At 44.2% G+C, this 71,256-nt stretch overlaps 19 non-coding genes across 19 annotated transcripts; all 19 read left to right on the forward strand.

The window, feature by feature from the left end:
• The first annotated feature begins 9,705 nt into the window (after nucleotides 1–9,705).
• LOC147145281 (U2 spliceosomal RNA) lies at nucleotides 9,706–9,893 on the forward strand. The gene has a single exon (XR_015087650.1). It is a non-coding gene; the product is annotated as a U2 spliceosomal RNA (small nuclear RNA).
• A 2,978-nt stretch (nucleotides 9,894–12,871) lies between these two features.
• On the forward strand, nucleotides 12,872–13,035 carry LOC147145282 (U1 spliceosomal RNA). Its single transcript, XR_015087699.1, has one exon. It is a non-coding gene; the product is annotated as a U1 spliceosomal RNA (small nuclear RNA).
• Nucleotides 13,036–14,659: 1,624 nt separating this feature from the next.
• LOC147145283 (U2 spliceosomal RNA) lies at nucleotides 14,660–14,850 on the forward strand. Its single transcript, XR_015087621.1, has one exon. It is a non-coding gene; the product is annotated as a U2 spliceosomal RNA (small nuclear RNA).
• Nucleotides 14,851–17,861: 3,011 nt separating this feature from the next.
• Nucleotides 17,862–18,025, forward strand: LOC147145284 (U1 spliceosomal RNA). The gene has a single exon (XR_015087694.1). It is a non-coding gene; the product is annotated as a U1 spliceosomal RNA (small nuclear RNA).
• A 1,609-nt stretch (nucleotides 18,026–19,634) lies between these two features.
• Nucleotides 19,635–19,825, forward strand: LOC147145285 (U2 spliceosomal RNA). Its single transcript, XR_015087616.1, has one exon. It is a non-coding gene; the product is annotated as a U2 spliceosomal RNA (small nuclear RNA).
• Nucleotides 19,826–22,788: 2,963 nt separating this feature from the next.
• On the forward strand, nucleotides 22,789–22,952 carry LOC147145286 (U1 spliceosomal RNA). The gene has a single exon (XR_015087692.1). It is a non-coding gene; the product is annotated as a U1 spliceosomal RNA (small nuclear RNA).
• Nucleotides 22,953–24,564: 1,612 nt separating this feature from the next.
• Nucleotides 24,565–24,761, forward strand: LOC147145287 (U2 spliceosomal RNA). The gene has a single exon (XR_015087659.1). It is a non-coding gene; the product is annotated as a U2 spliceosomal RNA (small nuclear RNA).
• Nucleotides 24,762–31,254: 6,493 nt separating this feature from the next.
• On the forward strand, nucleotides 31,255–31,439 carry LOC147145288 (U2 spliceosomal RNA). Its single transcript, XR_015087644.1, has one exon. It is a non-coding gene; the product is annotated as a U2 spliceosomal RNA (small nuclear RNA).
• Nucleotides 31,440–34,254: 2,815 nt separating this feature from the next.
• LOC147145289 (U1 spliceosomal RNA) lies at nucleotides 34,255–34,418 on the forward strand. Its single transcript, XR_015087695.1, has one exon. It is a non-coding gene; the product is annotated as a U1 spliceosomal RNA (small nuclear RNA).
• A 1,609-nt stretch (nucleotides 34,419–36,027) lies between these two features.
• On the forward strand, nucleotides 36,028–36,218 carry LOC147145290 (U2 spliceosomal RNA). Its single transcript, XR_015087627.1, has one exon. It is a non-coding gene; the product is annotated as a U2 spliceosomal RNA (small nuclear RNA).
• Nucleotides 36,219–39,183: 2,965 nt separating this feature from the next.
• LOC147145291 (U1 spliceosomal RNA) lies at nucleotides 39,184–39,347 on the forward strand. Its single transcript, XR_015087702.1, has one exon. It is a non-coding gene; the product is annotated as a U1 spliceosomal RNA (small nuclear RNA).
• A 1,609-nt stretch (nucleotides 39,348–40,956) lies between these two features.
• LOC147145292 (U2 spliceosomal RNA) lies at nucleotides 40,957–41,147 on the forward strand. The gene has a single exon (XR_015087630.1). It is a non-coding gene; the product is annotated as a U2 spliceosomal RNA (small nuclear RNA).
• A 3,083-nt stretch (nucleotides 41,148–44,230) lies between these two features.
• LOC147145293 (U1 spliceosomal RNA) lies at nucleotides 44,231–44,394 on the forward strand. Its single transcript, XR_015087597.1, has one exon. It is a non-coding gene; the product is annotated as a U1 spliceosomal RNA (small nuclear RNA).
• Nucleotides 44,395–51,228: 6,834 nt separating this feature from the next.
• On the forward strand, nucleotides 51,229–51,413 carry LOC147145294 (U2 spliceosomal RNA). Its single transcript, XR_015087635.1, has one exon. It is a non-coding gene; the product is annotated as a U2 spliceosomal RNA (small nuclear RNA).
• A 2,907-nt stretch (nucleotides 51,414–54,320) lies between these two features.
• On the forward strand, nucleotides 54,321–54,484 carry LOC147145295 (U1 spliceosomal RNA). Its single transcript, XR_015087671.1, has one exon. It is a non-coding gene; the product is annotated as a U1 spliceosomal RNA (small nuclear RNA).
• A 1,628-nt stretch (nucleotides 54,485–56,112) lies between these two features.
• LOC147145296 (U2 spliceosomal RNA) lies at nucleotides 56,113–56,309 on the forward strand. Its single transcript, XR_015087657.1, has one exon. It is a non-coding gene; the product is annotated as a U2 spliceosomal RNA (small nuclear RNA).
• A 6,493-nt stretch (nucleotides 56,310–62,802) lies between these two features.
• LOC147145297 (U2 spliceosomal RNA) lies at nucleotides 62,803–62,987 on the forward strand. The gene has a single exon (XR_015087645.1). It is a non-coding gene; the product is annotated as a U2 spliceosomal RNA (small nuclear RNA).
• Nucleotides 62,988–65,781: 2,794 nt separating this feature from the next.
• On the forward strand, nucleotides 65,782–65,945 carry LOC147145298 (U1 spliceosomal RNA). Its single transcript, XR_015087677.1, has one exon. It is a non-coding gene; the product is annotated as a U1 spliceosomal RNA (small nuclear RNA).
• Nucleotides 65,946–70,437: 4,492 nt separating this feature from the next.
• Nucleotides 70,438–70,601, forward strand: LOC147145299 (U1 spliceosomal RNA). The gene has a single exon (XR_015087697.1). It is a non-coding gene; the product is annotated as a U1 spliceosomal RNA (small nuclear RNA).
• The last annotated feature ends 655 nt before the right edge of the window (nucleotides 70,602–71,256 follow it).

Below are 71,256 nucleotides of genomic sequence, written 5' to 3' on the forward strand. Positions count from 1 at the left end.
TAACGCATTGTGAAATACGCCATAGCCAAGTAGCTGTGTATAGTGGTTTGCTGGAATGCTTTTATTTTGAAGGAGGGGACGTGTGGAAGATAAATAAGTAACTTGACTACGACTTCTGGCTGCTGTTTGACCCAAATAATTATACGATAAATCGAGCCCGGTGCTCGCAATGCAAGTAAGCACACGCACGTTGGCTAAGTACTACTGGCGAGATTGAAGCGTGTCCACAGCGGGTTCAAATTGTAAATTAGTCAGCTAATGATCTTTAAAAAGCCTCTGCCGTTAGAGCATTTCTCCCGCGGAGATGTCAATTGTGGATGCTTTGTTTTTTGGTCGGAGGGCGGAACGGGGCCGACAATGTTTATGAATATGGCCGAGGGGTCGCGGCCGTAAGGGTACCCAAGTCAAGGGTGGAGGGTCGCGGCCGGACAGACAAAAAATGGTCTAATGCCCAGCTCTGGTAAACTCTCAATACGCATTTGTGGATGCTCAATAGGCATTTGTGACTGTGTTTACGGATATGATTTTTTTGACACATTTGTGGATTGAAATGCGCATTTGTAAATGGTTTTGCTTCAATAATGACCCCATAGATTGGCCAGTACCATTCAAACCCGAGCATCGACAATTCTGGTTGGCTAATACGTCTATCACTCAAACACCAAAGGGGAGGAAAAAAATACATTTTTGAATATAAAATGACACTTTCTTGCGATTGGATTATTGCGCCAGGTCAAACCTCGACGTCGATTAAATTTCGATTTATCGTGCAGCCCTAAACTTATCATTGGGTTCAGCGCAAGCAAAATTAGTGTCCACCAGACATGTCCACGACACGTGTATTGCTGCTTTGCTATTGGACACTTTGGGCCACATAACCCAAAGTACCCAGCAATTGCTCAGCTTTCGTTTCATTTGCAGGCGGGCAAAAACAACACAGTTGCACTAGTCATTACCTAAAATGCGCGTAGTTGTTGTTTGGGCTGTAAATGTGTTTGTTATGGCTATTTGACGTTTGTCACCGTCACTGTAGCTCATCCGGTCGGGAATGAAGTGGACCCCTGTGCCGATATGTAGTTATCGCTTCTCGGCCTTTTGGCTAAGTCTGCGATCACCTCCTTTGGTTGTGTGTTCTACGCCTGTTGTGGCAAAGAGCTAAATCACAGGGGGATATATTGTCCTAACGGTTTGTGTTGAAAATCGCTTTTTTTTCTTAGGTCGGGTGCTGACGGTAAGTTGTTTGTTTTCCTTTAATTTTGTGGTCCTCCCACCATGTCGGCCACTTATGCCGGCATGCGGAGGTACCACAGTGTACGCTTCACCTTTAAGGACACTGGTGGAGGGACCCCGGGGATGTCCAGGTTGGACTTCTCCAGGAAATATGTCCAACAGACCTTAAAGTTTAAAGCTAATGAGCTTAATTGTATAATAACTTTGCCGTTTAGTAAAGGATTTGATGTTAGCTTTAATTCTGCTGCAAACCTTCGAGAATTTTGGACCCGGTTTGAAAATGTAAAAGCCCAGTTTTCTGTGTTTAACGTTGAGACACTGACTGATAATGCTGCCAAAACAGTTATTGTCAGAATGTTCAATGAGACAGTTAACGCAGACGACATTTGTTTTTGGCTGGGTAGATATTGCGCGGTAAAAGGTCAGGCTGTGAAGGTGAGGGATGCGGACGGCATTTGGAATTGCGCTTGGCGGGTACCCATCCAGCAATGGCAGGACCCTCAGGGCTTCCAGGGCCTGAAACATCTCCCATCCATGATAGTCTTGGGCGAAAACCGAGGCTACATCCACTACCAAGGTCAACCCAAGCTCTGCCACAAATGTGGTGAGCACGGGCACCTGGCAGAAGCATGTGAGCAAATCATTTGTGGGAAATGTAGAGTAATTGGGCATACTTTTGAAGAATGTACCAATGGCAGAAAGTGCAATCTCTGTGGGGAATCAAACCACCTCTACAGAAATTGTCCAAAATCATTTGCCAACAAATTGAAGGCCGGAAAAGAAATGGGACAGCTTAATGGAAATGAAGGCAACAAACAAATTGAAAGTCATCAGAAAAATTCAAATCTCCCTCCAAAACCTGTTATTGGAGTAGAGGAAACCGGTGAGGAGGGGGAGGGGTGTGTATCGGCTCCACAGCTTAATGGAAATGAAAGCAACAAACAAATTGGAAGTCATCAGGAAAATTCAAATCTCCCTCCAAAACCTGTCATTGGAGTAGAGGAAACAGGTGAGGAGGGGGAGGGGCATGTATTGGCTCCACCAACAGGGAGCTCAGAAGAAAGTGGCATGTTGCAAGACCCGCCCACAAGCGAATCAAGTGAAGCCATCTTACAGCAGACTGACAGTGAGGACACTCAGATCCCTTGTGCACAAAAATCCAAAAGGCTAGCATCTGAAAGGTCTTCTGAGTCCCCTTTGACTTTAGAGAAGAGGGGAAAGCTTTGGAGCTCAGACAGTGAGGTGGATGAGCCCAGAGTTTTCCCCTGCAGCACACCAAATGAGCTCTCCTTTTTAAATATTAAATTGCAATCAACGCCCAAAAGTCACAATACCATGAATTTAAGGTTGCGTGAGAAACCATCACCAAAAGTTTCTCGGAGAAATGATCATGTACCCAACTCTCCTGCCGTACATATGAAGGAGGAACTGCAGTCTCGAGAAATAACTTAATGGACGGTTTTAATACTCCCTTTTGTGTTTTAATTTTAAATCATACCTGCAACTCTCACATTCTCAACTATAAATGTTAGAAGTGTGAAATCAAGGATTAGAGCCCAGAACGTCTTGTCCTTTTTAAAAACTATTAAGTCTGATGTGTTTTTAATCCAAGAATGTGGTCTACCTTTTTTAAGAAATTACAAACAGTGGGAGGAAATGTGGCCACACCCATCATTATGGAGTGGCTCAAATGAAAATCGAAATGACGGGGTGGCCATTTTAATAAACAATTCCCAAATTGAGGTTAAAAGGAGCACGGTGGTGGAAAATGGACGAGCACTGTTCGCACACCTAACATTTATAGGACAGGATTTTAACCTTTTAAATATTTATGGGTCTAATGATAAACATGATAGGTATGAACTTTTAGAAAACCTGCAGCCCCACATGCTAGGTCGCGCACCATTAATTATAGGAGGGGATTTTAATAGTGTTTTAAATATAAGGGATAGAAAGGGAGCTGGGGAGGATTTTAAAGTGGACAAAACATCTGTTTTACTGAATGACATGTGTCGGGTTTTTAAATTAGTCGATTGTTTTAAAACCATGCATCCAAGAGAGGAGGGCTTCACGTGGTTCAGTAGTGATAGCACCAGAGCCTCTCGCATAGACTACATATTTACACGTGGTTGGCCACCGACGGATGCTAGATTAACGCCTGTTTTCTTCTCAGACCACCTAGTACTGTCATGTACTCTTTCACCGCCTTCTGGTGTCACCATTGGAGGAGGACTGTGGAAGATGAACTGCTCCCTGCTGGAGGATGAGGCCTTGGTTGCTAAATACAGGGAGCAGTACAAGGACTGGCAAACACTTCAAGACTTGTACGAATCGAGGGCACAGTGGTGGGAAATGATAAAGCTAAGAACTCAGAGCTTTTTTAAAAGAGCAGGTAAGGAAAAAAGAAGGAAGGAAATGAAACACATGCTGGGCCTGCAAAACAGACTACAAAGGTATTTTAATTTATCACAAAAGGGCATTAATTTTAATGAGGAAATTAAACAGGTCAAAAAGGAACTGAGACTTCTAGCAAATATCAAAAGTAGAGGCGTAATATTAAGGAGCAAAGAAAAAGAAATAGAGGAAGGAGAAAAATGTACCAGGTATTTCTTCAAAAAAATTATGAGCAAGGGTGGGGGTATCTTCAAGCTGCAAAAAGGAAATGGAGTGATAACGGAAATTAGCAGTGAAATAAACCAGGAAGTCGAAACTTACTACCAGAGACTGTATGACAAGAAAGATACTCAATTAGAGACAATGTCAGAAGTATTACATTTCATTGAGAAAACCGTGACTGACAAATTGCTATTAACTCAAGATTTTACCCGAGAGGAAATAAATAAATGTGTAAGACAATTCAAAAAAGCAAAGTCTCCAGGAGAGGACGGCCTCTGCCTTGAGTTCTATTTGACCTTTTGGGACTTGTTGGCACCAGATTTAATCACTGTTTTTAATGAGTTGGACAAAACAAGACGACTACCAGATAGCTTCAGAGTAGGGATAGTCGCACTATTGCACAAAAAGGGAGACAAGACTGACCTTGGTAACTGGCGACCCATTACGCTTTTAAATGTTGATTGCAAACTTTTTAGTAAACTTTTAGCTATGCGTTTGTCTGTCTTACTGGACGAATTGATCGACCCTGATCAAACCTGTGCCATAGCGGGTAGGAAGATCACAGACAGCCTCACGCTGATCCGTGACACAATTTGCTACACAAGAGACAGAAATATGCGGTTAGTAATCTTAAACTTGGACTTTGAGAAGGCCTTCGACCGAGTTTCACATCAATACCTCTTTAGGCTATTGAAAAAATTGGGTCTTCCCCAAAGGTTTATAGGGTGGGTGGAACTGCTGTATCAGAACATTAGCAGCAAATTCATGGTTAATGGGAAGTTGACAAAAGCAGTCCAGATTAACTCAGGTGTGCGTCAAGGCTGTCCCTTATCTGCTCTCCTCTATGTTTTATGCATAGAACCACTGGCACAGATTTTGAGACGGGACAAAATGATTAAGGGGGTGAGTATCCCTGGGGGTGGAGGACTTACAACAAAGTGCATCTTGTACATGGACGATTTTAACATCCTGTGTTCAGATCTTTTATCTGTGACAAGGGCCTTGGACTTGACTGACTGGTACGGAAGGGCCTCTGGGTCAAAACTCAATAGAGCTAAGACCCAAGCACAATTTTATGGACCGTGGACCGCGACAGAAAAGACAGGACTACCCCTGACACTGATACAAACGGACCAGAGAATACTTGGGATCAAATTTGGCAAAGATGGGGGCGGGGAAACAAACTGGGGTGACGTGATAGGGAAAGTGAGAAAAAGACTTGGTTTTTGGGGGCTGAGAGACCTGACTATAGAGGGGAAAGTTTTAATTATAAAAGCTGTTATTCTACCCTTGCTTTTATTGACCAGTTCTGTTTTTACCCCAACAAGAAATGTGCTTTTAGATTTGGACCGCGCCTTCTTTCATTTTATCTGGGGCTCCAAGTGGGAGAGACTGAAAAGAGACACCATGAAGAAAACCAAGGAAAATGGAGGAAAAGGAGTGCCGGACCTCCATCTCTTCTTGGGGAGCCAATATGTAGCCCTGCACCTGAGAAATGCGCTTGAACCATCAAGTGCCCAGAAGAGCCAAGCAATGACACGTTTCTGGATGGGTTCATACCTCCGGAAACTAAAATTAATACCGACTGATCATAAAATCCCTGTGTCTTTTAATCTGCCACCATTTTATTCTTTTATCAGGAATTTTTTAAGAAAGTTTGAGTTGGAAAAAGAAGAGTGTCATGTTTTAAAAAATCACAGATCTCTTATCTCTGTTGTGCAGAAGCGGGAAGCAGTGAGTCCAGTTCCCGGCCTCGCATTTGGTGAGCCCACAACGGTTTGGCGCAATGTCAACCATCCTGCCCTCTCAAACAGACTTCGGGACCTGTCATGGATGGTGGCCCATGAAATTCTCCCGGTGAGGTCCGTTATGCACTCCCGAGGAATGTCAGCGTCTTCAAATTGCCCCCGACCTGGTTGTGGCGCCCACGAGTCGGTGAGGCACCTCCTCTGGGAGTGCAGTGCTGCTGTAGACCTGTGGGCGACAGCCGGCCACCTACAATTCCCGGACTTGCCAGCAAGGGAGGCATTAAACGCACAGCTTGTGCTCTATGGGGTGAGCCAGTTGGAAAACACTAAAGAACACTTTGAAAAGCAGTGGCTCACCCTCGCCGCCATCAAAGACGCCAGCTGACTCTTGTTTACCAATCATATTTCTTCTTCTACTCATAAACGCTGCAATGACAATGTCACTACCATCACTTACAGGCCAATACCAGCTGCTCACAGTACCACCACCCTCACTAGCTCCCCCTGCAGGCCCTCATTATCATTACCACTATCGGACAATTTTCCCATTGAAACCATCACCGGCAGACGCTTCCCTTGCACATACAAACAACGTGGTTTTAACAGTGGTAACCTAGTATATGTTAATACTGCTCATTCGTACCACCATGAGCGCACGTCCAGCACAATAATTAATCTGGCCGTGCTGAACGTACGCTCCCTTTTAAACAAAACTTTTATCATAAACGACCTGATTTTAGACAGTAATTTACATGGTATACTTTTGTCTGAGACATGGCTTGGTACAGATGCTCCAGTTGCTCTCAACGAGGCTTGCCCACCGAATTTTAACTTTTTATTTTCTACAAGGGATGGCAAAAGAGGAGGCGGGACTGCATCAATTTTTATTAATACTCTTTTATCAAAGGAGATCATTTTTAGCAGCTATTTATCGTTTGAACTCCATGCCTTTGTTTTTAGCGGTCCCCCTATTCTCTGCATTACCGTCTATAGACCTCCCCATCATTCCACTTCTTTTATTACAGAATTTTCAGAATTCTTATCCATTTTATATTCCAGTTATAACAGGATATTAATAACTGGCGATTTTAATATACACATGGACAACATCTCGGACCCACTATCCAGAGATTTTTCAAACCTTTTAAACTGCTTGGATTTTAAACAGCACGTCTTGCAGCCAACTCACAACAGAGGACACACCCTGGATTTGGTTATAACCTATGGCTTGTCTGCTGGTGTGTCCTCTGTTGTCGACTTGGCAGTGTCAGACCACTACTGTGTCTATTTTAACATCGCCAGTTTTAACCATCTAGCAGTCCCGGTCAGAACAGTGAAGAAACGCTACCTATCTTCTGAGGTGGCTGCAAATTTTATCGAGATCTTAAAAAACACTCCTGCTGACATTTTACCTGCACCCTGTGATCTTATTGTTGACAATTTTAACCTACATCTTAAATCATCATTAGATTCAGTAGCTCCACTTTTAATTAAAACAACAAAAACAAAGACTGTACCCCCGTGGAGAAACAATGCTATCAAAATATCAAAGAGAAAATGCAGGAGTGCAGAGAGGAGGTGGAGAAAAAGTAAACTTACAGTACACTATGAAATTTTATGCGAACAACTGAAATCCTACAATAAAACAGTAAAACTGGCAAGATCTTCCTATTTCTCAAACCTCATTACAGTCAATAAAAACAACCCCAGGGTTCTCTTCTCCACCTTTGAACTTTTAACTAGTTCTGATTTTAATAAGTCCCCACAGAGACCAACAGATGCTCTCTGTGAGGACTTTGCAGACCACTTCAGAAGTAAAATCGATGACATAAGATCCAGTCTTTTAGCCCGTCAAAACACAAGTTTTAATAAACCCGGACAATCATATTTACATGAGGAAACACTGGAAAGTTTTGCCCTGGTTGATGCAAGGACACTTGTTCGAGTTTTCTCCCAGGTAAACCCAACAACCTGCCTTTTGGATCCAATTCCCACATTTCTTTTTAAGACATTTTATGGATTTTTTGAAGAACAAATTTTAAATATAGTCAATTGCTCTCTTCAGACAGGCGTCTTCCCCGCTGCCTTTAAAACGGCGGTGGTGAAGCCCCTTCTGAAGAAGAGCGGTTCTGACCCGAGCGTTTTTAATAACTACAGACCCGTATCCAACTTACCGTTTTTAAGTAAGATTTTAGAAAAACTGGTTTTCATCCAGTTGAATCATTTTTTAAATACAAATAATATTTTGGAGAAATATCAATCTGGTTTTAGGATGAACCACAGTACGGAGACTGCTCTTTTAAGGATCTTAAATGATATTAGGTGCACTGCAGACGTGAGAAAACTCACAGTCTTGGTGCTACTGGATCTAAGCGCTGCTTTTGATACAGTAGATCACCAAATTTTATTAAATAGACTTAAAAATCTAGTGGGCATCTCTGGTACTGTTTTTGACTGGTTTTATTCCTATCTCACAGACCGATATTTCTTTGTAAGTATGGATACTTGTTCCTCTAAAACTCATGAAATTAAATGTGGGGTTCCTCAAGGTTCGATTTTAGGCCCCTTACTTTTTAATCTTTATATGCTTCCCCTCGGGGATGTCATCAGGGGACACGGCATCAGCTTTCACAGCTATGCTGATGACACGCAGCTGTATATTGCCGTGTCTCCTGATGACACAGGACCCATTGATACCCTTTTAAATTGCATTTTAGATATCAAGTCATGGATGGCAGATAATTTCCTACAGCTCAATGAGGACAAGACTGAGGTTTTAGTTATCGGTCCCGAAGGTCAGAGAGAGAAGCTTTTACCAAAACTACACATTTTTAATCCCTCACACTGTGTGAAGAACCTTGGCGTCATTTTTGACTCTGAGCTCAGTTTTATTCCTCATATTAAAAATGTAACCAAGATTGGTTTTTATCACCTTAAGAATATCGCCAGAGTCCGCCCGTTTCTCTCTCAGGCTAACACGGAAGTGCTGATGCATGCCTTTATTTCCTGTCGTTTAGATTACTGTAATGCCCTGCTCTCTGGCCTCCCGAAAAAGAGCATTTCACCACTGCAACTACTGCAGAATTCAGCCGCTCGGGTGCTGACGAGAACCAGAGGGCGGGAGCACATTACGCCAGTTGTGAAATTGCTGCATTGGCTCCCTGTGTGTTTCAGGATCGATTTTAAAGTACTTTTATTAGTTTATAAATGTGTTAATGGTCTTGGGCCATCTTATTTATCTGATTTGCTTTTATCATACCAGCCCTCGCGGATCCTGAGGTCCTCTGGCGCCGGCCTTTTATTTATTCCAAGGGTGAGGACCAAAATGCATGGCGAGGCTGCATTCAGCCATTTTGGTCCTCACCTTTGGAATAGCCTGCCAGAGGATGTCAGGTCTGCAGAGACTGTTGATATTTTTAAGAGGAAGCTCAAGACACACCTTTTTAGTTTGGCTTTCAACAACTTTTAAATAATTTATCTTTTCTTTTGATTGAAGATAATTCTATGTTTTGCTTTGAATGTTTTAAAGCACTTTGAGTTGCATTTTTATGTATGAAAAGTGCTATATAAATAAAATGTGATTGATTGATTGATTGATTGATGTGATCTGGACCTCCAGAAACTTGCTGGTAAGGAGACACAGACAGACCCCCCCTGTGGCTGTGCTCCGAATGGCCGCAGCTACCCTGACAGCTGCTGGCGGCAGGCCAAGGACGCAGCCACCAAGAAGAGTCGTCTGTGCCCACCCGGAGGAGGGAACCGAAGCTACACATAAAAGGTCTTGGCAGCGACGGTCTGGTTCACCGGGAGAGACTGCTGAAAAGGAACAAGAGGGGTGAGGAACTCCTATGGGCGCCCTGAGAGGACCGGAGGAATGCTGTTTGAAAGGGTAGGATGAGGTCCCAATTACTAAGGACACTACGCTTCTGTACAACAGGCTTGATATGTTCTATCTAATCTGTCTTTTAAATTTCAGTATATTATGCATAGTTTACCTGGTATTATAAAGGTTAACATGATGACTTTTAAGCTAACAAGGATATTGTTTGAACATGTTGTTTTGTGAATAGAGCTTTGCTCCATATTGGAGAGATGTGACTAACATTTGTCCATTGTAACAATAAAACTTGTTCAAAAGAAAAAAAATCTGTTCTTATCAGTTCAATATCTGATACGTCTCCTATCTGGGGACTATATATTAAATTGATTTTTGGAACTGGGAGATGGAAAAGGGGCTTGCTCCGTCCACTCCATGCATCGACCTGGTATTGCAGTATCTCCAGGAATGGTGCACCCCCTCTGCTGGTTAACAACAAGCATTAAACTTGGTCTGACGTTTCACGGTGGTGTTTCGGTCTTTGCAGCCAATACTCATGATTACGAATGCCCCATGTCGCAGTATCCTAAGAAGTGAAGGCAAGACTTCTGATGTTGAAAGTTTGCAATATCATTTCAGAAGGATATAGTTTAGTATTTTATTTTAATCTTTTTCCCTTTCAAGATAGAAAAACAATTAAAAGAATACAAAGTCATAGTTTTATCAAGAAAGACCTTTGTTTCCCACCATAAGAAAACATTGTCTTGCTCTGCCCACGCTACTCCAAAAAGAGCTAAAGTAAACAAGGATATTTGTCATACTTCAAATTTTATTAAAATGCTGTTACACCACTCGATGTCAGCAGCGTAAAATTATGTTCCTGACCACACAAAGAAACAGGAAGTGAAGCATGGGGGCTGGGACAATTCCCGCTTTGAATTCTTGGTAGAAGTGAAGCAAGGCATGATGGGAATGTTTTTGCAGATTCATTTTACCTCATTCCTAATGGTTTAGGTAATGTACTGACTGAACGATACTATTCAACCCTTCTGCCTCTTGCGGTATTTTGACCAAAAAATGGACACAATCATTTCTGAATATTTTCTCACTTTCAAAATGTTCAGTGGCACCAGACAAATCCATACATATATAGTTTCTATCCATCTATCTATCTCTCTCTCTCTTTATCTATCTCTCTCTCTCTATCTTCCATACATATATAGTTTCTATCCATCTATCTATCTATCTATCTATCTATCTATCTATCTATCTATCTATCCATCTATCTATCTATCTCTTTATCTCTCTCTCTCTATCGATCTATCTATCTATCTATCTATCTATCTATCTATCTATCTATCTATCTATCTATCTATCTATCTATCTATCTATCTATCTATCTATCTATCTATCTATCTATCTATCTATCTATCTATCTATCTATCTATCTATCTATCTATCTATCTATCTATCTATCCATCCTATCTATCTATCCATCCTATCTGATCACAACAAACTCTGACAACTAGTCCAGGTGGTCAACAGTCTCTTTGCCGTGGTTGTAGTTGATATAATTAAAAAAATATTTTTGGCTTTCTTTTCCTTCAAAATTCCCTGAACCATTCAGTCAACAAGTGCGTTTTGTTAAAGTTCTCACTGCACGTCTTCACGTCTGCAGGCGCAGGCTGTGAGCCTCGGCTGGATTGGGCAGCGTCTTCGGAGTCCACCGTCGTCACAACGGTCGGCCGCCCCCGACAGCGGAGCTCCTCCCCGACGTTCGGCAGCAGTTGCACTCGCTCACTCGCCGGCGGAGAACCTCCAGTAACCGCGGCAACGTTGGCCAGAACATTTTATTATTTAACTAATTCGGGGGCTCAACTCATTAATAACCAATTGTTTGTCATTAATAGTCAATTGTTAATAAATTCTAATGTTCATTTGGTTCCCTCTCGCTCTCTCTCCACATCATTTGAATTTGGTACAAATAATGAAGTAGTTAAGACATCCGCCAAACCCCTAAAGTGAAATTCCTCTAAGCTCCAGCACAACCGCACGTATTCCTTTGCACACGTGCACGGCTGGCGCGTGTGAACGTATGTGCGTGTACTTACACACGTCTGAAAAGGCACAGCAAAAGGCAAAGCAAAATTTAGCAAATGGCAGCCAATGTCACCCCGGAAGCAGAAACGCTACTGGGGTGACCCCAGCATAATCAGAAGGTTCTTATCTTGGCGCCACCTGGAGGATTAGGGCTGTTCACACTCTCAACACTAATTTTATACTTTGGCTGCGTAGTGCACTCGTCACACAATAGTTTCATTCGGTAATCATTGAAAAATGCACGAAAACACATCAGGTTTACAATGCATCAAAAATCATGATTTAGAATGGGACTCATAAACTCTCACTGCACAGTATAAGTCTGTGGGCTGATGTAAGCAGACACACGTACACAGCCTGAAAGTCTTGAGTGCGCGTGAACGTCCGTGCATGTGCACGTGCACGCACGCACATGCACGCGCACACATTCATATCCACACATGAACATTTGATAAGTACTCTTACTTCACTAAAACACTCTTTGTCATAACTGTCCCATTCATCTCACAAACACACACGCACACACACGCTCACGCGCTCGCGCACGCACGCACGCACGCGCGTACGTTTCTTGTCAATCACAATACAGCTTTTTCTGCATGGAGCGCCACTCCCACAGCGCATACATCAGCGAAAGCAATGAGATTTGCATACAGCATTTTCCAATATGAGCGCGCGTTTTCACTTGCACACGCGCGCACGGCTGAGGCACGTGTACGTGAGTGTATATTCATGTATGTGCACGCACGCACACACACAACAAATCGACTCACGCAAACTCATGCCACAAGCACATACGTCATCTCGAAGCAAAATCATTAGTTGTCCTTTAGCGCCACATGGTGGATTAGGGCTGTTAACACTCTAAACTCCAATTTTCGATTTTCACGGTTTAGTAGACCCGTCACACAATGTACTCATCGGGTATTCATTGAAAATGCACGAAAACACACCAGGTTTACAGTAAGTCCAAAACCATGCTGTATAATGGGAGTCAATGGGACAAAAAATGGCAAAATACGTCCTGCGTAGTTAAAACAATGAAACCAGCTAACTCATGCAGGACTCATTTTAAAAATGACAGCATGGTGCCATTTTAAACTTCGGCATGTTCTGACCATCTGGGTGAAAGTTCAGCTCCCTCGTGTTATTTTTTTTATGCTTTGGCTTTGATGTAAAATTCTTTGATCTGAAATATCCAAGAAATGGTCAAATACCGCAGAAGGGTTAAACCGGTGGAAGAGTGAGGCATCATCCAGTGTGAATGTGTGCGTATGTGTCGACACGTGTCTCGCAGATGAGCCGTGACTGAAGAAGCTGTGTGTGCGAAAGAGGTTGTCCTTGGTGAGTAGGACAACTCATACTTACCTGGCAGGGGAGATACCATGATCAAGAAGGTGGTTCACCCAGGGTGAGACTCAGCCATTGCACTCTGGCTGTGCTGACCTCTGCGAATTCCCCAAATGTGGGAATCTCGACTGCACAATTTCTGGTAGTGGGGGACTGCGTTCGCGCTATCCCCTGATAACTTTGTCAAAATCAACACACCTGTCAATTTCTTCTTCTTCTTCTTCTTCTTCTTCTTCTTCATGATGCGCATCGTAGGATACATCTGTCACATAGTAATTGTGGCATAACCTTTTTGTCAAACGGACCCTCAGGCCCCGCCGGATGCCCATTTTTTGGGCCGGGGGGTGGTTGGTGTCGGCTGACAAATTTTTAAAAAATAGCTGGACTAAGCAAGCGGCTTTTAGTCGGGCCCACTAATCGGCCCTCATGGGTGTGACGTGCTCGCGGGGCGGCGGAATTTAATCTCAGCCTACTCGGTGAAAGGCTTCTTTTTAGGCTTCTTTCTACTCCCGTGTCGACGCGAGCGACAACTGATGTTATAGGGATTGTGGTATTGCCCCTCAGCACCCCCAGCCTCCTCTTGTAATAGTATGCCCCAGTTGTAGGTGGGAGGCGCGGGTTACGTGATGTGAAAATAAGGAAACACAAACACGCTTGAACGCACGTTGTTGTTGCACGTCTCTTCTTACACAAACAAATGCCACATTGATTAACATGACTAACGCATTGTGAAATACGCCATAGCCAAGCAGCTGTGTATAGTGGTTTGCTGGAATGCTTTTATTTTGAAGGAGGGGACGTGTGGAAGATAAATAAGTAACTTGACTACGACTTCTGGCTGCTGTTTGACCCAAATAATTATACGATAAATCGAGCCCGGGGCTCGCAATGCAAGTAAGCACACGCACGTTGGCTAAGTACTACTGGCGAGATTGAAGCGTGTCCACAGCGGGTTCAAATTGTAAATTAGTCAGCTAATGATCTTTAAAAAGCCTCTGCCGTTAGAGCATTTCTCCCGCGGAGATGTCAATTGTGGATGCTTTGTTTTTTGGTCGCAGGGCGGAACGGGGCCGACAATGTTTATGAATATGGCCGAGGGGTCGCGGCCGTAAGGGTACCCAAGTCAAGGGTGGAGGGTCGCGGCCGGACAGACAAAAAATGGTCTAATGCCCTGCTCTGGTAAACTCTCAATACGCATTTGTGGATGCTCAATAGGCATTTGTGACTGTGTTTACGGATATGATTTTTTTGACACATTTGTGGATTGAAATGCGCATTTGTAAATGGTTTTGCTTCAATAATGACCCCATAGATTGGCCAGTACCATTCAAACCCGAGCATCGACAATTCTGGTTGGCTAATACGTCTATCACTCAAACACCAAAGGGGAGGAAAAAAATACATTTTTGAATATAAAATGACACTTTCTTGCGATTGGATTATTGCGCCAGGTCAAACCTCGACGTCGATTAAATTTCGATTTATCGTGCAGCCCTAAACTTATCATTGGGTTCAGCGCAAGCAAAATTAGTGTCCACCAGACATGTCCACGACACGTGTATTGCTGCTTTGCTATTGGACACTTTGGGCCACATAACCCAAAGTACCCAGCAATTGCTCAGCTTTCGTTTCATTTGCAGGCGGGCAAAAACAACACAGTTGCACTAGTCATTACCTAAAGTGCGTGTAGTTGTTGTTTGGGCTGTAAATGTGTTTGTTATGGCTATTTGACGTTTGTCACCGTCACTGTAGCTCATCCGGTCGGGAATGAAGTGGACCCCTGTGCCGATATGTAGTTATCGCTTCTCGGCCTTTTGGCTAAGATCAAGTGTAGTATCTGTTCTTATCAGTTTAATATCTGATACGTCTCCTATCTGGGGACTACATATTAAACTGATTTTTGGAACTGGGAGATGGAAAAGGGGCTTGCTCCGTCCACTCCATGCATTGACCTGGTATTGCAGTATCTCCAGGAATGGTGCACTCCCTCTGCTGGTTAACGACAAGCATTAAACTTGGTCTGACGTTTCACGGTGGTGTTTCGGTCATTGCAGCCAATACTCATGATTACGAATGCCCCATGTCGCAGTATCCTAAGAAGTGAAGGCAAGACTTCTGATGTTGAAAGTTTGCAATATCATTTCAGAAGGATATAGTTTAGTATTTTATTTTAATCTTTTTCCCTTTCAAGATAGAAAAACAATTAAAAGAATACAAAGTCATAGTTTTATCAAGAAAGACCTTTGTTTCCCACCATAAGAAAACATTGTCTTGCTCTGCCCACGCTACTCCAAAAAGAGCTAAAGTAAACAAGGATATTTGTCATACTTCAAATTTTATTAAAATGCTGTTACACCACTCGATGTCAGCAGCGTAAAATTATGTTCCTGACCACACAAAGAAACAGGAAGTGAAGCATGGGGGCTGGGACAATTCCCGCTTTGAATTCTTGGTAGAAGTGAAGCAAGGCATGATGGGAATGTTTTTGCAGATTCATTTTACCTCATTCCTAATGGTTTAGGTAATGTACTGACTGAACGATACTATTCAACCCTTCTGCCTCTTGCGGTATTTTGACCAAAAAATGGACACAATCTTTTCTGAATATTTTCTCACTTTCAAAATGTTCAGTGGCACCAGACAAATCCATACATATATAGTTTCTATCCATCTATCTATCTCTCTCTCTCTTTATCTATCTCTCTCTCTCTATCTTCCATACATATATAGTTTCTATCCATCTATCTATCTATCTCTTTATCTATCTCTCTCTCTCTCTATCGATCTATCTATCTATCTATCTATCTATCTATCTATCTATCTATCTATCTATCTATCTATCTATCTATCTATCTATCTATCTATCTATCTCTCTCTTTATCTATCTCTCTCTCTCTATCTTCCATACATATATAGTTTCTATCCATCCATCTATCTATCTCTTTATCTATCTATCTATCTATCTATCTATCTATCTATCTATCTATCTATCTATCTATCTATCTATCTATCTATCCATCCTATCTAATCACAACAAACTCTGACAACTAATCCAGGTGGTCAACAGTCTCTTTGCCGTGGTTGTAGTTGATATAATTAAAAAAATATTTTTGGCTTTCTTTTTCTTCAAAATTCCCTGAACCATTCAGTCAACAAGTGCGTTTAGTTAAAGTTCTCACTGCACGTCTTCACGTCTGCAGGCGCAGGCTGTGAGCCTCGGCTGGATTGGGCAGCGTCTTCGGAGTCCACCGTCGTCACAACGGTCGGCCGCCCCCGACAGCGGAGCTCCTCCCCGACGTTCGGCAGCAGTTGCACTCGCTCACTCGCCGGCGGAGAACCTCCAGTAACCGCGGCAACGTTGGCCAGAACATTTTATTATTTAACTAATTCGGGGGCTCAACTCATTAATAACCAATTGTTTGTCATTAATAGTCAATTGTTAATAAACTCTAATGTTCATTTGGTTCCCTCTCGCTCTCTCTACACATCATTTGAATTTGGTACAAATAATGAAGTAGTTAAGACATCCGCCAAACCCCTAAAGTGAAATTCCTCTAAGCTCCAGCACAACCGCACGTATTCCTTTGCACACGTGCACGGCTGGCGCGTGTGAACGTATGTGCGTGTACTTACACACGTCTGAAAAGGCACAGCAAAAGGCAAAGCAAAATTTAGCAAATGGCAGCCAATGTCACCCCGGAAGCAGAAACGCTACTGGGATGACCCCAGCATAATCAAAAGGTTCTTATCTTGGCGCCACCTGGAGGATTAGGGCTGTTCACACTCTCAACACTAATTTTATACTTTGGCTGCGTAGTGCACTCGTCACACAATAGTTTCATTCGGTAATCATTGAAAAATGCACGAAAACACATCAGGTTTACAATGCATCAAAAATCATGATTTAGAATGGGACTCATAAACTCTCACTGCACAGTATAAGTCTGTGGGCTGATGTAAGCAGACACACGTACACAGCCTGAAAGTCTTGAGTGCGAGTGAACGTCCGTGCATGTGCACATGCACGCACGCACATGCGCGCGCACACATTCATATCCACACATGAACATTTGGTAAGTACTCTTACTTCACTAAAATACTCTTTGTCATAACTGTCCCATTCATCTCACAAACACACACGCACGCACGCACACACGCACACACACGCTCACGCGCTCGCGCACGCACGCATGCACATACGTTTCTTGTCAATCACAATACAGCTTTTTATGCATGGAGCGCCACTCCCACAGCGCATACATCAGCGAAAGCAATGAGATTTGCATACAGCATTTTCATTTTCCAATATGAGCGCGCGTTTTCACTTGCACACGCGCGCGCGGCTGAGGCACGTGTACGTGAGTGTATATTCCTGTATGTGCACGCACGCACACACACAACAAATCGACTCACGCAAACTCATGCCACAAGCACATACGTCATCTCGAAGCAAAATCATTAGTTGTCCTTTAGCGCCACATGGTGGATTAGGGCTGTTAACACTCTAAACTCCAATTTTCGATTTTCACGGTTTAGTAGACCCGTCACACAATGTACTCATCGGGTATTCATTGAAAATGCACGAAAACACACCAGGTTTACAGTAAGTCCAAAACCATGCTGTATAATGGGAGTCAATGGGACAAAAAATGGCAAAATACGTCCTGCGTAGTTAAAACAATGAAACCAGCTAACTCATGCAGGACTCATTTTAAAAATGACAGCATGGTGCCATTTTGAACTTCGGCATGTTCTGACCATCTGGGTGAAAGTTCAGCTTCCTCGTGTTATTTTTTTTATGCTTTGGCTTTGATGTAAAATTCTTTGATCTGAAATATCCAAGAAATGGTCAAATACCGCAGGAGGGTTAAACCGGTGGAAGAGTGAGGCATCATCCAGTGTGAATGTGTGCGTATGTGTCGACACGTGTCTCGCAGATGAGCCGTGACTGAAGAAGCTGTGTGTGCGAAAGAGGTTGTCCTTGGTGAGTAGGACAACTCATACTTACCTGGCAGGGGAGATACCATGATCAAGAAGGTGGTTCATCCAGGGTGAGGCTCAGCCATTGCACTCTGGCTGTGCTGACCTCTGCGAATTCCCCAAATGTGGGAATCTCGACTGCACAATTTCTGGTAGTGGGGGACTGCGTTCGCGCTATCCCCTGATAACTTTGTCAAAATCAACACACCTGTCAATTTCTTCTTCTTCTTCTTCATGATGCGCATCATAGGATACATCTGTCACATAGTAATTGTGGCATAACCATTTTGTCAAACGGACCCTCAGGCCCCGCCGCATGCCCATTTTTTGGGCCGGGGGGTGGTTGGTGTTGGCTGACAAATTTTTAAAAAATAGCTGGACTAAGCAAGTGGCTTTTAGTCAGGCCCACTAATCGGAACTCATGGGTGTGACGTGCTCGCTGGGCGGCGGAATTTAATCTCAGCCTACTCGGTGAAAGGCTTCTTTTTAGGCTTCTTTCTACTCCCGCGTCGACGCGAGCGACAACTGATGTTATAGGGATTGTGGTATTGCCCCTCAGCACCCCCCGCCTCCTCTTGTAATAGTATGCCCCAGTTGTAGGTGGGAGGCGCGGGTTACGTGATGTGAAAATAAGGAAACACAAACACGCTTGAACGCACGTTGTTGTTGCACGTCTCTTCTTACACAAACAAATGCCACATTGATTAACATGACTAACGCATTGTGAAATACGCCATAGCCAAGCAGCTGTGTATAGTGGTTTGCTGGAATGCTTTTATTTTGAAGGAGGGGACGTGTGTAAGATAAATAAGTAACTTGACTACGACTTCTGGCTGCTGTTTGACCCAAATAATTATACGATAAATCGAGCCCGGGGCTCGCAATGCAAGTAAGCACAGCCACGTTGGCTAAGTACTACTGGCGAGATTGAAGCGTGTCCACAGCGGGTTCAAATTGTAAATTAGTCAGCTAATGATCTTTAAAAAGCCTTTGCCGTTAGAGCCTTTCTCCCGCGGAGATGTCAATTGTGGATGCTTTGTTTTTTGGTCGGAGGGCGGAACGGGGCCGACAATGTTTATGAATATGGCCGAGGGGTCGCGGCCGTAAGGGTACCCAAGTCAAGGGTGGAGGGTCGCGGCCGGACAGACAAAAAATGGTCTAATGCCCAGCTCTGGTATACTCTCAATACGCATTTGTGGATGCTCAATAGGCATTTGTGACTGTGTTTACGGATATGATTTTTTTGACACATTTGTGGATTGAAATGCGCATTTGTAAATGGTTTTGCTTCAATAATGACCCCATAGATTGGCCAGTACCATTCAAACCCGAGCATCGACAATTCTGGTTGGCTAATACGTCTATCACTCAAACACCAAAGGGGAGGAAAAAAATACATTTTTGAATATAAAATGACACTTTCTTGCGATTGGATTATTGCGCCAGGTCAAACCTCGACGTCGATTAAATTTCGATTTATCGTGCAGCCCTAAACTTATCATTGGGTTCAGCGCAAGCAAAATTAGTGTCCACCAGACATGTCCACGACACGTGTATTGCTGCTTTGCTATTGGACACTTTGGGCCACATAACCCAAAGTACCCAGCAATTGCTCAGCTTTCGTTTCATTTGCAGGCGGGCAAAAACAACACAGTTGCACTAGTCATTACCTAAAATGCGTGTAGTTGTTGTTTGGGCTGTAAATGTGTTTGTTATGGCTATTTGACGTTTGTCACCGTCACTGTAGCTCATCCGGTCGTGAATGAAGTGGACCCCTGTGCCGATATGTAGTTATCGCTTCTCGGCCTTTTGGCTAAGATCAAGTGTAGTATCTGTTCTTATCAGTTTAATATCTGATACGTCTCCTATCTGGGGACTACATATTAAATTGATTTTTGGAACTGGGAGATGGAAAAGGGGCTTGCTCCATCCACTCCATGCATTGACCTGGTATTGCAGTATCTCCAGGAATGGTGCACCCCCTCTGCTGGTTAACGACAAGCATTAAACTTGGTCTGACGTTTCACGGTGGTGTTTCGGTCATTGCAGCCAATACTCATGATTACGAATGCCCCATGTCGCAGTATCCTAAGAAGTGAAGGCAAGACTTCTGATGTTGAAAGTTTGCAATATCATTTCAGAAGGATATAGTTTAGTATTTTATTTTAATCTTTTTCCCTTTCAAGATAGAAAAACAATTAAAAGAATACAAAGTCATAGTTTCATCAAGAAAGACCTTTGTTTCCCACCATAAGAAAACATTGTCTTGCTCTGCCCACGCTACTCCAAAAAGAGCTAAAGTAAACAAGGATATTTGTCATACTTCAAATTTTATTAAAATGCTGTTACACCACTCGATGTCAGCAGCGTAAAATTATGTTCCTGACCACACAAAGAAACAGGAAGTGAAGCATGGGGGCTGGGACAATTCCCGCTTTGAATTCTTGGTAGAAGTGAAGCAAGGCATGATGGGAATGTTTTTGCAGATTCATTTTACCTCATTCCTAATGGTTTAGGTAATGTACTGACTGAACGATACTATTCAACCCTTCTGCCTCTTGCGGTATTTTGACCAAAAAATGGACACAATCTTTTCTGAATATTTTCTCACTTTCAAAATGTTCAGTGGCACCAGACAAATCCATACATATATAGTTTCTATCCATCTATCTATCTATCTCTCTCTTTATCTATCTCTCTCTCTCTATCTTCCATACATATATAGTTTCTATCCATCTATCTATCTATCTCTTTATCTCTCTCTCTCTATCGATCTATCGATCTATCGATCTATCTATCTATCTATCTATCTATCTATCTATCTACCTATCCATCTATCTATCTATCTCTTTATCTCTCTCTCTCTATCGATCTATCTATCTATCTATCTATCTATCTATCTATCTATCTATCTATCTATCTATCTATCTATCTATCTATCTATCTATCTATCTATCCATCCTATCTATCTATCCATCCTATCTGATCACAACAAACTCTGACAACTAGTCCAGGTGGTCAACAGTCTCTTTGCCGTGGTTGTAGTTGATATAATTAAAAAAATATTTTTGGCTTTCTTTTCCTTCAAAATTCCCTGAACCATTCAGTCAACAAGTGCGTTTTGTTAAAGTTCTCACTGCACGTCTTCACGTCTGCAGGCGCAGGCTGTGAGCCTCGGCTGGATTGGGCAGCGTCTTCGGAGTCCACCGTCGTCACAACGGTCGGCCGCCCCCGACAGCGGAGCTCCTCCCCGACGTTCGGCAGCAGTTGCACTCGCTCACTCGCCGGCGGAGAACCTCCAGTAACCGCGGCAACGTTGGCCAGAACATTTTATTATTTAACTAATTCGGGGGCTCAACTCATTAATAACCAATTGTTTGTCATTAATAGTCAATTGTTAATAAATTCTAATGTTCATTTGGTTCCCTCTCGCTCTCTCTACACATCATTTGAATTTGGTACTAATAATGAAGTAGTTAAGACATCCGCCAAACCCCTAAAGTGAAATTCCTCTAAGCTCCAGCACAACCGCACGTATTCCTTTGCACACGTGCACGGCTGGCGCGTGTGAACGTATGTGCGTGTACATACACACGTCTGAAAAGGCACAGCAAAAGGCAAAGCAAAATTTAGCAAATGGCAGCCAATGTCACCCCGGAAGCAGAAACGCTACTGGGATGACCCCAGCATAATCAGAAGGTTCTTATCTTGGCGCCACCTGGAGGATTAGGGCTGTTCACACTCTCAACACTAATTTTATACTTTGGCTGCGTAGTGCACTCGTCACACAATAGTTTCATTCGGTAATCATTGAAAAATGCACGAAAACACATCAGGTTTACAATGCATCAAAAATCATGATTTAGAATGGGACTCATAAACTCTCACTGCACAGTATAAGTCTGTGGGCTGATGTAAGCAGACACACGTACACAGCCTGAAAGTCTTGAGTGCGCGTGAACGTTCGTGCATGTGCACGTGCACGCACGCACATGCACGCGCACACATTCATATCCACACATGAACATTTGATAAGTACTCTTACTTCACTAAAACACTCTTTGTCATAACTGTCCCATTCATCTCACAAACACACACGCACACACACGCTCACGCGCTCGCGCACGCACGCACGCGCGTACGTTTCTTGTCAATCACAATACAGCTTTTTCTGCATGGAGCGCCACTCCCACAGCGCATACACCAGCCAAAGTAATGAGATCTCATTTGCATACAGCATTTTCATTTTCCAATATGAGCGCGCGTTTTCACTTGCACACGCGCGCACGGCTGAGGCACGTGTACGTGAGTGTATATTCCTGTATGTGCACGCATGCACACACACAACAAATCGACTCACGCAAACTCATGCCACAAGCACATACGTCATCTCGAAGCAAAATCATTAGTTGTCCTTTAGCGCCACATGGTGGATTAAGGCTGTTAACACTCTAAACTCCAATTTTCGATTTTCACGGTTTAGTAGACCCGTCACACAATGTACTCATCGGTTATTCATTGAAAATGCACGAAAACACACCAGGTTTACAGTAAGTCCAAAATCATGCTGTATAATGGGAGTCAATGGGACAAAAAATGGCAAAATACGTCCTGCGTAGTTAAAACAATGAAACCAGCTAACTCATGCAGGACTCATTTTAAAAATGACAGCATGGTGCCATTTTGAACTTCGGCATGTTCTGACCATCTGGGTGAAAGTTCAGCTCCCTCGTGTTATTTTTTTTATGCTTTGGCTTTGATGTAAAATTCTTTGATCTGAAATATCCAAGAAATGGTCAAATACCGCAGGAGGGTTAAACCGGTGGAAGAGTGAGGCATCATCCAGTGTGAATGTGTGCGTATGTGTCGACACGTGTCTCGCAGATGAGCCGTGACTGAAGAAGCTGTGTGTGCGAAAGAGGTTGTCCTTGGTGAGTAGGACAACTCATACTTACCTGGCAGGGGAGATACCATGATCAAGAAGGTGGTTCACCCAGGGTGAGGCTCAGCCATTGCACTCTGGCTGTGCTGACCTCTGTGAATTCCCCAAATGTGGGAATCTCGACTGCACAATTTCTGGTAGTGGGGGACTGCGTTCGCGCTATCCCCTGATAACTTTGTCAAAATCAACACACCTCTCAATTTCTTCTTCTTCTTCTTCTTCATGATGCGCATCGTAGGATACATCTGTCACATAGTAATTGTGGCATAACCATTTTGTCAAACGGACCCTCAGGCCCCGCCGGATGCCCATTTTTTGGGCCGGGGGGTGGTTGGTGTCGGCTGACAAATTTTTAAAAAATAGCTGGACTAAGCAAGTGGCTTTTAGTCGGGCCCACTAATCGGCCCTCATGGGTGTGACGTGCTCGCGGGGCGGCGGAATTTAATCTCAGCCTACTCGGTGAAAGGCTTCTTTTTAGGCTTCTTTCTACTCCCGCGTCGACGCGAGCGACAACTGATGTTATAGGGATTGTGGTATTGCCCCTCAGCACCCCCCGCCTCCTCTTGTAATAGTATGCCCCAGTTGTAGGTGGGAGGCGCGGGTTACGTGATGTGAAAATAAGGAAACACAAACACGCTTGAACGCACGTTGTTGTTGCACGTCTCTTCTTACACAAACAAATGCCACATTGATTAACATGACTAACGCATTGTGAAATACGCCATAGCCAAGCAGCTGTGTATAGTGGTTTGCTGGAATGCTTTTATTTTGAAGGAGGGGACGTGTGGAAGATAAATAAGTAACTTGACTACGACTTCTGGCTGCTGTTTGACCCAAATAATTATACGATAAATCGAGCCCGGGGCTCGCAATGCAAGTAAGCACAGCCACGTTGGCTAAGTACTACTGGCGAGATTGAAGCGTGTCCACAGCGGGTTCAAATTGTAAATTAGTCAGCTAATGATCTTTAAAAAGCCTCTGCCGTTAGAGCCTTTCTCCCGCGGAGATGTCAATTGTGGATGCTTTGTTTTTTGGTCGGAGGGCGGAACGGGGCCGACAATGTTTATGAATATGGCCGAGGGGTCGCGGCCGTAAGGGTACCCAAGTCAAGGGTGGAGGGTCGCGGCCGGACAGACAAAAAATGGTCTAATGCCCAGCTCTGGTAAACTCTCAATACGCATTTGTGGATGCTCAATAGGCATTTGTGACTGTGTTTACGGATATGATTTTTTTGACACATTTGTGGATTGAAATGCGCATTTGTAAATGGTTTTGCTTCAATAATGACCCCATAGATTGGCCAGTACCATTCAAACCCGAGCATCGACAATTCTGGTTGGCTAATACGTCTATCACTCAAACACCAAAGGGGAGGAAAAAAATACATTTTTGAATATAAAATGACACTTTCTTGCGATTGGATTATTGCGCCAGGTCAAACCTCGACGTCGATTAAATTTCGATTTATCGTGCAGCCCTAAACTTATCATTGGGTTCAGCGCAAGCAAAATTAGTGTCCACCAGACATGTCCACGACACGTGTATTGCTGCTTTGCTATTGGACACTTTGGGCCACATAACCCAAAGTACCCAGCAATTGCTCAGCTTTCGTTTCATTTGCAGGCGGGCAAAAACAACACAGTTGCACTAGTCATTACCTAAAATGCGTGTAGTTGTTGTTTGGGCTGTAAATGTGTTTGTTATGGCTATTTGACGTTTGTCACCGTCACTGTAGCTCATCCGGTCGGGAATGAAGTGGACCCCTGTGCCGATATGTAGTTATCGTTTCTCGGCCTTTTGGCTAAGATCAAGTGTAGTATCTGTTCTTATCGTTAGCTAAGTCCGCGATCACCTCCTTTGGTTGTGTGTTCTACGCCTGTTGTGGCAAAGAGCTAATTCGCAGGGGGATATATTGTCCTAACGGTTTGTGTTGAAAATCACTTTTTTTCTTAGGTCGGGTGCTGACGGTAAATTGTTTGTTTTCCTTTAATTTTGTGGTCCTCCCACCATGTCGGCCACTTATGCCGGCATGCGGAGGCACCACAGTGTACGCTTCACCTTTAAGGACACTGGTGGAGGGACCCCGGGGATGTCCAGGTTGGACTTCTCCAGGAAATATGTCCAACAGACCTTAAAGTTTAAAGCTAATGAGCTTAATTGTATAACAACTTTGCCGTTTAGTAAAGGATTTGATGTTAGCTTTAATTCTGCTGCAAACCTTCGAGAATTTTGGACCCGGTTTGCAAATGTAAAAGCCCAGTTTTCTGTGTTTAACGTTGAGAAACTGACTGATAATGCTGCCAAAACAGTTATTGTCAGAATGTTCAATGAGACAGTTAACGCAGACGACATTTGTTTTTGGCTGGGTAGATATTGCGCGGTAAAAGGTCAGGCTGTGAAGGTGAGGGATGCGGACGGCATTTGGAATTGCGCTTGGCGGGTACCCATCCAGCAATGGCAGGACCCTCAGGGCTTCCAGGGCCTGAAACATCTCCCATCCATGATAGTCTTGGGCGAAAACCGAGGCTACATCCACTACCAAGGTCAACCCAAGCTCTGCCACAAATGTGGTGAGCACGGGCACCTGGCAGAAGCATGTGAGCAAATCATTTGTGGGAAATGTAGAGTAATTGGGCATACTTTTGAAGAATGTACCAATGGCAGAAAGTGCAATCTCTGTGGGGAATCAAACCACCTCTACAGAAATTGTCCAAAATCATTTGCCAACAAATTGAAGGCCGGAAAAGAAATGGGACAGCTTAATGGAAATGAAGGCAACAAACAAATTGAAAGTCATCAGAAAAATTCAAATCTCCCTCCAAAACCTGTCATTGGAGTAGAGGAAACCGGTGAGGAGGGGGAGGGGTGTGTATCGGCTCCACAGCTTAATGGAAATGAAAGCAACAAACAAATTGGAAGTCATCAGGAAAATTCAAATCTCCCTCCAAAACCTGTCATTGGAGTAGAGGAAACAGGTGAGGAGGGGGAGGGGCATGTATTGGCTCCACCAACAGGGAGCTCAGAAGAAAGTGGCATGTTGCAAGACCCGCCCACAAGCGAATCAAGTGAAGCCATCTTACAGCAGACTGACAGTGAGGACACTCAGATCCCTTGTGCACAAAAATCCAAAAGGCTAGCATCTGAAAGGTCTTCTGAGTCCCCTTTGACTTTAGAGAAGAGGGGAAAGCTTTGGAGCTCAGACAGTGAGGTGGATGAGCCCAGAGTTTTCCCCTGCAGCACACCAAATGAGCTCTCCTTTTTAAATATTAAATTGCAATCAACGCCCAAAAGTCACAATACCATGAATTTAAGGTTGCGTGAGAAACCATCACCAAAAGTTTCTCGGAGAAATGATCATGTACCCAACTCTCCTGCCGTACATATGAAGGAGGAACTGCAGTCTCGAGAAATAACTTAATGGACGGTTTTAATACTCCCTTTTGTGTTTTAATTTTAAATCATACCTGCAACTCTCACATTCTCAACTATAAATGTTAGAAGTGTGAAATCAAGGATTAGAGCCCAGAACGTCTTGTCCTTTTTAAAAACTATTAAGTCTGACGTGTTTTTAATCCAAGAATGTGGTCTACCTTTTTTAAGAAATTACAAACAGTGGGAGGAAATGTGGCCACACCCATCATTATGGAGTGGCTCAAATGAAAATCGAAATGACGGGGTGGCCATTTTAATAAACAATTCCCAAATTGAGGTTAAAAGGAGCACGGTGGTGGAAAATGGACGAGCACTGTTCGCACACCTAACATTTATAGGACAGGATTTTAACCTTTTAAATATTTATGGGTCTAATGATAAACATGATAGGTATGAACTTTTAGAAAACCTGCAGCCCCACATGCTAGGTCGCGCACCATTAATTATAGGAGGGGATTTTAATTGTGTTTTAAATATAAGGGATAGAAAGGGAGCTGGGGAGGATTTTAAAGTGGACAAAACATCTGTTTTACTGAATGACATGTGTCGGGTTTTTAAATTAGACGATTGTTTTAAAACCATGCATCCAAGAGAGGAGGGCTTCACGTGGTTCAGTAGTGATAGCACCAGAGCCTCTCGCATAGACTATCAATCAATCAATCACATTTTATTTATATAGCACTTTTCATACATAAAAATGCAACTCAAAGTGCTTTAAAACATTCAAAGCAAAACATAGAATTATCTTCAATCAAAAGAAAAGATAAATTATTTAAAAGTTGTTGAAAGCCAAACTAAAAAGGTGTGTCTTGAGCTTCCTCTTAAAAATATCAACAGTCTCTGCAGACCTGACATCCTCTGGCAGGCTATTCCAAAGGTGAGGACCAAAATGGCTGAATGCAGCCTCGCCATGCATTTTGGTCCTCACCCTTGGAATAAATAAAAGGCCGGCGCCAGAGGACCTCAGGATCCGCGAGGGCTGGTATGATAAAAGCAAATCAGATAAATAAGATGGCCCAAGACCATTAACACATTTATAAACTAATAAAAGTACTTTAAAATCGATCCTGAAACACACAGGGAGCCAATGCAGCAATTTCAAAACTGGCGTAATGTGCTCCCGCCCTCTGGTTCTCGTCAGCACCCGAGCGGCTGAATTCTGCAGTAGTTGCAGTGGTGAAATGCTCTTTTTCGGGAGGCCAGAGAGCAGGGCATTACAGTAATCTAAACGACAGGAAATAAAGGCTTGCATCAGCACTTCCGTGTTAGCCTGAGAGAGAAACGGGCGGACTCTGGCGATATTCTTAAGGTGATAAAAACCAATCTTGGTTACATTTTTAATATGAGGAATAAAACTGAGCTCAGAGTCAAAAATGACGCCAAGGTTCTTCACACAGTGTGAGGGATTAAAAATGTGTAGTTTTGGTAAAAGCTTCTCTCTCTGACCTTCGGGACCGATAACTAAAACCTCGGTCTTGTCCTCATTGAGCTGTAGGAAATTATCTGCCATCCATGACTTGATATCTAAAATGCAATTTAAAAGGGTATCAATGGGTCCTGTGTCATCAGGAGACACGGCAATATACAGCTGCGTGTCATCAGCATAGCTGTGAAAGCTGATGCCGTGTCCCCTGATGACATCCCCGAGGGGAAGCATATAAAGATTAAAAAGTAAGGGGCCTAAAATCGAACCTTGAGGAACCCCACATTTAATTTCATGAGTTTTAGAGGAACAAGTATCCATACTTACAAAGAAATATCGGTCTGTGAGATAGGAATAAAACCAGTCAAAAACAGTACCAGAGATGCCCACTAGATTTTTAAGTCTATTTAATAAAATTTGGTGATCTACTGTATCAAAAGCAGCGCTTAGATCCAGTAGCACCAAGACTGTGAGTTTTCTCTCTGTGAGACTACATATTTACACGTGATTGGCCACCGACGGATGCTAGATTAACGCCTGTTTTCTTCTCAGACCACCTAGTACTGTCATGTACTCTTTCACCGCCTTCTGGTGTCACCATTGGAGGAGGACTGTGGAAGATGAACTGCTCCCTGCTGGAGGATGAGGCCTTGGTTGCTAAATACAGGGAGCAGTACAAGGACTGGCAAACACTTCAAGACTTGTACGAATCGAGGGCACAGTGGTGGGAAATGATAAAGCTAAGAACTCAGAGCTTTTTTAAAAGAGCAGGTAAGGAAAAAAGAAGGAAGGAAATGAAACACATGCTGGGCCTGCAAAACAGACTACAAAGGTATTTTAATTTATCACAAAAGGGCATTAATTTTAATGAGGAAATTAAACAGGTCAAAAAGGAACTGAGACTTCTAGCAAATATCAAAAGTAGAGGCGTAATATTAAGGAGCAAAGAAAAAGAAATAGAGGAAGGAGAAAAATATACCAGGTATTTCTTCAAAAAAATTATGAGCAAGGGTGGGGGTATCTTCAAGCTGCAAAAAGGAAATGGAGTGATAACGGAAATTAGCAGTGAAATAAACCAGGAAGTCGAAACTTACTACCAGAGACTGTATGACAAGAAAGATACTCAATTAGAGACAATGTCAGAAGTATTACATTTCATTGAGAAAACCGTGACTGACAAAGTGTTATTAACTCAAGATTTTACCCGAGAGGAAATAAATAAATGTGTAAGACAATTCAAAAAAGCAAAGTCTCCAGGAGAGGACGGCCTCTGCCTTGAGTTCTATTTGACCTTTTGGGACTTGTTGGCACCAGATTTAATCACTGTTTTTAATGAGTTGGACAAAACAAGACGACTACCAGATAGCTTCAGAGTAGGGATAGTCGCACTATTGCACAAAAAGGGAGACAAGACTGACCTTGGTAACTGGCGACCCATTACGCTTTTAAATGTTGATTGTAAACTTTTAGCTATGCGTTTGTCTGTCTTACTGGACGAATTGATCGACCCTGATCAAACCTGTGCCATAGCGGGTAGGAAGATCACAGACAGCCTCACGCTGACCCGTGACACAATTTGCTACACAAGAGACAGAAATATGCGGTTAGTAATCTTAAACTTGGACTTTGAGAAGGCCTTCGACCGAGTTTCACATCAATACCTCTTTAGGCTATTGAAAAAATTGGGTCTTCCCCAAAGGTTTATAGGGTGGGTGGAACTGCTGTATCAGAACATTAGCAGCAAATTCATGGTTAATGGGAATTTGACAAAAGCAGTCCAGATTAACTCAGGTGTGCGTCAAGGCTGTCCCTTATCTGCTCTCCTCTATGTTTTATGCATAGAACCACTGGCACAGATTTTGAGACGGGACAAAATGATTAAGGGGGTGAGTATCCCTGGGGGCGGAGGACTTACAACAAAGTGCATCTTGTACATGGACGATTTTAACATCCTGTGTTCAGATCTTTTATCTGTGACAAGGGCCTTGGACTTGACTGACTGGTACGGAAGGGCCTCTGGGTCAAAACTCAATAGAGCTAAGACCCAAGCACAATTTTATGGACCGTGGACCGCGACAGAAAAGACAGGACTACCCCTGACACTGATACAAACGGACCAGAGAATACTTGGGATCAAATTTGGCAAAGATGGGGGCGGGGAAACAAACTGGGGTGACGTGATAGGGAAAGTGAGAAAAAGACTTGGTTTTTGGGGGCTGAGAGACCTGACTATAGAGGGGAAAGTTTTAATTATAAAAGCTGTTATTCTACCCTTGCTTTTATTGACCAGTTCTGTTTTTACCCCAACAAGAAATGTGCTTTTAGATTTGGACCGCGCCTTCTTTCATTTTATCTGGGGGTCCAAGTGGGAGAGACTGACAAGAGACACCATGAAGAAAACCAAGGAAAATGGAGGAAAAGGAGTGCCGGACCTCCATCTCTTCTTGGGGAGCCAATATGTAGCCCTGCACCTGAGAAATGCGCTTGAACCATCAAGTGCCCAGAAGAGCCAAGCAATGACACGTTTCTGGATGGGTTCATACCTCCGGAAACTAAAATTAATACCGACTGATCATAAAATCCCTGTGTCTTTTAATCTGCCACCATTTTATTCTTTTATCAGGAATTTTTTAAGAAAGTTTGAGTTGGAAAAAGAAGAGTGTCATGTTTTAAAAAATCACAGATCTCTTATCTCTGTTGTGCAGAAGCGGGAAGCAGTGAGTCCAGTTCCCGGCCTCGCATTTGGTGAGCCCACAACGGTTTGGCGCAATGTCAACCATCCTGCCCTCTCAAACAGACTTCGGGACCTGTCATGGATGGTGGCCCATGAAATTCTCCCGGTGAGGTCCGTTATGCACTCCCGAGGAATGTCAGCGTCTTCAAATTGCCCCCGACCTGGTTGTGGCGCCCACGAGTCGGTGAGGCACCTCCTCTGGGAGTGCAGTGCTGCTGTAGACCTGTGGGCGACAGCCGGCCACCTACAATTCCCGGACTTGCCAGCAAGGGAGGCATTAAACGCACAGCTTGTGCTCTATGGGGTGAGCCAGTTGGAAAACCCTAAAGAACACTTTGAAAAGCAGTGGCTCACCCTCGCCGCCATCAAAGACGCCATCTGGACCTCCAGAAACTTGCTGGTAAGGAGACACAGACAGACCCCCCCTGTGGCTGTGCTCCGAATGGCCGCAGCTACCCTGACAGCTGCTGGCGGCAGGCCAAGGACGCAGCCACCAAGAAGAGTCGTCTGTGCCCACCCGGAGGAGGGAACCGAAGCTACACATAAAAGGTCTTGGCAGCGACGGTCTGGTTCACCGGGAGAGACTGCTGAAAAGGAACAAGAGGGGTGAGGAACTCCTATGGGCGCCCTGAGAGGACCGGAGGAATGCTGTTTGAAAGGGTAGGATGAGGTCCCAATTACTAAGGACACTACGCTTCTGTACAATAGGCTTGATATGTTCTATCTAATCTGTCTTTTAAATTTCAGTATATTATGCATAGTTTACCTGGTATTATTAAGGTTAACATGATGACTTTTAAGCTAACAAGGATATTGTTTGAACATGTTGTTTTGTGAATAGAGCTGTGCTCCATATTGGAGAGATGTGACTAACATTTGTCCATTGTAACAATAAAACTTGTTCAAAAGAAAAATCTGTCCTTATCAGTTTAATATCTGATACGTCTCCTATCTGGGGACTATATATTAAATTGATTTTTGGAACTGGGAGATGGAGAAAGGGCTTGCTCCGTCCACTCCATGCATTGACCTGGTATTGCAGTATCTCCAGGAATGGTGCACCCCCTCTGCTGGTTAACAACAAGCATTAAACTTGGTCTGACGTTTCACGGTGGTGTTTCGGTCATTGCAGCCAATACTCATGATTACGAATGCCCCATGTCGCAGTATCCTAAGAAGTGAAGGCAAGACTTCTGATGTTGAAAGTTTGCAATATCATTTCAGAAGGATATAGTTTAGTATTTTATTTTAATCTTTTTCCCTTTCAAGATAGAAAAACAATTAAAAGAATACAAAGTCATAGTTTTATCAAGAAAGACCTTTGTTTCCCACCATAAGAAAACATTGTCTTGCTCTGCCCACGCTACTCCAAAAAGAGCTAAAGTAAACAAGGATATTTGTCATACTTCAAATTTTATTAAAATGCTGTTACACCACTCGATGTCAGCAGCGTAAAATTATGTTCCTGACCACACAAAGAAACAGGAAGTGAAGCATGGGGGCTGGGACAATTCCCGCTTTGAATTCTTGGTAGAAGTGAAGCAAGGCATGATGGGAATGTTTTTGCAGATTCATTTTACCTCATTCCTAATGGTTTAGGTAATGTACTGACTGAACGATACTATTCAACCCTTCTGCCTCTTGCGGTATTTTGACCAAAAAATGGACACAATCATTTCTGAATATTTTCTCACTTTCAAAATGTTCAGTGGCACCAGACAAATCCATACATATATAGTTTCTATCCATCTATCTATCTATCTCTCTCTTTATCTATCTCTCTCTCTCTATCTTCCATACATATATAGTTTCTATCCATCTATCTATCTATCTCTTTATCTATCTATCTATCTATCTATCTATCTATCTATCTATCTATCTATCTATCTATCTATCTATCCATCCTATCTAATCACAACAAACTCTGACAACTAATCCAGGTGGTCAACAGTCTCTTTGCCGTGGTTGTAGTTGATATAATTAAAAAAATATTTTTGGCTTTCTTTTTCTTCAAAATTCCCTGAACCATTCAGCCAACAAGTGCGTTTTGTTTACGTTCTCACTGCACGTCTTCACGTCTGCAGGCGCAGGCTGTGAGCCTCGGCTGGATTGGGCAGCGTCTTCGGAGTCCACCGTCGTCACAACGGTCGGCCGCCCCCGACAGCGGAGCTCCTCCCCGACGTTCGGCAACAGTTGCACTCGCTCACTCGCCGGCGGAGAACCTCCAGTAACCGCGGCAACGTTGGCCAGAACATTTTATTATTTAACTAATTCGGGGGCTCAACTCATTAATAACCAATTGTTTGTCATTAATAGTCAATTGTTAATAAATTCTAATGTTCATTTGGTTCCCTCTCGCTCTCTCTACACATCATTTGAATTTGGTACAAATAATGAAGTAGTTAAGACATCCGCCAAACCCCGAAAGTGAAATTCCTCTAAGCTCCAGCACAACCGCACGTATTCCTTTGCACACGTGCACGGCTGGCGCGTGTGAACGTATGTGCGTGTACTTACACACGTCTGAAAAGGCACGGCAAAAGGCAAAGCAAAATTTGGCAAATGGCAGCCAATGTCACCCCGGAAGCAGAAACGCTACTGGGATGACCCCAGCATAATCAGAAGGTTCTTATCTTGGCGCCACCTGGAGGATTAGGGCTGTTCACACTCTCAACACTAATTTTATACTTTGGCTGCGTAGTGCACTCGTCACACAATAGTTTCATTCGGTAATCATTGAAAAATGCACGAAAACACATCAGGTTTACAATGCATCAAAAATCATGATTTAGAATGGGACTCATAAACTCTCACTGCACAGTATAAGTCTGTGGGCTGATGTAAGCAGACACACGTACACAGCCTGAAAGTCTTGAGTGCGAGTGAACGTCCGTGCATGTGCACATGCACGCACGCACATGCACGCGCACACATTCATATCCACACATGAACATTTGGTAAGTACTCTTACTTCACTAAAATACTCTTTGTCATAACTGTACCATTCATCTCACAAACACACACGCACGCACGCACACACGCACACACACGCTCACGCGCACGCACGCACGCATGCACATACGTTTCTTGTCAATCACAATACAGCTTTTTATGCATGGAGCGCCACTCCCACAGCGCATACATCAGCGAAAGCAATGAGATTTGCATACAGCATTTTCATTTTCCAATATGAGCGCGCGTTTTCACTTGCACACGCGCGCACGGCTGAGGCACGTGTACGTGAGTGTATATTCCTGTATGTGCACGCACGCACACACACAACAAATCGACTCACGCAAACTCATGCCACAAGCACATACGTCATCTCGAAGCAAAATCATTAGTTGTCCTTTAGCGCCACATGGTGGATTAGGGCTGTTAACACTCTAAACTCCAATTTTCGATTTTCACGGTTTAGTAGACCCGTCACACAATGTACTCATCGGGTATTCATTGAAAATGCACGAAAACACACCAGGTTTACAGTAAGTCCAAAACCATGCTGTATAATGGGAGTCAATGGGACAAAAAATGGCAAAATACGTCCTGCGTAGTTAAAACAATGAAACCAGCTAACTCATGCAGGACTCATTTTAAAAATGACAGCATGGTGCCATTTTGAACTTCGGCATGTTCTGACCATCTGGGTGAAAGTTCAGCTTCCTCGTGTTATTTTTTTTATGCTTTGGCTTTGATGTAAAATTCTTTGATCTGAAATATCCAAGAAATGGTCAAATACCGCAGGAGGGTTAAACCGGTGGAAGAGTGAGGCATCATCCAGTGTGAATGTGTGCGTATGTGTCGACACGTGTCTCGCAGATGAGCCGTGACTGAAGAAGCTGTGTGTGCGAAAGAGGTTGTCCTTGGTGAGTAGGACAACTCATACTTACCTGGCAGGGGAGATACCATGATCAAGAAGGTGGTTCATCCAGGGTGAGGCTCAGCCATTGCACTCTGGCTGTGCTGACCTCTGCGAATTCCCCAAATGTGGGAATCTCGACTGCACAATTTCTGGTAGTGGGGGACTGCGTTCGCGCTATCCCCTGATAACTTTGTCAAAATCAACACACCTGTCAATTTCTTCTTCTTCTTCTTCATGATGCGCATCGTAGGATACATCTGTCAGATAGTAATTGTGGCATAACCATTTTGTCAAACGGACCCTCAGGCCCCGCCGCATGCCCATTTTTTGGGCCGGGGGGTGGTTGGTGTCGGCTGACAAATTTTTAAAAAATAGCTGGACTAAGCAAGTGGCTTTTAGTCAGGCCCACTAATCGGCCCTCATGGGTGCGACGTGCTCGCGGGGCGGCGGAATTTAATCTCAGCCTACTCGGTGAAAGGCTTCTTTTTAGGCTTCTTTCTACTCCCGCGTCGACGCGAGCGACAACTGATGTTATAGGGATTGTGGTATTGCCCCTCAGCACCCCCCGCCTCCTCTTGTAATAGTATGCCCCAGTTGTAGGTGGGAGGCGCGGGTTACGTGATGTGAAAATAAGGAAACACAAACACGCTTGAACGCACGTTGTTGTTGCACGTCTCTTCTTACACAAACAAATGCCACATTGATTAACATGACTAACGCATTGTGAAATACGCCATAGCCAAGCAGCTGTGTATAGTGGTTTGCTGGAATGCTTTTATTTTGAAGGAGGGGACGTGTGGAAGATAAATAAGTAACTTGACTACGACTTCTGGCTGCTGTTTGACCCAAATAATTATACGATAAATCGAGCCCGGGGCTCGCAATGCAAGTAAGCACACGCACGTTGGCTAAGTACTACTGGCGAGATTGAAGCGTGTCCACAGCGGGTTCAAATTGTAAATTAGTCAGCTAATGATCTTTAAAAAGCCTCTGCCGTTAGAGCATTTCTCCCGCGGAGATGTCAATTGTGGATGCTTTGTTTTTTGGTCGGAGGGCGGAACGGGGCCGACAATGTTTATGAATATGGCCGAGGGGTCGCGGCCGTAAGGGTACCCAAGTCAAGGGTGGAGGGTCGCGGCCGGACAGACAAAAAATGGTCTAATGCCCAGCTCTGGTAAACTCTCAATACGCATTTGTGGATGCTCAATAGGCATTTGTGACTGTGTTTACGGATATGATTTTTTTGACACATTTGTGGATTGAAATGCGCATTTGTAAATGGTTTTGCTTCAATAATGACCCCATAGATTGGCCAGTACCATTCAAACCCGAGCATCGACAATTCTGGTTGGCTAATACGTCTATCACTCAAACACCAAAGGGGAGGAAAAAAATACATTTTTGAATATAAAATGACACTTTCTTGCGATTGGATTATTGCGCCAGGTCAAACCTCGACGTCGATTAAATTTCGATTTATCGTGCAGCCCTAAACTTATCATTGGGTTCAGCGCAAGCAAAATTAGTGTCCACCAGACATGTCCACGACACGTGTATTGCTGCTTTGCTATTGGACACTTTGGGCCACATAACCCAAAGTACCCAGCAATTGCTCAGCTTTCGTTTCATTTGCAGGCGGGCAAAAACAACACAGTTGCACTAGTCATTACCTAAAATGCGTGTAGTTGTTGTTTGGGCTGTAAATGTGTTTGTTATGGCTATTTGACGTTTGTCACCGTCACTGTAGCTCATCCGGTCGGGAATGAAGTGGACCCCTGTGCCGATATGTAGTTATCGCTTCTCGGCCTTTTGGCTAAGATCAAGTGTAATATCTGTTCTTATCAGTTTAATATCTGATACGTCTCCTATCTGGGGACTACATATTAAATTGATTTTTGGAACTGGGAGATGGAAAAGGGGCTTGCTCCGTCCACTCCATGCATTGACCTGGTATTGCAGTATCTCCAGGAATGGTGCACCCCCTCTGCTGGTTAACGACAAGCATTAAACTTGGTCTGACGTTTCACGGTGGTGTTTCGGTCATTGCAGCCAATACTCATGATTACAAATGCCCCATGTCGCAGTATCCTAAGAAGTGAAGGCAAGACTTCTGATGTTGAAAGTTTGCAATATCATTTCAGAAGGATATAGTTTAGTATTTTATTTTAATCTTTTTCCCTTTCAAGATAGAAAAACAATTAAAAGAATACAAAGTCATAGTTTTATCAAGAAAGACCTTTGTTTCCCACCATAAGAAAACATTGTCTTGCTCTGCCCACGCTACTCCAAAAAGAGCTAAAGTAAACAAGGATATTTGTCATACTTCAAATTTTATTAAAATGCTGTTACACCACTCGATGTCAGCAGCGTAAAATTATGTTCCTGACCACACAAAGAAACAGGAAGTGAAGCATGGGGGCTGGGACAATTCCCGCTTTGAATTCTTGGTAGAAGTGAAGCAAGGCATGATGGGAATGTTTTTGCAGATTCATTTTACCTCATTCCTAATGGTTTAGGTAATGTACTGACTGAACGATACTATTCAACCCTTCTGCCTCTTGCGGTATTTTGACCAAAAAATGGACACAATCTTTTCTGAATATTTTCTCACTTTCAAAATGTTCAGTGGCACCAGACAAATCCATACATATATAGTTTCTATCCATCTATCTATCTATCTCTCTCTTTATCTATCTCTCTCTCTCTATCTTCCATACATATATAGTTTCTATCCATCTATCTATCTATCTCTCTCTTTATCTATCTCTCTCTCTCTATCTTCCATACATATATAGTTTCTATCCATCTATCTATCTATCTCTTTATCTATCTCTCTCTCTCTCTATCGATCTATCTATCTATCTATCTATCTATCTATCTATCTATCTATCTATCTATCTATCTATCTATCTATCTATCTATCTATCTATCTATCTATCTATCTATCTATCTATCTATCCATCCTATCTATCTATCCATCCTATCTAATCACAACAAACTCTGACAACTAGTCCAGGTGGTCAACAGTCTCTTTGCCGTGGTTGTAGTTGATATAATTAAAAAAATATTTTTGGCTTTCTTTTTCTTCAAAATTCCCTGAACCATTCAGTCAACAAGTGCGTTTTGTTAAAGTTCTCACTGCACGTCTTCACGTCTGCAGGCGCAGGCTGTGAGCCTCGGCTGGATTGGGCAGCGTCTTCGGAGTCCACCGTCGTCACAACGGTCGGCCGCCCCCGACAGCAGAGCTCCTCCCTGACGTTCGGCAGCAGTTGCACTCGCTCACTCGCCGGCGGAGAACCTCCAGTAACCGCGGCAACGTTGGCCAGAACATTTTATTATTTAACTAATTCGGGGGCTCAACTCATTAATAACCAATTGTTTGTCATTAATAGTCAATTGTTAATAAATTCTAATGTTCATTTGGTTCCCTCTCGCTCTCTCTACACATCATTTGAATTTGGTACAAATAATGAAGTAGTTAAGACATCCGCCAAACCCCTAAAGTGAAATTCCTCTAAGCTCCAGCACAACCGCACGTATTCCTTTGCACACGTGCACGGCTGGCGCGTGTGAACGTATGTGCGTGTACTTACACACATCTGAAAAGGCACAGCAAAAGGCAAAGCAAAATTTGGCAAATGGCAGCCAATGTCACCCCGGAAGCAGAAACGCTACTGGGATGACCCCAGCATAATTAGAAGGTTCTTATCTTGGCGCCACCTGGAGGATTAGGGCTGTTCACACTCTCAACACTAATTTTATACTTTGGCTGCGTAGTGCACTCGTCACACAATAGTTTCATTCGGTAATCATTGAAAAATGCACGAAAACACATCAGGTTTACAATGCATCAAAAATCATGATTTAGAATGGGACTCATAAACTCTCACTGCACAGTATAAGTCTGTGGTCTGATGTAAGCAGACACACGTACACAGCCTGAAAGTCTTGAGTGCGCGTGAACGTCCGTGCATGTGCACGTGCACGCACGCACATGCACGCGCATACATTCATATCCACACATGAACATTTAGTAAGTACTCTTACTTCACTAAAATACTCTTTGTCATAACTGTCCCATTCATCTCACAAACACACATGCACACACACGCTCACGCGCTCGCGCACGCACGCACGCGCGTACGTTTCTTGTCAATCACAATACAGCTTTTTCTGCATGGAGCGCCACTCCCACAGCGCATACACCAGCCAAAGTAATGAGATCTCATTTGCATACAGCATTTTCATTTTCCAATATGAGCGCGCGTTTTCACTTGCACACGCGCGCACGGCTGAGGCACGTGTACGTGAGTGTATATTCCTGTATGTGCACGCATGCACACACACAACAAATCGACTCACGCAAACTCATGCCACAAGCACATACGTCATCTCGAAGCAAAATCATTAGTTGTCCTTTAGCGCCACATGGTGGATTAAGGCTGTTAACACTCTAAACTCCAATTTTCGATTTTCACGGTTTAGTAGACCCGTCACACAATGTACTCATCGGTTATTCATTGAAAATGCACGAAAACACACCAGGTTTACAGTAAGTCCAAAATCATGCTGTATAATGGGAGTCAATGGGACAAAAAATGGCAAAATACGTCCTGCGTAGTTAAAACAATGAAACCAGCTAACTCATGCAGGACTCATTTTAAAAATGACAGCATGGTGCCATTTTGAACTTCGGCATGTTCTGACCATCTGGGTGAAAGTTCAGCTCCCTCGTGTTATTTTTTTTATGCTTTGGCTTTGATGTAAAATTCTTTGATCTGAAATATCCAAGAAATGGTCAAATACCGCAGGAGGGTTAAACCGGTGGAAGAGTGAGGCATCATCCAGTGTGAATGTGTGCGTATGTGTCGACACGTGTCTCGCAGATGAGCCGTGACTGAAGAAGCTGTGTGTGCGAAAGAGGTTGTCCTTGGTGAGTAGGACAACTCATACTTACCTGGCAGGGGAGATACCATGATCAAGAAGGTGGTTCACCCAGGGTGAGGCTCAGCCATTGCACTCTGGCTGTGCTGACCTCTGCGAATTCCCCAAATGTGGGAATCTCGACTGCACAATTTCTGGTAGTGGGGGACTGCGTTCGCGCTATCCCCTGATAACTTTGTCAAAATCAACACACCTGTCAATTTCTTCTTCTTCTTCTTCATGATGCGCATCGTAGGATACATCTGTCAGATAGTAATTGTGGCATAACCATTTTGTCAAACGGACCCTCAGGCCCCGCCGCATGCCCATTTTTTGGGCCGGGGGGTGGTTGGTGTCGGCTGACAAATTTTTTAAAAATAGCTGGACTAAGCAAGTGGCTTTTAGTCAGGCCCACTAATCGGAACACATGGGTGTGACGTGCTCGCTGGGCGGCGGAATTTAATCTCAGCCTACTCGGTGAAAGGCTTCTTTTTAGGCTTCTTTCTACTCCCGCGTCGACGCGAGCGACAACTGATGTTATAGGGATTGTGGTATTGCCCCTCAGCACCCCCCGCCTCCTCTTGTAATAGTATGCCCCAGTTGTAGGTGGGAGGCGCGGGTTACGTGATGTGAAAATAAGGAAACACAAACACGCTTGAACGCACGTTGTTGTTGCACGTCTCTTCTTACACAAACAAATGCCACATTGATTAACATGACTAACGCATTGTGAAATACGCCATAGCCAAGCAGCTGTGTATAGTGGTTTGCTGGAATGCTTTTATTTTGAAGGAGGGGACGTGTGGAAGATAAATAAGTAACTTGACTACGACTTCTGGCTGCTGTTTGACCCAAATAATTATACGATAAATCGAGCCCGGGGCTCGCAATGCAAGTAAGCACACGCACGTTGGCTAAGTACTACTGGCGAGATTGAAGCGTGTCCACAGCGGGTTCAAATTGTAAATTAGTCAGCTAATGATCTTTAAAAAGCCTCTGTCGTTAGAGCATTTCTCCCGCGGAGATGTCAATTGTGGATGCTTTGTTTTTTGGTCGCAGGGCGGAACGGGGCCGACAATGTTTATGAATATGGCCGAGGGGTCGCGGCCGTAAGGGTACCCAAGTCAAGGGTGGAGGGTCGCGGCCGGACAGACAAAAAATGGTCTAATGCCCAGCTCTGGTAAACTCTCAATACGCATTTGTGGATGCTCAATAGGCATTTGTGACTGTGTTTACGGATATGATTTTTTTTACACATTTGTGGATTGAAATGCTCATTTGTAAATGGTTTTGCTTCAATAATGACCCCATAGATTGGCCAGTACCATTCAAACCCGAGCATCGACAATTCTGGTTGGCTAATACGTCTATCACTCAAACACCAAAGGGGAGGAAAAAAATACATTTTTGAATATAAAATGACACTTTCTTGCGATTGGATTATTGCGCCAGGTCAAACCTCGACGTCGATTAAATTTCGATTTATCGTGCAGCCCTAAACTTATCATTGGGTTCAGCGCAAGCAAAATTAGTGTCCACCAGACATGTCCACGACACGTGTATTGCTGCTTTGCTATTGGACACTTTGGGCCACATAACCCAAAGTACCCAGCAATTGCTCAGCTTTCGTTTCATTTGCAGGCGGGCAAAAACAACACAGTTGCACTAGTCATTACCTAAAATGCGTGTAGTTGTTGTTTGGGCTGTAAATGTGTTTGTTATGGCTATTTGACGTTTGTCACCGTCACTGTAGCTCATCCGGTCGGGAATGAAGTGGACCCCTGTGCCGATATGTAGTTATCGCTTCTCGGCCTTTTGGCTAAGATCAAGTGTAGTATCTGTTCTTATCAGTTTAATATCTGATATGTCTCCTATCTGTGGACTATATATTAAATTGATTTTTGGAACTGGAAGATGGAAAAGGGGCTTTCTCCGTCCACACCGTGCGTCGACCTGGTATTGCAGTACCTCCAGGAATGGTGCACCCCCTCTGCTGGTTAACAGCAAGCAATAAACTTGGTCTGACGTTTCACGGTGGTGTTTCGGTCATTGCAGCCAATACTCATGATTACGAATTCCCCATGTCGCAGTATCCTAAGAAATGAAGGCAAGACTTCTGATGTTGAAAGTTTGCAATATAATTTCAGAAGGATATAGTTTAGTATTTTATTTTAATCTTTTTCCCTTTCAAGATAGAAAAACAATTAAAAGAATACAAAGTCATAGTTTTATCAAGAAAGACCTTTGTTTCCCACCATAAGAAAACATTGTCTTGCTCTGCCCACGCTACTCCAAAAAGAGCTAAAGTAAACAAGGATATTTGTCATACTTCAAATTTTATTAAAATGCTGTTACACCACTCGATGTCAGCAGCATAAAATTATGTTCCTGACCATGCAAAGAAACAGGAAGTGAAGCATGGGGGCTGGGACAATTCCCGGTAGAAGTGCAGCAAGGCATGATGGGAATGTTTTTGCAGATTCATTTTACCTCATTCCTAATGGTTTAGGTAATGTACTGACTGAACGATACTATTCAACCCTTCTGCCTCTTGCGGTATTTTGACCAAAAAATGGACACAATCATTTCTGAATATTTTCTCACTTTCAAAATGTTCAGTGGCACCAGACAAATCCATACATATATAGTTTCTATCTATCTATCTATCTATCTATCTCTCTCTTTATCTATCTCTCTCTATCTATCTATCTATCCATCCTATCTAATCACAACAAACTCTGACAACTAGTCCAGGTGGTCAACAGTCTCTTTGCCGTGGTTGTAGTTGATATCCATCCATTATCTGTACCGCTTCTCCTCACAAGGGTCGCGGGGCGTGCTGGAGCCTATCCCAGCTGTCTTTGGGCAGTAGGCGGGGGACACCCTGAACTGGTTGCCAGCCAATCGCAGGGCACACAGAGACAAACAATCATCCGCATTCACAATCACACCTAGGGCCAATTTAGAGTATCCAATCAACTTACCATGCATGTTTTTGGAATGTGGGAGGAAACCGGAGTGCCCGGGGAAAACCCACGCAGGCACGGGGAGAACATGCAAACTCCACACAGGGAGGCCGGAGCCGGGATCGAACCCGCGACCTCTGAACTGTGAGGCGGACGTGCTAACCAGTCGACCACCGTGCCGCCTGTAGTTGATATAATTAAAAAAATATTTTTGGCTTTCTTTTTCTTCAAAATTCCCTGAACCATTCAGTCAACAAGTGCGTTTTGTTTACGTTCTCACTGCACGTCTTCACGTCTGCAGGCGCAGGCTGTGAGCCTCGGCTGGATTGGGCAGCGTCTTCGGAGTCCACCGTCGTCACAACGGTCGGCCGCCCCCGACAGCGGAGCTCCTCCCCGACGTTCGGCAGCAGTTGCACTCGCTCACTCGCCGGCGGAGAACCTCCAGTAACCGCGGCAACGTTGGCCAGAACATTTTATTATTTAACTAATTCGATGGGCTCAACTCATTAATAACCAATTGTTTGTCATTAACAGTCAATTGTTAATAAATTCTAATGTTCATTTGGTTCCCTCTCGCTCTCTCTACACATCATTTGAATTTGGTACGAATAATGAAGTAGTTAAGACATCCGCCAAACCCCTAAAGTGAAATTCCTCTAAGCTCCAGCACAACCGCACGTATTCCTTTGCACACGTGCACGGCTGGCGCGTGTGAACGTATGTGCGTGTACTTACACACGTCTGAAAAGGCACAGCAAAAGGCAAAGCAAAATTTAGCAAATGGCAGCCAATGTCACCCCGGAAGCCGAAACGCTACTGGGATGACCCCAGCATAATCAGAAGGTTCTTATCTTGGCGCCACCTGGAGGATTAGGGCTGTTAACACTCTCAACACTAATTTTATACTTTGGCTGCGTAGTGCACTCGTCACACAATAGTTTCATTCGGTAATCATTGAAAAATGCACGAAAACACATCAGGTTTACAATGCATCAAAAATCATGATTTAGAATGGGACTCATAAACTCTCACTGCACAGTATAAGTCTGTGGGCTGATGTAAGCAGACACACGTACACAGCCTGAAAGTCTTGAGTGCGCGTGAACGTCCGTGCATGTGCACGTGCACGCACGCACATGCACGCGCACACATTCATATCCACACATGAACATTTGATAAATACTATTACTTCACTAAAACACTCTTTGTCATAACTGTCCCATTCATCTCACAAACACACACGCACGCACACACACACGCACACACACGCTCACGCGCCCGCGCACGCACGCACGCACGTACGTTTCTTGTCAATCACAATACAGCTTTTTATGCATGGAGCGCCATTCCCACAGCGCATACACCAGCGAAAGCAATGAGATCCCATTTGCATACAGCATTTTCATTTTCCAATATGAGCGCGCGTTTTCACTTGCACACGCGCGCACGGCTGAGGCATGTGTACGTGAGTGTATATTCCTGTATGTGCACGCACGCACACACACAACAAATCGACTCACGCAAACTCATGCCACAAGCACATACGTCATCTCGAAGCAAAATCATTAGTTGTTCTTTAGCGCCACATGGTGGATTAGGGCTGTTAACACTCTAAACTCCAATTTTCGATTTTCACGGTTTAGTAGACCCGTCACACAATGTACTCATCGGGTATTCATTGAAAATGCACGAAAACACACCAGGTTTACAGTAAGTCCAAAATCATGCTGTATAATGGGAGTCAATGGGACAAAAAATGGCAAAATACGGCCTGCGTAGTTAAAACAATGAAACCAGCTAACTCATGCAGGACTCATTTTAAAAATGACAGCATGGTGCCATTTTAAACTTCGGCATGTTCTGACCATCTGGGTGAAAGTTCAGCTCCCTCGTGTTATTCTTTTTATGCTTTTGCTTTGATGTAAAATTCTTTGTTCTGAAATATCCAAGAAATGGTCAAATACCGCAGGAGGGTTAAACCGGTGGACGAGTGAGGCATCATCCAGTGTGAATGTGTGCGTATGTGTCGACACGTGTCTCGCAGATGAGCCGTGACTGAAGAAGCTGTGTGTGCAAAAGAGGTTGGCCTTGGTGAGTAGGACAACTCATACTTACCTGGCAGGGGAGGTACCATGATCAAGAAGGTGGTTCACCCAGGGTGAGACTCAGCCATTGCACTCTGGCTGTGCTGACCCCTGCTAATTCCCCAAATATGGGAATCTCAACTGCACAATTTCTGGTAGTGGGCGACTGCGTTCACGCTATCCCCTGATAACTTTGTCAAAATCAACACACCTGTCAATTTCTTCATCTTCTTCTTCTTCATGATGCGCATCGTAGGATGACATCTGTCAGATAGTAATTGTGGCATAACCATTTTGTCGAACGGACCCTCTTCTTTTTAGGCTTCTTTCTACTCCCGCGTCGACGCGAGCGACAACTGATGTTATAGGGATTGTGGTATTGCCCCTCAGCACCCCCCGCCTCCTCTTGTAATAGTATGCCCCAGTTGAAGGTGGGAGGCGCGGGTTACGTGATGTGAAAATAAGGAAACACAAACACGCTTAAACGCACGTTGTTGTTGCACGTCTCTTCTTACACAAACAAATGCCACATTGATTAACATGACTAACGCATTGTGAAATACGCCATAGCCAAGCAGCTGTGTATAGTGGTTTGCTGGAATGCTTTTATTTTGAAGGAGGGGAAGTGTGGAAGATAAATAAGTAACTTGACTATGACTTCTGGCTGCTGTTTGACCCAAATAATTATACGATAAATCGAGCCCGGGCCTCGCAATGCAAGTAAGCACACGCACGTTGGCTAAGTACTACTGGCGAGATTGAAGCGTGTCCACAGCGGGTTCAAATTGTAAATTAGTCAGCTAATGATCTTTAAAAAGCCTCTGCCGTTAGAGCATTTCTCCCGCGGAGATGTCAATTGTGGATGCTTTGTTTTTTGGTCGGAGGGCGGAACGGGGCCGACAATGTTTATGAATATGGCCGAGGGGTCGCGGCCGTAAGGGTACCCAAGTCAAGGGTGGAGGGTCGCGGCCGGACAGACAAAAAATGGTCTAATGCCCAGCTCTGGTAAACTCTCAATACGCATTTGTGGATGCTCGATAGGCATTTGTGACTTCATGTTACGCATTTGTGACTGTGTTTACGGATATGATTTTTTTGACACATTTGTGGATTGAAATGCGCATTTGTAAATGGTTTTGCTTCAATAATGACCCCATAGATTGGCCAGTACCATTCAAACCCGAGCATCGACAATTCTGGTTGGCTAATACGTCTATCACTCAAACACCAAAGGGGAGGAAAAAAATACATTTTTGAATATAAAATGACACTTTCTTGCGATTGGATTATTGCGCCAGGTCAAACCTCGACGTCGATTAAATTTCGATTTATCGTGCAGCCCTAAACTTATCATTGGGTTCAGCGCAAGCAAAATTAGTGTCCACCAGACATGTCCACGACACGTGTATTGCTGCTTTGCTATTGGACACTTTGGGCCACATAACCCAAAGTACCCAGCAATTGCTCAGCTTTCGTTTCATTTGCAGGCGGGCAAAAACAACACAGTTGCACTAGTCATTACCTAAAATGCGTGTAGTTGTTGTTTGGGCTGTAAATGTGTTTGTTATGGCTATTTGACGTTCGTCACCGTCACTCTAGCTCATCCGGTCGGGAATGAAGTGGACCTCTGTGCCGATATGTAGTTATCGCTTCTCGGCCTCTTGGCTAAGTCTGTGATCACCTCCTTTGGTTGTGTGTTCTACGTCTGTTGTGGCAAATAGCTAATTCACAGGGGGATATATTGTCCTAACGTTTTGTGTTGAAAATCACTTTGTTTTAGGTCTGGTGCTGACGTTAAGTTGTTTGTTTCCTTTCATTTTGTGGTCCTCCCACCATGTCGCCACTTATGCCGGCATGCGGAGGCACCACAGTGTACGCTTCACCTTTTAGGAGACTGGTGGAGAGGCCCCGGGGATGTCCAGGTTGATGTCCAGACCTTAAAGTTTAAAGCTAATCAGCTTAATTGTATAATAACTTTGCCGTTCAGTAAAAGATTTGATGTTAGCTTTAATTCTGCTGCAAACCTTTGAGAATTTTGAACCTGGTTTGAAACAGTAAAAGCCCAGTTTTCTGTGTTTAACGTTGAGAAACTGACAGATAATGCTGCCAAAACAGTTATTGTCAGAATGTTCAATGAGACAGTTAACGCAGACGACATTTGTTTTTGGCTGGGTAGATATTGCGCGGTAAAAGGTCAGGTTGTGAAGGTGAGGGATGCGGACGGCATTTGGAATTGCGCTTGGCGGGTACCCATCCAGCAATGGCAGGACCCCCAGGGCTTCCAGGGCCTGAAACATCTCCCATCCATGATAGTCTTGGGCAAAAACCGAGGCTACATCCACTACCAAGGTCAACCCAAGCTCTGCCGCAAATGTGGTGAGCACGGGCAACTGGCAGAAGCATGTGAGCAAATCATTTGTGGGAAATGTAGAGTAATTGGGCATACTTTTGAAGAATGTACCAATGGCAGAAAGTGCAATCTCTGTGGGGAATCAAACCACCTCTACAGAAATTGTCCAAAATCATTTGCCAACAAATTGAAGGCCGGAAAAGAAATGGGACATCTTAATGGAAATGAAGGCAACAAACATGTTGAAAGTCATCAGAAAAATTCAAATCTCCCTCCAAAACCTGTTATTGGAGTAGAGGAAACCGGTGAGGAGGGGGAGGGGCGTGTATTGGCTCCACAGCTTAATGGAAATGAAAGCAACAAACAAGTTGGAAGTCATCAGGAAAATTCAAATCTCCCTCCAAAACCTGTCATTGGAGTAGAGGAAACAGGTGAGGAGGGGGAGGGGCATGTATTGGCTCCACCAACAGGGAGCTCAGAAGAAAGTGGCATGTTGCAAGACCCGCCCACAAGCGAATCAAGTGAAGCCATCTTACAGCAGACTGACAGTGAGGACACTCAGATCCCTTGTGCACAAAAATCTAAAAGGCTTGCATCTGAAAGGTCTTCTGAGTCCCCTTTGACTTTAGAGAAGAGGGGAAAGCTTTGGAGCTCAGACAGTGAGGTGGATGAGCCCAGAGTTTTCCCCTGCAGCACACCAAATGAGCTCTCCTTTTTAAATATTAAATTGCAATCAACGCCCAAAAGTCACAATACCATGAATATAAGGTTGCGTGAGAAACCATCACCAAAAGTTTCTCGGAGAAATGATCATGTACCCAACTCTCCTGCCGTACATATGAAGGAGGAACTGCAGTCCCGAGAAATAACTTAATGGACGGGTTTAATACTCTCTTTTGTGTTTTAATTTTAAATCATACCTGCAACTCTCACCTTCTCAACTATAAATGTTAGAAGTGTGAAATCAAGGATTAGAGCCCAGAACGTCTTGTCCTTTTTAAAAACTATTAAGTCTGATGTGTTTTTAATCCAAGAATGTGGTCTACCTTTTTTAAGAAATTACAAACAGTGGGAGGAAATGTGGCCACACCCATCATTATGGAGTGGCTCAAATGAAAATCGAAATGACGGGGTGGCCATTTTAATAAACAATTCCCAAATTGAGGTGAAAAGGAGCACGGTGGTGGAAAATGGACGAGCACTGTTCGCACACCTAACATTTATAGGACAGGATTTTAACCTTTTAAATATTTATGGGTCTAATGATAAACATGATAGGTATGAACTTTTAGAAAACCTGCAGCCCCACATGCTAGGTCGCGCACCATTAATTATAGGAGGGGATTTTAATTGTGTTTTAAATATAAGGGATAGAAAGGGAGCTGGGGAGGATTTTAAAGTGGACAAAACATCTGTTTTACTGAATGACATGTGTCGGGTTTTTAAATTAGACGATTGTTTTAAAACCATGCATCCAAGAGAGGAGGGCTTCACGTGGTTCAGTAGTGATAGCACCAGAGCCTCTCGCATAGACTACATATTTACACGTGATTGGCCACCGACGGATGCTAGATTAACGCCTGTTTTCTTCTCAGACCACCTAGTACTGTCATGTACTCTTTCACCGCCTTCTGGTGTCACCATTGGAGGAGGACTGTGGAAGATGAACTGCTCCCTGCTGGAGGATGAGGCCTTGGTTGCTAAATACAGGGAGCAGTACAAGGACTGGCAAACACTTCAAGACTTGTACGAATCGAGGGCACAGTGGTGGGAAATGATAAAGCTAAGAACTCAGAGCTTTTTTAAAAGAGCAGGTAAGGAAAAAAGAAGGAAGGAAATGAAACACATGCTGGGCCTGCAAAACAGACTACAAAGGTATTTTAATTTATCACAAAAGGGCATTAATTTTAACGAGGAAATTAAACAGGTCAAAAAGGAACTGAGACTTCTAGCAAATATCAAAAGTAGAGGCGTAATATTAAGGAGCAAAGAAAAAGAAATAGAGGAAGGAGAAAAATGTACCAGGTATTTCTTCAAAAAAATTTGAGCAAGGGTGGGGGTATCTTCAAGCTGCAAAAAGGAAATGGAGTGATAACGGAAATTAGCAGTGAAATAAACCAGGAAGTCGAAACTTATTACCAGAGACTGTATGACAAGAAAGACACTCAATTAGAGACAATGTCAGAAGTATTACATTTCATTGAGAAAACCGTGACCGACAAAGTGTTATTAACTCAAGATTTTACCCGAGAGGAAATAAATAAATGTGTAAGACAATTCAAAAAAAGCAAAGTCTCCAGGAGAGGACGGCCTCTGCCTTGAGTTCTATTTGACCTTTTGGGACTTGTTGGCACCAGATTTAATCACTGTTTTTAATGAGTTGGACAAAACAAGTCGACTACCAGATAGCTTCAGAGTAGGGATAGTCGCACTATTGCACAAAAAGGGAGACAAGACTGACCTTGGTAACTGGCGACCCATTACGCTTTTAAATGTTGATTGCAAACTTTTTAGTAAACTTTTAGCTATGCGTTTGTCTGTCTTACTGGACGAATTGATCGACCCTGATCAAACCTGTGCCATAGCGGGTAGGAAGATCACAGACAGCCTCACGCTGATCCGTGACACAATTTGCTACACAAGAGACAGAAATATGCGGTTAGTAATCTTAAACTTGGACTTTGAGAAGGCCTTCGACCGAGTTTCACATCAATACCTCTTTAGGCTATTGAAAAAATTGGGTCTTCCCCAAAGGTTTATAGGGTGGGTGGAACTGCTGTATCAGAACATTAGCAGCAAATTCATGGTTAATGGGAATTTGACAAAAGCAGTCCAGATTAACTCAGGTGTGCGTCAAGGCTGTCCCTTATCTGCTCTCCTCTATGTTTTATGCATAGAACCACTGGCACAGATTTTGAGACGGGACAAAATGATTAAGGGGGTGAGTATCCCTGGGGGCGGAGGACTTACAACAAAGTGCATCTTGTACATGGACGATTTTAACATCCTGTGTTCAGATCTTTTATCTGTGACAAGGGCCTTGGACTTGACTGACTGGTACGGAAGGGCCTCTGGGTCAAAACTCAATAGAGCTGAGACCCAAGCACAATTTTATGGACCGTGGACCGCGACAGAAAAGACAGGACTACCCCTGACACTGATACAAACGGACCAGAGAATACTTGGGATCAAATTTGGCAAAGATGGGGGCGGGGAAACAAACTGGGGTGACGTGATTGGGAAAGTGAGAAAAAGACTTGGTTTTTGGGGGCTGAGAGACCTGACTATAGAGGGGAAAGTTTTAATTATAAAAGCTGTTATTCTACCCTTGCTTTTATTGACCAGTTCTGTTTTTACCCCAACAAGAAATGTGCTTTTAGATTTGGACCGCGCCTTCTTTCATTTTATCTGGGGCTCCAAGTGGGAGAGACTGAAAAGAGACACCATGAAGAAAACCAAGGAAAATGGAGGAAAAGGAGTGCCGGACCTCCATCTCTTCTTGGGGAGCCAATATGTAGCCCTGCACCTGAGAAATGCGCTTGAACCATCAAGTGGCCAGAAGAGCCAAGCAATGACACGTTTCTGGATGGGTTCATACCTCCGGAAACTAAAATTAATACCTACTGATCATAAAATCCCTGTGTCTTTTAATCTGCCACCATTTTATTCTTTTATCAGGAATTTTTTAAGAAAGTTTGAGTTGGAAAAAGAAGAGTGTCATGTTTTAAAAAATCACAGATCTCTTATCTCTGTTGTGCAGAAGCGGGAAGCAGTGAGTCCAGTTCCCGGCCTCGCATTTGGTGAGCCCACAACGGTTTGGCGCAATGTCAACCATCCTGCCCTCTCAAACAGACTTCGGGACCTGTCATGGATGGTGGCCCATGAAATTCTCCCGGTGAGGTCCGTTATGCACTCCCGAGGAATGTCAGCGTCTTCAAATTGCCCCCGACCTGGTTGTGGCGCCCACGAGTCGGTGAGGCACCTCCTCTGGGAGTGCAGTGCTGCTGTAGACCTGTGGGCGACAGCCGGCCACCTACAATTCCCGGACTTGCCAGCAAGGGAGGCATTAAACGCACAGCTTGTGCTCTATGGGGTGAGCCAGTTGGAAAACCCTAAAGAACACTTTGAAAAGCAGTGGCTCACCCTCGCCGCCATCAAAGACGCCATCTGGACCTCCAGAAACTTGCTGGTAAGGAGGCACAGACAGACCCCCCCTGTGGCTGTGCTCCGAATGGCCGCAGCTACCCTGACAGCTGCTGGCGGCAGGCCAAGGACGCAGCCACCAGGAAGAGTCGTCTGTGCCCACCCGGAGGAGGGAACCGAAGCTACACATAAAAGGTCTTGGCAGCGACGGTCTGGTTCACCGGGAGAGACTGCTGAAAAGGAACAAGAGGGGTGAGGAACTCCTATGGGCGCCCTGAGAGGACCGGAGGAATGCTGTTTGAAAGGGTAGGATGAGGTCCCAATTACTAAGGACACTACGCTTCTGTACAACAGGCTTGATATGTTCTATCTAATCTGTCTTTTAAATTTCAGTATATTATGCATAGTTTACCTGGTATTATTAAGGTTAACATGATGACTTTTAAGCTAACAAGGATATTGTTTGAACATGTTGTTTTGTGAATAGAGCTGTGCTCCATATTGGAGAGATGTGACTAACATTTGTCCATTGTAACAATAAAACTTGTTCAAAAGAAAAATCTGTTCTTATCAGTTTAATATCTGATACGTCTCCTATCTGGGGACTATATATTAAATTGATTTTTGGAACTGGGAGATGGAAAAGGGGCTTGCTCCGTCCACTCCATGCATCGACCTGGTATTGCAGTATCTCCAGGAATGGTGCACCCCCTCTGCTGGTTAACAACAAGCATTAAACTTGGTCTGACGTTTCACGGTGGTGTTTCGGTCATTGCAGCCAATACTCATGATTACGAATGCCCCATGTCGCAGTATCCTAAGAAGTGAAGGCAAGACTTCTGATGTTGAAAGTTTGCAATATCATTTCAGAAGGATATAGTTTAGTATTTTATTTTAATCTTTTTCCCTTTCAAGATAGAAAAACAATTAAAAGAATACAAAGTCATAGTTTTATCAAGAAAGACCTTTGTTTCCCACCATAAGAAAACATTGTCTTGCTCTGCCCACGCTACTCCAAAAAGAGCTAAAGTAAACAAGGATATTTGTCATACTTCAAATTTTATTAAAATGCTGTTACACCACTCGATGTCAGCAGCGTAAAATTATGTTCCTGACCACACAAAGAAACAGGAAGTGAAGCATGGGGGCTGGGACAATTCCCGCTTTGAATTCTTGGTAGAAGTGAAGCAAGGCATGATGGGAATGTTTTTGCAGATTCATGTTACCTCATTCCTAATGGTTTAGGTAATGTACTGACTGAACGATACTATTCAACCCTTCTGCCTCTTGCGGTATTTTGACCAAAAAATGGACACAATCTTTTCTGAATATTTTCTCACTTTCAAAATGCTCAGTGGCACCAGACAAATCCATACATATATAGTTTCTATCCATCTATCTATCTATCTCTCTCTTTATCTATCTCTCTCTCTCTATCTTCCATACATATATAGTTTCTATCCATCTATCTATCTATCTCTTTATCTATCTCTCTCTCTCTCTCTCTCTCTCTCTCTCTATCTATCTATCTATCTATCTATCTATCTATCTATCTATCTATCTATCTATCTATCTATCTATCTATCTATCTATCTATCTATCTATCTATCTATCTATCTATCTATCTATCCATCCTATCTATCTATCCATCCTATCTAATCACAACAAAATCTGACAACTAGTCCAGGTGGTCAACAGTCTCTTTGCCGTGGTTGTAGTTGATATAATTAAAAAAATATTTTTGGCTTTCTTTACCTTCAAAATTCCCTGAACCATTCAGCCAACAAGTGCGTTTTGTTAAAGTTCTCACTGCACGTCTTCACGTCTGCAGGCGCAGGCTGTGCGCCTCGGCTGGATTGGGCAACGTCTTCGGAGTCCACCGTCGTCACAACGGTCGGCCGCCCCCGACAGCAGAGCTCCTCCCCGACGTTCGGCAGCAGTTGCACTCGCTCACTCGCCGGCGGAGAACCTCCAGTAACCGCGGCAACGTTGGCCAGAACATTTTATTATTTAACTAAGTCGGGGGCTCAACTCATTAATAACCAATTGTTTGTCATTAATATTCAATTGTTAATAAATTCTAATGTTCATTTGGTTCCCTCTCGCTCTCTCTACACATAATTTGAATTTGGTACAAATAATGAAGTAATTAAGACATCCGCCAAACCCCTAAAGTGAAATTCCTCTAAGCTCCAGCACAACCGCACGTATTCCTTTGCACACGTGCACGGCTGGCGCGTGTGAACGTATGTGCGTGTACTTACACACGTCTGAAAAGGCACAGCAAAAGGTAAAGCAAAATTTGGCAAATGGCAGCCAATGTCACCCCGGAAGCAGAAACGCTACTGGGATGACCCCAGCATAATCAGAAGGTTCTTATCTTGGCGCCACCTGGAGGATTAGGGCTGTTCACACTCTCAACACTAATTTTATACTTTGGCTGCGTAGTGCACTCGTCACACAATAGTTTCATTCGGTAATCATTGAAAAATGCACGAAAACACATCAGGTTTACAATGCATCAAAAATCATGATTTAGAATGGGACTCATAAACTCTCACTGCACAGTATAAGTCTGTGGGCTGATGTAAGCAGACACACGTACACAGCCTGAAAGTCTTGAGTGCGCGTGAACGTCCGTGCATGTGCACGCACGCACATGCACGCGCATACATTCATATCCACACATGAACATTTGGTAAGTACTCTTACTTCACTAAAATACTCTTTGTCATAACTGTCCCATTCATCTCACAAACACTCACAAACACACACGCACACACGCACACACACGCTCACGCGCTCGCACGCATGCACATACGTTTCTTGTCAATCACAATACAGCTTTTTATGCATGGAGCGCCACTCCCACAGCGCATACATCAGCGAAAGCAATGAGATTTGCATACAGCATTTTCATTTTCCAATATGAGCGCGCGTTTTCACTTGCACACGCGCGCACGGCTGAGGCACGTGTACGTGAGTGTATATTCCTGTATGTGCACGCACGCACATACACAACAAATCGACTCACGCGAACTCATGCCACAAGCACATACGTCATCTCGAAGCAAAATCATTAGTTGTTCTTTAGCGCCACATGGTGGATTAGGGCTGTTAACACTCTAAACTCCAATTTTCGATTTTCACGGTTTAGTAGACCCGTCACACAATGTACTCATCGGGTATTCATTGAAAATGCACGAAAACACACCAGGTTTACAGTAAGTCCAAAATCATGCTGTATAATGGGAGTCAATGGGACAAAAAATGGCAAAATACGTCCTGCGTAGTTAAAACAATGAAACCAGCTAACTCATGCAGGACTCATTTTAAAAATGACAGCATGGTGCCATTTTGAACTTCGGCATGTTCTGGCCATCTGGGTGAAAGTTCAGCTCCCTCGTGTTATTTTTTTATGCTTTGGCTTTGATGTAAAATTCTTTCATCTGAAATATCCAAGAAATGGTCAAATACCGCAGGAGGGTTAAACCGGTGGATGAGTGAGGCATCATCCAGTGTGAATGTGTGCGTATGTGTCGACACGTGTCTCGCAGATGAGCCGTGACTGAAGAAGCTGTGTGTGCGAAAGAGGTTGGCCTTGGTGAGGAGGACAACTCATACTTACCTGGCAGGGGAGATACCATGATCAAGAAGGTGGTTCACCCAGGGTGAGGCTCAGCCATTGCACTCTGGCTGTGCTGACTCCTGCGAATTCCCCAAATGTGGGAATCTCGACTGCACAATTTCTGGTAGTGGGGGACTGCGTTCGCGCTATCCCCTGATAACTTTGTCAAAATCAACACACCTGTCAATATCTTCTTCTTCTTCATGATGCGCATCGTAGGATGACATCTGTCAGATAGTAATTGTGGCATAACCGTTTTGTCAAACGGACCCTCAGGCCCCGCCGGATGCCCATTTTTTGGGCAGGGGGGTGGTTGGTGTCGGCTGACAAATTTTTAATAAATAGCAGGACTAAGCAAGTGGCTTTTAGTCGGGCCCACTATTCCGCCCTCATGGGTGTGACGTGCTCGCGGGGCGGTGGAATTTAATCTCAGCCTACTCGGTGAAAGGCTTCTTTTTAGGCTTCTTTCTACTCCCGCGTCGACGCGAGCGACAACTGATGTTATAGGGATTGTGGTATTGCCCCTCAGCACCGCCCGCCTCCTCTTGTAATAGTATGCCCCAGTTGTAGGTGGGAGGCGCGGGTTACGTGATGTGAAAATAAGGAAACACAAACACGCTTGAACGCACGTTGTTGTTGCACGTCTCTTCTTACACAAACAAATGCCACATTGATTAACATGACTAACGCATTGTGAAATACGCCATAGCCAAGCAGCTGTGTATAGTGGTTTGCTGGAATGCTTTTATTTTGAAGGAGGGGAAGTGTGGAAGATAAATAAGTAACTTGACTACGACTTCTGGCTGCTGTTTGACCCAAATAATTATACGATAAATCGAGCCCGGGGCTCGCAATGCAAGTAAGCACACGCACGTTGGCTAAGTACTACTGGCGAGATTGAAGCGTGTCCACAGCGGGTTCAAATTGTAAATTAGTCAGCTAATGATCTTTAAAAAGCCTCTGCCGTTAGAGCATTTCTCCCGCGGAGATGTCAATTGTGGATGCTTTGTTTTTTGGTCGGAGGGCGGAACGGGGCCGACAATGTTTATGAATATGGCCGAGGGGTCGCGGCCGTAAGGGTACCCAAGTCAAGGGTGGAGGGTCGCGGCCGGACAGACAAAAAATGGTCCAATGCCCAGCTCTGGTAAACTCTCAATACGCATTTGTGGATGCTCAATAGGCATTTGTGACTTCATGTTACGCATTTGTGACTGTGTTTACGGATATGATTTTTTTTACACATTTGTGGATTGAAATGCGCATTTGTAAATGGTTTTGCTTCAATAATGACCCCATAGATTGGCCAGTACCATTCAAACCCGAGCATCGACAATTCTGGTTGGCTAATACGTCTATCACTCAAACACCAAAGGGGAGGAAAAAAATACATTTTTGAATATAAAATGACACTTTCTTGCGATTGGATTATTGCGCCAGGTCAAACCTCGACGTCGATTAAATTTCGATTTATCGTGCAGCCCTAAACTTATCATTGGGTTCAGCGCAAGCAAAATTAGTGTCCACCAGACATGTCCACGACACGTGTATTGCTGCTTTGCTATTGGACACTTTGGGCCACATAACCCAAAGTACCCAGCAATTGCTCAGCTTTCGTTTCATTTGCAGGCGGGCAAAAACAACACAGTTGCACTAGTCATTACCTAAAATGCGTGTAGTTGTTGTTTGGGCTGTAAATGTGTTTGTTATGGCTATTTGACGTTTGTCACCGTCACTGTAGCTCATCCGGTCGGGAATGAAGTGGACCCCTGTGCCGATATGTAGTTATCGTTTCTCGGCCTTTTGGCTAAGATCAAGTGTAGTATCTGTTCTTATCTTTAGCTAAGTCCGCGATCACCTCCTTTGGTTGTGTGTTCTACGCCTGTTGTGGCAAAGAGCTAATTCGCAGCGGGATATATTGTCCTAACGGTTTGTGTTGAAAATCACTTTTTTTCTTAGGTCGGGTGCTGACGGTAAATTGTTTGTTTTCCTTTAATTTTGTGGTCCTCCCACCATGTCGGCCACTTATGCCGGCATGCGGAGGCACCACAGTGTACGCTTCACCTTTAAGGACACTGGTGGAGGGACCCCGGGGATGTCCAGGTTGGACTTCTCCAGGAAATATGTCCAACAGACCTTAAAGTTTAAAGCTAATGAGCTTAATTGTATAATAACTTTGCCGTTTAGTAAAGGATTTGATGTTAGCTTTAATTCTGCTGCAAACCTTCGAGAATTTTGGACCCGGTTTGAAAATGTAAAAGCCCAGTTTTCTGTGTTTAACGTTGAGAAACTGACTGATAATGCTGCCAAAACAGTTATTGTCAGAATGTTCAATGAGACAGTTAACGCAGACGACATTTGTTTTTGGCTGGGTAGATATTGCGCGGTAAAAGGTCAGGCTGTGAAGGTGAGGGATGCGGACGGCATTTGGAATTGCGCTTGGCGGGTACCCATCCAGCAATGGCAGGACCCTCAGGGCTTCCAGGGCCTGAAACATCTCCCATCCATGATAGTCTTGGGCGAAAACCGAGGCTACATCCACTACCAAGGTCAACCCAAGCTCTGCCACAAATGTGGTGAGCACGGGCACCTGGCAGAAGCATGTGAGCAAATCATTTGTGGGAAATGTAGAGTAATTGGGCATACTTTTGAAGAATGTACCAATGGCAGAAAGTGCAATCTCTGTGGGGAATCAAACCACCTCTACAGAAATTGTCCAAAATCATTTGCCAACAAATTGAAGGCCGGAAAAGAAATGGGACAGCTTAATGGAAATGAAGGCAACAAACAAATTGAAAGTCATCAGAAAAATTCAAATCTCCCTCCAAAACCTGTCATTGGAGTAGAGGAAACCGGTGAGGAGGGGGAGGGGTGTGTATCGGCTCCACAGCTTAATGGAAATGAAAGCAACAAACAAATTGGAAGTCATCAGGAAAATTCAAATCTCCCTCCAAAACCTGTCATTGGAGTAGAGGAAACAGGTGAGGAGGGGGAGGGGCATGTATTGGCTCCACCAACAGGGAGCTCAGAAGAAAGTGGCATGTTGCAAGACCCGCCCACAAGCGAATCAAGTGAAGCCATCTTACAGCAGACTGACAGTGAGGACACTCAGATCCCTTGTGCACAAAAATCCAAAAGGCTAGCATCTGAAAGGTCTTCTGAGTCCCCTTTGACTTTAGAGAAGAGGGGAAAGCTTTGGAGCTCAGACAGTGAGGTGGATGAGCCCAGAGTTTTCCCCTGCAGCACACCAAATGAGCTCTCCTTTTTAAATATTAAATTGCAATCAACGCCCAAAAGTCACAATACCATGAATTTAAGGTTGCGTGAGAAACCATCACCAAAAGTTTCTCGGAGAAATGATCATGTACCCAACTCTCCTGCCGTACATATGAAGGAGGAACTGCAGTCTCGAGAAATAACTTAATGGACGGTTTTAATACTCCCTTTTGTGTTTTAATTTTAAATCATACCTGCAACTCTCACATTCTCAACTATAAATGTTAGAAGTGTGAAATCAAGGATTAGAGCCCAGAACGTCTTGTCCTTTTTAAAAACTATTAAGTCTGATGTGTTTTTAATCCAAGAATGTGGTCTACCTTTTTTAAGAAATTACAAACAGTGGGAGGAAATGTGGCCACACCCATCATTATGGAGTGGCTCAAATGAAAATCGAAATGACGGGGTGGCCATTTTAATAAACAATTCCCAAATTGAGGTTAAAAGGAGCACGGTGGTGGAAAATGGACGAGCACTGTTCGCACACCTAACATTTATAGGACAGGATTTTAACCTTTTAAATATTTATGGGTCTAATGATAAACATGATAGGTATGAACTTTTAGAAAACCTGCAGCCCCACATGCTAGGTCGCGCACCATTAATTATAGGAGGGGATTTTAATTGTGTTTTAAATATAAGGGATAGAAAGGGAGCTGGGGAGGATTTTAAAGTGGACAAAAACTCTGTTTTACTGAATGACATGTGTCGGGTTTTTAAATTAGACGATTGTTTTAAAACCATGCATCCAAGAGAGGAGGGCTTCACGTGGTTCAGTAGTGATAGCACCAGAGCCTCTCGCATAGACTATCAATCAATCAATCACATTTTATTTATATAGCACTTTTCATACATAAAAATGCAACTCAAAGTGCTTTAAAACATTCAAAGCAAAACATAGAATTATCTTCAATCAAAAGAAAAGATAAATTATTTAAAAGTTGTTGAAAGCCAAACTAAAAAGGTGTGTCTTGAGCTTCCTCTTAAAAATATCAACAGTCTCTGCAGACCTGACATCCTCTGGCAGGCTATTCCAAAGGTGAGGACCAAAATGGCTGAATGCAGCCTCGCCATGCATTTTGGTCCTCACCCTTGGAATAAATAAAAGGCCGGCGCCAGAGGACCTCAGGATCCGCGAGGGCTGGTATGATAAAAGCAAATCAGATAAATAAGATGGCCCAAGACCATTAACACATTTATAAACTAATAAAAGTACTTTAAAATCGATCCTGAAACACACAGGGAGCCAATGCAGCAATTTCAAAACTGGCGTAATGTGCTCCCGCCCTCTGGTTCTCGTCAGCACCCGAGCGGCTGAATTCTGCAGTAGTTGCAGTGGTGAAATGCTCTTTTTCGGGAGGCCAGAGAGCAGGGCATTACAGTAATCTAAACGACAGGAAATAAAGGCTTGCATCAGCACTTCCGTGTTAGCCTGAGAGAGAAACGGGCGGACTCTGGCGATATTCTTAAGGTGATAAAAACCAATCTTGGTTACATTTTTAATATGAGGAATAAAACTGAGCTCAGAGTCAAAAATGACGCCAAGGTTCTTCACACAGTGTGAGGGATTAAAAATGTGTAGTTTTGGTAAAAGCTTCTCTCTCTGACCTTCGGGACCGATAACTAAAACCTCGGTCTTGTCCTCATTGAGCTGTAGGAAATTATCTGCCATCCATGACTTGATATCTAAAATGCAATTTAAAAGGGTATCAATGGGTCCTGTGTCATCAGGAGACACGGCAATATACAGCTGCGTGTCATCAGCATAGCTGTGAAAGCTGATGCCGTGTCCCCTGATGACATCCCCGAGGGGAAGCATATAAAGATTAAAAAGTAAGGGGCCTAAAATCGAACCTTGAGGAACCCCACATTTAATTTCATGAGTTTTAGAGGAACAAGTATCCATACTTACAAAGAAATATCGGTCTGTGAGATAGGAATAAAACCAGTCAAAAACAGTACCAGAGATGCCCACTAGATTTTTAAGTCTATTTAATAAAATTTGGTGATCTACTGTATCAAAAGCAGCGCTTAGATCCAGTAGCACCAAGACTGTGAGTTTTCTCTCTGTGAGACTACATATTTACACGTGATTGGCCACCGACGGATGCTAGATTAACGCCTGTTTTCTTCTCAGACCACCTAGTACTGTCATGTACTCTTTCACCGCCTTCTGGTGTCACCATTGGAGGAGGACTGTGGAAGATGAACTGCTCCCTGCTGGAGGATGAGGCCTTGGTTGCTAAATACAGGGAGCAGTACAAGGACTGGCAAACACTTCAAGACTTGTACGAATCGAGGGCACAGTGGTGGGAAATGATAAAGCTAAGAACTCAGAGCTTTTTTAAAAGAGCAGGTAAGGAAAAAAGAAGGAAGGAAATGAAACACATGCTGGGCCTGCAAAACAGACTACAAAGGTATTTTAATTTATCACAAAAGGGCATTAATTTTAATGAGGAAATTAAACAGGTCAAAAAGGAACTGAGACTTCTAGCAAATATCAAAAGTAGAGGCGTAATATTAAGGAGCAAAGAAAAAGAAATAGAGGAAGGAGAAAAATATACCAGGTATTTCTTCAAAAAAATTATGAGCAAGGGTGGGGGTATCTTCAAGCTGCAAAAAGGAAATGGAGTGATAACGGAAATTAGCAGTGAAATAAACCAGGAAGTCGAAACTTACTACCAGAGACTGTATGACAAGAAAGATACTCAATTAGAGACAATGTCAGAAGTATTACATTTCATTGAGAAAACCGTGACTGACAAAGTGTTATTAACTCAAGATTTTACCCGAGAGGAAATAAATAAATGTGTAAGACAATTCAAAAAAGCAAAGTCTCCAGGAGAGGACGGCCTCTGCCTTGAGTTCTATTTGACCTTTTGGGACTTGTTGGCACCAGATTTAATCACTGTTTTTAATGAGTTGGACAAAACAAGACGACTACCAGATAGCTTCAGAGTAGGGATAGTCGCACTATTGCACAAAAAGGGAGACAAGACTGACCTTGGTAACTGGCGACCCATTACGCTTTTAAATGTTGATTGTAAACTTTTAGCTATGCGTTTGTCTGTCTTACTGGACGAATTGATCGACCCTGATCAAACCTGTGCCATAGCGGGTAGGAAGATCACAGACAGCCTCACGCTGACCCGTGACACAATTTGCTACACAAGAGACAGAAATATGCGGTTAGTAATCTTAAACTTGGACTTTGAGAAGGCCTTCGACCGAGTTTCACATCAATACCTCTTTAGGCTATTGAAAAAATTGGGTCTTCCCCAAAGGTTTATAGGGTGGGTGGAACTGCTGTATCAGAACATTAGCAGCAAATTCATGGTTAATGGGAATTTGACAAAAGCAGTCCAGATTAACTCAGGTGTGCGTCAAGGCTGTCCCTTATCTGCTCTCCTCTATGTTTTATGCATAGAACCACTGGCACAGATTTTGAGACGGGACAAAATGATTAAGGGGGTGAGTATCCCTGGGGGCGGAGGACTTACAACAAAGTGCATCTTGTACATGGACGATTTTAACATCCTGTGTTCAGATCTTTTATCTGTGACAAGGGCCTTGGACTTGACTGACTGGTACGGAAGGGCCTCTGGGTCAAAACTCAATAGAGCTAAGACCCAAGCACAATTTTATGGACCGTGGACCGCGACAAAAAAGACAGGACTACCCCTGACACTGATACAAACGGACCAGAGAATACTTGGGATCAAATTTGGCAAAGATGGGGGCGGGGAAACAAACTGGGGTGACGTGATAGGGAAAGTGAGAAAAAGACTTGGTTTTTGGGGGCTGAGAGACCTGACTATAGAGGGGAAAGTTTTAATTATAAAAGCTGTTATTCTACCCTTGCTTTTATTGACCAGTTCTGTTTTTACCCCAACAAGAAATGTGCTTTTAGATTTGGACCGCGCCTTCTTTCATTTTATCTGGGGGTCCAAGTGGGAGAGACTGACAAGAGACACCATGAAGAAAACCAAGGAAAATGGAGGAAAAGGAGTGCCGGACCTCCATCTCTTCTTGGGGAGCCAATATGTAGCCCTGCACCTGAGAAATGCGCTTGAACCATCAAGTGCCCAGAAGAGCCAAGCAATGACACGTTTCTGGATGGGTTCATACCTCCGGAAACTAAAATTAATACCGACTGATCATAAAATCCCTGTGTCTTTTAATCTGCCACCATTTTATTCTTTTATCAGGAATTTTTTAAGAAAGTTTGAGTTGGAAAAAGAAGAGTGTCATGTTTTAAAAAATCACAGATCTCTTATCTCTGTTGTGCAGAAGCGGGAAGCAGTGAGTCCAGTTCCCGGCCTCGCATTTGGTGAGCCCACAACGGTTTGGCGCAATGTCAACCATCCTGCCCTCTCAAACAGACTTCGGGACCTGTCATGGATGGTGGCCCATGAAATTCTCCCGGTGAGGTCCGTTATGCACTCCCGAGGAATGTCAGCGTCTTCAAATTGCCCCCGACCTGGTTGTGGCGCCCACGAGTCGGTGAGGCACCTCCTCTGGGAGTGCAGTGCTGCTGTAGACCTGTGGGCGACAGCCGGCCACCTACAATTCCCGGACTTGCCAGCAAGGGAGGCATTAAACGCACAGCTTGTGCTCTATGGGGTGAGCCAGTTGGAAAACCCTAAAGAACACTTTGAAAAGCAGTGGCTCACCCTCGCCGCCATCAAAGACGCCATCTGGACCTCCAGAAACTTGCTGGTAAGGAGACACAGACAGACCCCCCCTGTGGCTGTGCTCCGAATGGCCGCAGCTACCCTGACAGCTGCTGGCGGCAGGCCAAGGACGCAGCCACCAAGAAGAGTCGTCTGTGCCCACCCGGAGGAGGGAACCGAAGCTACACATAAAAGGTCTTGGCAGCGACGGTCTGGTTCACCGGGAGAGACTGCTGAAAAGGAACAAGAGGGGTGAGGAACTCCTATGGGCGCCCTGAGAGGACCGGAGGAATGCTGTTTGAAAGGGTAGGATGAGGTCCCAATTACTAAGGACACTACGCTTCTGTACAATAGGCTTGATATGTTCTATCTAATCTGTCTTTTAAATTTCAGTATATTATGCATAGTTTACCTGGTATTATTAAGGTTAACATGATGACTTTTAAGCTAACAAGGATATTGTTTGAACATGTTGTTTTGTGAATAGAGCTGTGCTCCATATTGGAGAGATGTGACTAACATTTGTCCATTGTAACAATAAAACTTGTTCAAAAGAAAAATCTGTCCTTATCAGTTTAATATCTGATACGTCTCCTATCTGGGGACTATATATTAAATTGATTTTTGGAACTGGGAGATGGAGAAAGGGCTTGCTCCGTCCACTCCATGCATTGACCTGGTATTGCAGTATCTCCAGGAATGGTGCACCCCCTCTGCTGGTTAACAACAAGCATTAAACTTGGTCTGACGTTTCACGGTGGTGTTTCGGTCATTGCAGCCAATACTCATGATTACGAATGCCCCATGTCGCAGTATCCTAAGAAGTGAAGGCAAGACTTCTGATGTTGAAAGTTTGCAATATCATTTCAGAAGGATATAGTTTAGTATTTTATTTTAATCTTTTTCCCTTTCAAGATAGAAAAACAATTAAAAGAATACAAAGTCATAGTTTTATCAAGAAAGACCTTTGTTTCCCACCATAAGAAAACATTGTCTTGCTCTGCCCACGCTACTCCAAAAAGAGCTAAAGTAAACAAGGATATTTGTCATACTTCAAATTTTATTAAAATGCTGTTACACCACTCGATGTCAGCAGCGCAAAATTATGTTCCTGACCACACAAAGAAACAGGAAGTGAAGCATGGGGGCTGGGACAATTCCCGCTTTGAATTCTTGGTAGAAGTGAAGCAAGGCATGATGGGAATGTTTTTGCAGATTCATTTTACCTCATTCCTAATGGTTTAGGTAATGTACTGACTGAACGATACTATTCAACCCTTCTGCCTCTTGCGGTATTTTGACCAAAAAATGGACACAATCATTTCTGAATATTTTCTCACTTTCAAAATGTTCAGTGGCACCAGACAAATCCATACATATATAGTTTCTATCCATCTATCTATCTATCTCTCTCTTTATCTATCTCTCTCTCTCTATCTTCCATACATATAAAGTTTCTATCCATCTATCTATCTATCTCTTTATCTATCTATCTATCTATCTATCTATCTATCTATCTATCTATCCATCCTATCTAATCACAACAAACTCTGACAACTAATCCAGGTGGTCAACAGTCTCTTTGCCGTGGTTGTAGTTGATATAATTAAAAAAATATTTTTGGCTTTCTTTTTCTTCAAAATTCCCTGAACCATTCAGCCAACAAGTGCGTTTTGTTTACGTTCTCACTGCACGTCTTCACGTCTGCAGGCGCAGGCTGTGAGCCTCGGCTGGATTGGGCAGCGTCTTCGGAGTCCACCGTCGTCACAACGGTCGGCCGCCCCCGACAGCGGAGCTCCTCCCCGACGTTCGGCAACAGTTGCACTCGCTCACTCGCCGGCGGAGAACCTCCAGTAACCGCGGCAACGTTGGCCAGAACATTTTATTATTTAACTAATTCGGGGGCTCAACTCATTAATAACCAATTGTTTGTCATTAATAGTCAATTGTTAATAAATTCTAATGTTCATTTGGTTCCCTCTCGCTCTCTCTACACATCATTTGAATTTGGTACAAATAATGAAGTAGTTAAGACATCCGCCAAACCCCGAAAGTGAAATTCCTCTAAGCTCCAGCACAACCGCACGTATTCCTTTGCACACGTGCACGGCTGGCGCGTGTGAACGTATGTGCGTGTACTTACACACGTCTGAAAAGGCACAGCAAAAGGCAAAGCAAAATTTGGCAAATGGCAGCCAATGTCACCCCGGAAGCAGAAACGCTACTGGGATGACCCCAGCATAATCAGAAGGTTCTTATCTTGGCGCCACCTGGAGGATTAGGGCTGTTCACACTCTCAACACTAATTTTATACTTTGGCTGCGTAGTGCACTCGTCACACAATAGTTTCATTCGGTAATCATTGAAAAATGCACGAAAACACATCAGGTTTACAATGCATCAAAAATCATGATTTAGAATGGGACTCATAAACTCTCACTGCACAGTATAAGTCTGTGGGCTGATGTAAGCAGACACACGTACACAGCCTGAAAGTCTTGAGTGCGAGTGAACGTCCGTGCATGTGCACATGCACGCACGCACATGCACGCGCACACATTCATATCCACACATGAACATTTGGTAAGTACTCTTACTTCACTAAAATACTCTTTGTCATAACTGTACCATTCATCTCACAAACACACACGCACGCACGCACACACGCACACACACGCTCACGCGCACGCACGCACGCATGCACATACGTTTCTTGTCAATCACAATACAGCTTTTTATGCATGGAGCGCCACTCCCACAGCGCATACATCAGCGAAAGCAATGAGATTTGCATACAGCATTTTCATTTTCCAATATGAGCGCGCGTTTTCACTTGCACACGCGCGCACGGCTGAGGCACGTGTACGTGAGTGTATATTCCTGTATGTGCACGCACGCACACACACAACAAATCGACTCACGCAAACTCATGCCACAAGCACATACGTCATCTCGAAGCAAAATCATTAGTTGTCCTTTAGCGCCACATGGTGGATTAGGGCTGTTAACACTCTAAACTCCAATTTTCGATTTTCACGGTTTAGTAGACCCGTCACACAATGTACTCATCGGGTATTCATTGAAAATGCACGAAAACACACCAGTTTACAGTAAGTCCAAAACCATGCTGTATAATGGGAGTCAATGGGACAAAAAATGGCAAAATACGTCCTGCGTAGTTAAAACAATGAAACCAGCTAACTCATGCAGGACTCATTTTAAAAATGACAGCATGGTGCCATTTTGAACTTCGGCATGTTCTGACCATCCGGGTGAAAGTTCAGCTTCCTCGTGTTATTTTTTTTATGCTTTGGCTTTGATGTAAAATTCTTTGATCTGAAATATCCAAGAAATGGTCAAATACCGCAGGAGGGTTAAACCGGTGGAAGAGTGAGGCATCATCCAGTGTGAATGTGTGCGTATGTGTCGACACGTGTCTCGCATATGAGCCGTGACTGAAGAAGCTGTGTGTGCGAAAGAGGTTGTCCTTGGTGAGTAGGACAACTCATACTTACCTGGCAGGGGAGATACCATGATCAAGAAGGTGGTTCACCCAGGGTGAGGCTCAGCCATTGCACTCTGGCTGTGCTGATCTCTGCGAATTCCCCAAATGTGGGAATCTCGACTGCACAATTTCTGGTAGTGGGGGACTGCGTTCGCGCTGTCCCCTGATAACTTTGTCAAAATCAACACACCTGTCAATTTCTTCTTCTTCTTCTTCTTCATGATGCGCATCGTAGGATACATCTGTCACATAGTAATTGTGGCATAACCATTTTGTCAAACGGACCCTCAGGCCCCGCCGGATGCCCATTTTTTGGGCCGGGGGGTGGTTGGTGTCGGCTGACAAATTTTTAAAAAATAGCTGGACTAAGAATAAGAATAAGAATAAGAATGCCTTTATTGATCCCACAGTGGGGAAATTTTCATTGTTACAGTAGCAAAGATATAGGTCACACAGGGGCGGCGGCATAATGTGGCCATTAATGTATAACATTGACGGCAAACATTTAGAATCAAACCTATGTAGATATACGCAGTAACATGTGTATATACACATGTGTATACACACCAACCTACATCTACATAAAAAATATGAGGAACACTCATTTCGGCCTGTACATAGTACAGAGGAAAAAAATACTCTAAGTGACAGTGCTGCAGTGCTGTAGTGAAATGTAAGGAACAGCATTGGATAAAAATAAAACTAGACTAACAGTAGTGGGGAATGTTGAGTATTGCACGGTATTACAGTAGTGGGGAATATTGGGTATTGCACGATACGAGCTCAGGTGCAGGACTGCACAATTGCACTAATGACCGCCAGTTTGTAGAGACTACACAATGTTCTTGTTAAAGAGTCTGACAGCAGCAGGCAAGAAGGAACGGCGGAATCTCTCCTTTGCACAGCGAGGGTGTAACAGTCTGTCACTGAAGGTGCTGTGGAGTGCTGTTAGGGTGCCCTGGAGGGGGTGGTCCGGGTTGCCCAGCATTGATGACAGCTTGGCCAACATCCTCCTGTCCCCCACCGAGTCCACAGAGTCCAGGGAGCAGCCCAGGACAGAGCCGGCCCTCTTGACCAGTTTGTCCAGCCGCTTCTTGTCCCGGGCCGAGACGCCGCCTGCCCAGGTGACCACTCCCTGGAAGATGACCGATGCAACCACCGAGTCTTAAAAGTTCCTGAGGAGTGTCCCCTGAACCCCAAAAGACCTCAGTCTCCTGAGTAGGAAGAGTCTGCTCTGACTCTTCCTATAGAGGGCGTCTGTGTTGTCGCACCAGTCCAGTTTATTGTTCAGATGAACACCCAGGTACTTGTAAGTTGAGACTCTCTCAACATCTGTTCCCCGGATGTTCACTGGTGCAGGTGAAGAGTGCTGGCGCCTACCGAAATCCACCACCATTTCTTTGGATTTCCCCGCATTGATCAGGAGGCGGTTCTGCTGGCACCAGTCCACAAAACCCTGAGTAAGTTCTCTGTACTCCCGATCATCTCCGCCTGTGATGAGGCCGACAATCGCAGAGTCGTCAGAGAACTTCTGCAGGTGACAGGTAGGGGTGTTGTAGTTGAAGTCCGAGGTGTAGAGGGTGAACAGGAAGGGAGCCAAGACAGTTCCCTGTGGGGCCCCCGTGCTGCAGAGGAGCACGTCAGACACACAGTCCTGTGTCCTCACATACTGTGGCCGGTTTGTGAGGTAGTCCTGGATCCATGTGGTGAGGTGGTGTGCCACCCCCGCCCGCTCCAGCTTGTCTCCCAGTAGGGTGGGCTGGATGGTGTTGAAAGCACTGGAGAAATCAAAGAACATGATCCTCACAGTGCTCCCCGCCTTCTCCAGGTGGGAGAGTGAAGTGTGGAGGAGGTAGATGATGGCATCATCCACACTGATGCCAGGCTGGTATGCGAACTGGAGTGGGTCCATTGAGGAGCTCACCAGGGGGCGCAGGTGGACAAGGACCAGTCTCTCCAGGGTCTTCATCAGGTGAGACGTCAGCGCCACCGGTCTGAAGCTGTTGAGCTCCTTCGGGTGGGGGGTCTTTGGCACCGGGACCAGGCAGGATGTTTTCCATAGCTGGGGGACCCTGCCCAGCTTCAGGCTCAGGTTGAACATGTGCTGGACAATTCCACACAGCTGGTCTGCGCAGGATTTGAGGAGCTGGGGGCTGATGCCATCTGGACCCGCTGCCTTCCTCGCCTTCCTCTTCTTCAGCTGGTTCCTCACCTGAGATGTTGTGAAGGCCAAGGCTGGACAGGAAGGAGTGGTGGCTATCTGGTGTAGCTGGGAGCTGGAGACTGTGGAGAAAAGAGGGGAGGGGGTGACACGCCCAGCAGGAGGAGTAGGTGGAGACTGCAGCAGGAGAGACGGAGTGGAGACAGGCATCTGATCGAACCTATTGAAAAAGAGATTTAGCTCATTTGCCCACTGCAGGTCCCCCCCAGTCCGGGTCTTGGGTTGTCCGTGGCCTGAGATGGTCTTCAGGCCTCTCCAGACTCCCCTGGCGTTATTCTGCAGCAGCTGCTCCTCCATCCTCTTCCTGTAGGACCTTTTCCCCTCTCTGATCCTCCTCCTCAGCTGGCGCTGCACAGTCCTCCGCTCCTCTATGTTGCCTGACGCAAAAGCCCTCCTCTTCTCCTTCAGGAGAGCTTTTATGTCTGGTGTGATCCAGGGTTTGTTGTTGGAGAAACACCTTACTGTCCTGGTGGGTATGGTGTTCTCCATGCAGAAATTTATATAGTCTGTAACAGTGTCCGTTAGACTACTAATGTCTTCCCCGTGAGCATCGCTGAATACTTCCCACACAGTTGTGCTGAAGCAGTCCTTTAAGGCCTCCTCTGCCTCTCCAGACCATCTCTGAACCGTGCGGGTCACAGCTGGCTGCCTGCGGACCAGAGGTTTGTACACAGACTGGAGAGCCACCAGGTTGTGATCAGCTTTGCCCAGCGGGGGGAGGGGCAGTGATGTGTATGCCTCCTTGGTGTTGGCATAGAAAAGGTCCAGTGTTTTATTGTCTCTGGTGTGGCAGGTGACATACTGTGTGAATGAAGGCAGAGAGGAGGAAGGGGAGGCATGATTGAAGTCACCAGAGATGAGTACCAGGGCATTTGGGTGCTGTGTTTGTAGCCTGCTCACTGCTGCAGTCAAGACATCACAGGCTGTGTCGCTGCTGGCAGCTGGTGGGACGTAGACAGTCACCGCGATCACGTGACTAAACTCTCGCGGGATGTAGAATGGCCTCATGCCAACAGCTAGCAGCTCAATATCCCTGCTGCAAAGCTGCTCCTTAATCGTGATGTGCCCAGGATTACACCATCTATCGTTCACAAACACAGCCAGCCCTCCTCCTTTCCTCTTTCCACTCTCCAGCGTCCTGTCCGCGCGTATGGTTTGGAAGCCGTCCAATTCTACGACCGCGTTCGGTGTTAGCGTTGTTAGCCACGACTCCGTGAATAGCATCAGGCTAGCCTCCCGGAAGTCCCTCTCGTGCCGGGTAAGTGCCGCTAGCTCGTCCATCTTGTTGGGGAGCGATCTAACATTCCCCATGATAATAGACGGGAGGACGGGATGGTATCGTCTCCTCCTTTCCCTGCGTTTAACCCCCGCACGAGATCCCCGTCTCTTCCTCCTCAGCTCACGGGGGATATCGGGTCTCGCCCCGGGAGCCGGCGCATGGTTAGCACGGAGTGCTAACAGCTGATTCCGGCTGTAAACAATGGGGGCTCGGCTCCGAGCCAAGTCGCCGGACACGATCGCGCAAAAAATAGCCATCAGCAGCAGCAAGAATACCGCAGTTTGGGTGTCCATTGCTACGCAAGTTACGACTATCAATTATACGAAAAAGGTATGAGGTAGAGTAATATTAAAGAACAAAAACACATAAGCAAGTGGCTTTTAGTCAGGCCCACTAATCGGCCCACTAATCGGCCCTCATCAGCGAAAGCAATGAGATTTGCATACAGCATTTTCATTTTCCAATATGAGCGCGCGTTTTCACTTGCACACGCGCGCACGGCTGAGGCACGTGTACGTGAGTGTATATTCCTGTATGTGCACGCACGCACACACACAACAAATCGACTCACGCAAACTCATGCCACAAGCACATACGTCATCTCGAAGCAAAATCATTAGTTGTCCTTTAGCGCCACATGGTGGATTAAGGCTGTTAACACTCTAAACTCCAATTTTCGATTTTCACGGTTTAGTAGACCCGTCACACAATGTACTCATCGGGTATTCATTGAAAATGCACGAAAACACACCAGGTTTACAGTAAGTCCAAAATCATGCTGTATAATGGGAGTCAATGGGACAAAAAATGGCAAAATACGTCCTGCGTAGTTAAAACAATGAAACCAGATAACTCATGCAGGACTCATTTTAAAAATGACAGCATGGTGCCATTTTGAACTTCGGCATGTTCTGACCATCTGGGTGAAAGTTCAGCTCCCTCGTGTTATTTTTTTTATGCTTTGGCTTTGATGTAAAATTCTTTGATCTGAAATATCCAAGAAATGGTCAAATACCGCAGGAGGGTTAAACCGGTGGAAGAGTGAGGCATCATCCAGTGTGAATGTGTGCGTATGTGTCGACACGTGTCTCGCAGATGAGCCGTGACTGAAGAAGCTGTGTGTGCGAAAGAGGTTGTCCTTGGTGAGTAGGACAACTCATACTTACCTGGCAGGGGAGATACCATGATCAAGAAGGTGGTTCACCCGGGGTGAGGCTCAGCCATTGCACTCTGGCTGCGCTGACCTCTGCGAATTCCCCAAATGTGGGAATCTCGACTGCACAATTTCTGGTAGTGGGGGACTGCGTTCGCGCTATCCCCTGATAACTTTGTCAAAATCAATACACCTGTCAATTTCTTCTTCTTATTCTTCATGATGCGCATTGTAGGATACATCTGTCAGATAGTAATTGTGGCATAACCATTTTGTCAAACGGACCCTCAGGCCCCGCCGGATGCCCATTTTTTGGGCCGGGGGGTGGTTGGTGTCGGCTGACAAATTTTTAAAAAATAGCTGGACTAAGCAAGTGGCTTTTAGTCGGGCCCACTAATCGGCCCTCATGGGTGCGACGTGCTCGCGGGGCGGCGGAATTTAATCTCAGCCTACTCGGTGAAAGGCTTCTGTTTAGGCTTCTTTCTACTCCCGCGTCGACGCGAGCGACAACTGATGTTATAGGGATTGTGGTATTGCCCCTCAGCACCCCCCGCCTCCTCTTGTAATAGTATGCCCCAGTTGTAGGTGGGAGGCGCGGGTTACGTGATGTGAAAATAAGGAAACACAAACACGCTTGAACGCACGTTGTTGTTGCACGTCTCTTCTTACACAAACAAATGCCACATTGATTAACATGACTAACGCATTGTGAAATACGCCATAGCCAAGCAGCTGTGTATAGTGGTTTGCTGGAATGCTTTTATTTTGAAGGAGGGGACGTGTGGAAGATAAATAAGTAACTTGACTACGACTTCTGGCTGCTG

The sequence above is a fragment of the Filicampus tigris genome, chromosome 7, assembly GCF_054856515.1.
Source record: "Filicampus tigris isolate MCC_2025a chromosome 7, RoL_Ftig_1.0, whole genome shotgun sequence".
Taxonomy (NCBI): Eukaryota; Metazoa; Chordata; class Actinopteri; order Syngnathiformes; family Syngnathidae; genus Filicampus; species Filicampus tigris.